The sequence below is a fragment of the Myotis myotis genome, unplaced genomic scaffold, assembly GCF_014108235.1.
Source record: "Myotis myotis isolate mMyoMyo1 unplaced genomic scaffold, mMyoMyo1.p scaffold_m19_p_17, whole genome shotgun sequence".
Classification (NCBI taxonomy): domain Eukaryota; kingdom Metazoa; phylum Chordata; class Mammalia; order Chiroptera; family Vespertilionidae; genus Myotis; species Myotis myotis.
Window position 1 is genome coordinate 3,603,711 of NW_023416321.1, and position 67,716 is coordinate 3,671,426.

Here is a 67,716-nt window from a genome sequence, read left to right on the forward strand (position 1 = left end):
TGCAAGGGAACCAGGGAGCCTCGCTGGCTCTCCTTCTGGAAGGTTCCGCGGACAGCTTGGTTTCTAGAACGATGCAGGCACAGACCCGCGAACGCTGTGAAGACCAGAGCTGGACGGGAAACGGAGAAGCGCTGTCACCTCTGGTGGCTTACTTGTCAAATACGTGTAAGTTTCCCCAAAATGTGTATTTTGCAATTCAACCCCGGAAAGGCCTGGCTACGGTTGTGAGTGTCACGGTGAAGAGGGGGACGCCCAGGACTGAGAAGCAGGAGGCTGGGTTCTCCTGTGGCTCATCCATCGCCTTCGGGGTGACCTCGAACAAAACTAAAATGTCGATGATAACAGCTCATCTGTGGGAATAAACAGTAAAACAATTATGGAAATACTCAGATGGGAGGTAAATCCTCGGGCATTTCCCGGGGAGTACATCTTTAATGAAAAGCAACAGGAAAGCAGGACTCGATGGTGAGAGGTAGGCTCTACGTGTAATCTATGGGATCCGAGCCGGAGGAGAGCAAGGGGCCGGGGGAACCAGTCCCCACCACACGCATCCTGCTCACCCAGCCTGCCCCAAACCCTAAGGAAGAGACGGGATGATGTCAGGTTACCACATGATGTCAGGAAAACAAGGAAGTGGCGCCCTTGCTGCTGCTCCCTGCTAACCACGGGCAGACCTGAGCCCAGGCCTGAGCCCCCTTTCTCAGGGGGGTTGGGGTTCTGCAACCACAAGGCCCCTCACTGGGTTGGGCCCTCTTCCCGGTGTGGACCCAAGCTTTCGGGGTCCAGTGGGGAGGTGCTGCTCGTGCTGGGTGGCGGCTCTCCGGGCAGACTTGCAGCAGCTTTGAGTTCTGCAAACGGTGGGAGCCCCGGAAAAGATTTGGGGGTGACTGAGTTGTGGGACTTCTCAACAGAACCTCCCTCTGCCCAGGTTAGAGCTGCCCGCTCTCCCGGGCAATCCGTGGCTCCCTATTCGCTCTGCCGCTTCCTCCCCCTGAGTGAGGGGCTCAAGTGGGGCCTAAAGGTGGAGAGGCTGTGCCCCAGCCGCAGCGAGGGGGGGAGAGGGGCCACGCGATGAGGCTGCTGTGAGAAGAGTTTGGCAGCTGCCTGAGCTGTTGCTGACAATGCCTCCCACCCGCCAAGTGCTTGGTCTGGCAAATGGACCGACAGCATGAGAAGCAGCAGGGCAGGGGCGGCAGGGAGGGGGACACAGTACTGGTTTCCCTGCCCCAGGAGCCTGGGTGAGACCAGCATCGCCGGCCTGGCCCTGCCCCATCGGGCCAGCCTGCCCCTCTGCTGGACTCTGGGCACTGCCCAGGCCCCACCCTCCTGCCCACCTCTGGGGAAGCTGCCCCAGCATGGCCGCATCTGTAACCCCACAGTCCACAACCAGCTGGCGCCAATGGCCTGTGACACGCTCTCCCGCCTGGTCCTGGCTGTGCTGTGGTGCACATGCAGAGGAAGGGGAAGCTGTGGGTGAGCAGAGGGGGGGGAAGCCCAGCCAGAGGCCTGGAGCCCCCACCATCCACAGAGCCAGCACTCCCTGCAGGCCCTGTCCCACCTTGGACAGGGGACCGGGGATGGAGAGCTGCTCTGACCAGGGCCCGGGAGCTCAGCAGGGCACCAATGGGCGCGGCGCAGGAGGGGAGCAGCCCACCAGGCGTGGGCCTGTTCCTGGCTCTACCTGGAGAAACAGTTTTGGGGTTCCTCAATGTCACAGTCACAGGGATTGGGGCACCCACAGCCAGAGGGATGACCCTTCCAGCCATCTCCTCAGAAGATGGCCCTGCTTCTCCCGGTCCCTCTGAGCCCCCTTCCCCTGCACCCCTGTCTACACAAGGCCCCCACAGCCCCAGGATCATGTGCCCACTGCATTTCCCGGGGACAGGGAGCCAGAATTGGGGTTCGATACAGAGAAGGCTGGGCATGGAGGCCTCCGTCTCCTCTCGCCAGACCCCACCTCCAGGGAGAAGAAAGGGATAGAACTTAAAATGGTGAGGACATGTTAAAACCCGCCCAGCTGAGCGATTCAGATTCCTGCCCTCCACCTGGGTGACAACCAGGTTCCAGCACAGGCCAGGGGTGTGCACACCTGGAACCGAAAGCAGGGGGGGCATCACCCCGCCCCAGCTCCCCGGGGAGCCAAGAGATAGTGGCGTCTAAGGGGGCTGCCTCCTGAATCACAGGTAAGACGCTGGGATCCCTCCAGGAAGCAGGACCAGGGCGGGAGGCGGGTGAGGGGAGGCCTGCGAGGACCCCTGACTGTGACAATGGAACGAGATCAAGGGGAATGGGCGGGAGGCGGTCCTGCCCTGTATCCTGGCCCTGAGCTGCATTCTAGGGCCTGTGCACCTTTGTCCAGGGAGTCTTCCCCTCTGTGAAATGGGGACATTGCTAAGCACCCTACCCACTTCGTAGGAAGCCCGACGTGAGAACAGAGACACGAATTCATTTACGTCACGTGAGTGTGGTTTGCTGAATGCCACCACGTGCGAGCATCGATTTCTACTCCTCACAGCCCAGATTCCTTACGCGCCGGTCATGTTTAACATGTCATCCCCATTGGCCCCCAGACTTCGGGCCACACTCCGTGCCTCTGGCGGGTGGCTGCCCAGGGCGGGGGAGTGGCTGGGAGAGGCCGGGGAACGCGCCCAAACTGCTGACCATGAGCAGAGGAGGAAGAGGATGTTGGGCAACTGGGGCCATGGGAACCCAAACTGACAGGCTTCCCAGGGGATCCCCATCCCCCCGCCCCTCTGCTTCCTCCTCCTTCCTCACCTGGGACAGCCTGTGGCTCTGGCTGCTGTGCTGGCCAAGGGCGGGTCGACCAGCAAGCGACCGGTTCAGAAAACTCTCATGTTTGGCTTCGGGAGCCACATTGGCCCTTGAGCTTGAAGACATGAGTTTCTGGCTTTCAGGGGATGACCCCAACTCCCACGGCCTCAGCAAGGTCAAAGCTCCCCACCCCCACCCCCACCCCTACAACCATCGTGACCTCACAGCTCACCTGTCTTCAGGGGTCTTCCCACAGACACCTCCGGAAGTCGGGGGGATGTGTGTTTCCAAGGGCTACCTCAGGCCTGGTGTGTATTCCCTGGTTCTGGCACCTGGGCAACTAGGGGGAGCCGGCACCTTAGAGAGAAGCTGCTCTTCTGGGAACACAGGAAGTCCAAGTTGGCCAGCGATGAGCAGCACCAGACCACCTGCTGGTAATTGCCTGCACTACCGCCTTTCTGGGGCAGGTAACTGTTCCCACCTGCAAGCCAGGAAGGGAAGAGGAGGCTCCTGTGGGGAGGGGGAGGGGGAGGGTGTGTGTGTGTGTGTGTGTGTCTGAGACCTCCATCCAGGGCTCAGAGCTACATCCGGGGCCCAGACCTTCATGGCGGGGCCCAGACCTCAAACCCAGTATCCAGTCCATTATTGGGTTCATGACCACACCACAGTAGTCCAGACCCCCATTCCATAAGCCAGAGGTCCAACCCCTGACCCAGACCTTCCCCCGGGGCCCAGAACTCTGTCCAGTGCCCAGACCTCTGTCCCAGGACCCGGACCTCCATCCGGGGCTCAGAGCTACATCCGGGTTCCAGAACTTCACGCTCGGGCCCAGAATCGAACCCAGTATCAAATCTTTTATCGGGGTCCAGACCACACTGCAGTAGTCCAGACCCCCATTCCATGACCCAGAGGTCCAGCCCCTGACTGGGACCACCTCCTGGGGCACAGACACCCCTCCAGTGCCCAGATCTCCTTCCCAGGCCCCTGACCACCATCCGGGGCTCGGAACTGCATCTGGGTCCCAGACCTTCATGTTGGGGCCCCAACCACAAACCCAGTATCCAGTCCTTTATCAGGGTGGATACCACACCACAGTAGTCCAGACCACCATTCCATGACCCAGACGTCCAGCCCCTGACCCAGACCTCCACCCGGGACCCAGACCCCCACCCAGTGCCTAGACCTCTGTCTCAGGACCCAGACCTCCATCAGGGGCTCAGAGCTACACCCGGGTTCCAGACCTTCATGCTTGGGTCCAGACATCGAAGCCAGTATCAAGTCTCTTATCGGGGTCCAGACCACACCGCAGTAGTCCAGACCGCCATTCCATGACCCAGAGGTCCAGGCCCTGACCTAGACCGCAACCCAGGCCCAAAACCCTTCCTGTGCCCAGACCTTTGTTCCAGGACCAGAACCTCCATTCAGGGGTAAGACCTACATCCGGGTCCCAGAACTTCATGCGCAGGCCCAGACCTTGAACCCAGTATCAAGGTCTTATATTGGGTTTGTGACCACACCACAGCAGTCCAGACTCCCATTCCATAACCCAGAGCTCCAGCCCCTGACCCAGACCTCCACCCGGGGCCCAGACAGCTGCCCAGAGCACAAACCTTCATCCCAGGACCCAGACCTCCATCCGGGACTCAGAGCTACATCCGGGAACCAGACCTTCATGCCGGGGCCCAGATTTCAAATCCAGTCTCCAGACTTTTATCGGGGTCCACACCACCACAGTAGTCCAGACCAGGGGTCCTCAAACTACGGCCCGCGGGCCACATGTGGCCGCCGAAAACATTTATCCGGCCCGCTGGGTGTTTTTGCCGCCGCTGCCTGTCCTGCTTAGCAGCAGACTCGCCCCAGGCCCGCAGGGCGCATGTGTGGAATGTCTGAGGGACAGTGAACTGGCCCCTTGTTTAAAAAGTTTGAGGACCTCTGGTCCAGACCATCATTCCATGACCCAGCCATCCAGCCCCTGAGCCAGACCTCCACCCTGGGCCCGGCTGATCCTTCCAGACCCTTCAGCCAACAGACTGGGGACCAGGGGAAGGCTCCAGCCCCTGGGCAGGGGGTCTGGGGGCTTCAGAGACAGGCTGTGGAGGCGGAGGAGTGAGTGAAGGGGTGGGGATGATGGAGAAGGAAGCAGGACAGTGCCGGGCCCTCAGACCAGGCCACCCAGGAGGGATGCGGGAGCTCAGGCTTCGTCGTGTCTCAGACGTATTTACAGCCAATGAGAGCCAGGGGGTGCCCAGATGCCCGAGTGGACCACCGGCTCTGAGGCCAGCCTGGGGCTGCCCAGCTGCCCCATTGGGGTGAACAGGCTGGCGCTGCACTTCCTGCCTGCCCTGGAAGAGGACTGTCCTAGAAGGGGGATGACGCTGAGGCTGCAGGGGGGTAGGAGGGGAGGTCGGGGGAGGGAGAGAGGGCAGCAGCCTCTGCTTGGGGACTGAGAAGGCAGAGACAGGAACCGGTCTCACACCTCCCAGCCCTGCCCCCCCATCCCCCCCCGCCCCCGTTCTGTTCTCCACCCTCAGGCTCTGCATTGGCGGCTGCACCCCCCCCCCCCCCGTGGCTCCCGCTGACATGTGTGTTGGCCACAGGGGAAGGGACCCAAGAATGAGATCCTCAGCCCTGCAGGGCTCCCGGCACCGGAGAAGAGGAGGCTCACCTTGGTCGTGGGCGGTTCGGGGTCAGGTGCATGTGGGGAGTGGGGTGAAGGCCCGTGGAGTGAAGCAGAGAGAGGCTTAGTCTGATAGCTCCCCATCCCGCCAGCCACCTTTGCTTACCCAGAAGCCTCCAGGGCTCCCAGCCCTGCATGCATATTAGACTCTCTTAGGGAGTTTTTTTTGTTTGTTTGTTTTTTGTTGTTTTTTTAAGGACCATGCCTGAGCCTCCTCCCCAGCCCCCTCCCCTTTTCCTACCCAACTGGCGTGGAGATTCTGACTCAGCCTGTTGGGTGGAGCCCACACCGCAAGGAAGAGGGAGGGTGAGGAATGCTTCAGGGAGCAGAAATGAGATTTCAGACCCTGGGCACGCCCTGGAGCAGGTGGAGGAAACAGAGAAGTCAGAATTTATTTTAGTCCCAACCCCTGGACACCAAAACTCTCCCCAGAGAAGGAGGGGGCTCCTCTAGGGGGACTGGACCCCAACCCTTCCACAGGGTCAGATCCATAGGTTGGCCCTGGAAATGAATGAATGAGTGAATGAATGAATGAGTGAATGAATGAATGAGTGAATGAATGAATGAATGAGTGAATGCTGACAGTGATTAAGAGCGTGGACTCTGGGTCTCATTGCCCAGCTTGAATTCTAGCCTCACTGGTCTGCGTGCCAGCCCAGACTTCTTTCAACTCTTCCTTCCTCTCTCTCCGTGCCTTGGGTGCCCCTTTCCCACCTGCCCCTCATTACCCTACGACAACCACATCTTTCAAAGGCCCAGCCTGTCCCTCCCCACAAGACTTTGTCCATGGACCCCTGCGCTTACCCCTGACCCGCGTGACCTCACACTCTGACCGGCTGCCCGGAACCAGAGGGCCAGGACACCTCCCTCCCCTTCAACTGCTCCAGCCAAAATCTAAGACGCTGCCATACTCTCTGACTCCACCAGGGGGCACTCTATGCCCGGGTAGCATTTATCTGTTTATTTGACAGCTATTGAATGGCTGCCTACGTTGTGCCAACCATTGGGCCCAGAGATGGAGACATGAAGGTTAAAAATAAAGCAATTCTCCTCTCCAGGAGTTTGTGGTTTCGTGGGAAACATATAAAAACAAAGACGGGAAGACAGGATTACCTTAAAAGGTAGCCGTGGTACTCAGGTCAAGGCAAGCATCCCAGGGGCGTGGGTGAGAGAGCACCCCCCCCCCTTCATCAGACACAGGAAATGGCACAGACAAGTGACCCCAGGTCCCGGACCCCAGCCCTGGGCCCCTCCCCCATCTCAGGCCCTCCTCCTTCGAAGATGGCCTTGGGCTCAGGGCTGCTCACTCCCGGGAGTGGCCAACACTTACCCCACGGTGCCTCTGCCACCCACGGTAGGGAGATGCCCACTGCCTAGAGGACAACTGTGGGCCCGCTGACAGCCCATCAGAGTCTCTGATCGCATTTGGGGTGCTGTGCGGAGGGGCAGTTTCTGTCCTGTTCTTTCACTGAAACACGAACAACAAGGAAGCCCGCTTTCTAAGCACTGAGTTTACTCTCCATGCCTGCTCACTGCCAGCCCATGTCTGGGATGGGCACAAGAGTCTCCATATTAAGCGTCTCCATTATTAATGCCATCTGCTTTCCTGGAAGAGGAAAAACAACAGACACGTTTGCAAGACCGCACTTCCGAAGGATGCACAATGCGCCCTCTTCCTCAAGCGACCTCCAGTGACTTCTGCTGGGGCCAACCTCGTCCCCTGATGCCCTTCAGCCGCGTCCAGCCCAGCCCTGGTGTTATGGGTTGAATTCACACACACGCCAAATTCCTATGGTGGACCCCTAGTGCCTCAGATGTGATGTGGTTGGAAGGTGGGGTCTTTACAGCGTAATCAGCTTAAATAAGGTCATTGGGGGGGTCCCTAATCCAGCAGGACTGGTGTCCTTGTAAAAAGGGGAGACGTGGACAGAGACACGCATAGAGGGAGGTGATGTGAAGGGACACAGGGAGAAGACAGCCGCCTCCAAGCCAAGGAGCGGGGCCCGGACAGATCACAGCCTCAGGAGGAACCCACCCTGCCGGCACCTGGAATTCGGGCTTCCAGCCTCCGGGACTGTGAGCTGAGACATTCCTGTTGGTGAGCCCCCAAGTCTGAGGCCCTTCGGCAGGCAGCCCCAGCAAACTGACAACCAGGTCCCTCCTCGCTGGTCCCGTGGGGAATGGGCCTTGTAATGACTCGGAAACTCCCCTCTTGACCTTTGTGAGAATGACCAACAGGGAGACGCTCCATCCCAGCTCACAGTGTCCCCTTCCCTCCCCTTCCCAACCTGACACAACCTCTCCCAGGTGAGCCCTCGCCCCCAGTGCAGGTCCATGGACACACACACACACAGGGAGTACCCCAGCTTTGTCCTGTACCCCAACACCTTACTGATATGGGAAAGTAGTTGCAGAATTCATGTTGCAGATGGTAGGGTAGGTGGCTCCTCCCCGGGACGCCTGACTGCCCTCTAAGCTGATGGGGGAGAAGGAGTTCACGGATTTGAGGAGGCAGAACCGTGTGCCAGATGGACTTGGGCGCTAGGAGAGAGTTCCGGGTGAGAACTGATGTCAGTCAGATGGTGGCAGGGAACAGCCTTAATAAATATTGATGAAGAACCGATGAATGAATGGATTAATGCGCCAAGTGTCACTCCCGGCCCGTGTTGTCTGCCCTGCGGGACACAGCAGGTTTATAATGAGCTACACAGAGAGGCTGCCGACCTGCTCCACGAATGTCGACCTAATTCAGTCTTCGCAGAAGGCGATTATTTCACAAGGCTGGGGCGCAGGTGGTGGTGGGGGCACACACACTGCCTTCCCTGGGTCCCCAAAGAGGAGAAGGCACTGGAAAAGCCAGGCAGGGCTGATGAGGGGTGAGAAGAGGCCCAGGACACTGTGAGCCTGGCTTGTGAAGGCTGGGGCAGTGACAACAGGCTGATGGGGGGAGGGGAGGGGGTGTTTTCATGGAAAAGGAAAGCATGAGGGAAAGGAAGGGGGAAGAAAGAGAGAAAACAGTAAAAAGCCTCCCTGTCCCCCACCTGCCAGGTCCCTGTGACACCCTCGGTGATGGTGCCTTTGACTCTATGCAAATACAGGCAAATACGACTGGGGCAGTCATATTTATCTTAAGTATAGGAGTGAATCCTTTTGGAAATTCTACTTTGCAGGTGGGGTGGGGGTCGAGGGAGGGGTATCTCACCCCCACCCTCTGTGTGCCCTTCTCCTAGCTCTGGTGAGCACCCCCACCTCAGCTGCCTCCTGCATGCTCCCTCCTGGGGATGGAGCCTGAGACCCAGCAACCTCTTGGTTCATGGGTTGATGCTCAACTGCTAAGCCACTAAGCCACACCCCCCAGGCTCGATTCGTTTATTTGCATGTGTGTGTGTGTATGTGTGTGCACGCGCACCCCATGTCTGGACAGCTCCAAGGACTGGGGTCCACAATTGAGCCCCTGCTGACCAGGATGTTCCCCTGACCCTAATCCTGACAGCCTCAGCCCACTGCACCCCTCCCCCCCAGCTCCTCTCCTCGAACCCCAGGCTACCTGAGGGCACACCATGTGAGTCTCCTGGTGCCCCACTCTGACTCCTAGTGACTGTAAGACACCCGGGTCCCCTGCACCCCGTCCCAGGGCCCGCTCAGCACCCTCATCAGGCAGGAGCTGAAAAGGTGTGTGTCCAGTAAGAGGGGCTGGTGGTCACACGCTGCTCAGATGCTGGCAGGGAAGGGTCACAGTCCCTGAGTTACCCTCAGGCCTGAGGAGGGGGCCCAGGATACCCTCCCCCCCTCCTCGGCTGGGGGACCAGTGCCCACACTGACACCCCAGAAGCCTGGTTCTCACCCAGGAGAGTTCGCCCTGGGCGGAGGGAGGGGGTGGGACTGGGGGGGGGGAACGGGGGGGGGGGGGCGTTGGCAGCCCGGACAGTTTTAGCATCTAGGATGCTGCTCAGCATCTTACAGCGCCCGGGGCGGGCTCCTCCACAAAGAATGACCAGCCCCAAGGTCAGCAGGGCCCGGCTAAGAACCCCCTAGACCCTGACCCTGGGCACTGGGCACTATGGCACCCACCCGTGGAAGGTGAGGAGGCTCCTCTCAGGGACCTGGGACCTGCTATGCGCTGGGCCCAGAGATACAGGGATGAAGGTTGTAGGGTCGGCCCGTCCAGGGCTCTCGGCCTGAGGGGACAGGGAACAGGTCACAAAGGACTGCAGTCCTGGAGGGGCGGCTGAGCGGAGGAGCCGGGTCATAGGGGTGGGGAGGGCACTGCGACCCCCCTTCTCCAGGCGGGTGGGGGTACCAGGGAGGAGAGCTGGGCGGGCAGCCCCCAGGCGGCGGCGGAGCGGAGACAGCCGGTCCCAGCCAGCTGTCCCAGCAGCGGCCTCGGGGATCAGGTTGCAGGGGTGTCGGGCGGGGCCTGGGGTGGGGAGCGGGGAGGCGGCCTCGGGTTGGCTGGGGGCAGGGGGCGGGCCCTCGCTGGAGGGTGACGTGGGAGCGCCCGAGGTCGGGTTCCCACCCCCACCTGCCACCACCCCAGGTTACAGTGTGGTTGGTGTCTGGGGGTGCAGCCAAAGGGATTCAGGAGCCCAAGCCCTCCCGCCGCCCGCTCAGGGCAGGGCCGCCGCTGGAACGTTCGGTTAAGAAACCGTAAAACCTGCCGTAGGCGGCGAGCCCCACTGGCCCTCTGGTTCCCTCGGGCGGAAGGAGCAGCTGATGCCCGTGTGCGACCGCCCTGGGCTGTCCAGTCCATAGAGCCCCCTTCTCCCCCTCCCCCTCCCTTGGAGAGATCTGGGGGAGGGGAGCCGGCTGGAATTCAGCCCCTTGCCTAAGGGGACCCAGCGCCTCTGTCCCAGGCACAGCCAGATGGTGGCCAGCTCCGCCCAGCTCAGTTCCAGACCTGCCTTTTGGGGCACCTCCCAACTGCTGGTCCATTTCATGGGTGAGGACACGGAGGCCGGGTGGGGAGCTGCCCCAGGTCAGGACTAGTAAGAACCAGGTCTCACCGGGGCCTGCCCAGTGCACGTCTCCGATCCCGCCATCCCACCCGCTGAGGGCCTGGCACGTGAGGGGCCGCAGAGGACAGGGAAGATGGCAGCAACGGGTGCGATCTGGCCTGGAGGCCAGCGTGTCTGCAGGAAACCCAGGGCAGCCAGCTCCCGATGCTCTGCCTTGGCCGTGACTTTTAGGAGTGACCTTGAGGGGCCAGAACACTATGAACTCAGGGAGTAGCACTTCCATTGCGCAGATGGGGAGACTGAGGCCTCCAGAGCTGCCCCAGGTCACAGAGCCGGGAAGCGAGGCTGAGAGCGGCACCCGCAGTCGGCTGATCGCTAAGTCCTGTTCTCTGCCTTGCAGAGCTGCCTCCCGTCACAAAGGGGATGGGTCTCTGGCCCCCACCTCTCCTGAGTGCTGGTGTCCCCTCCTCCATCGCCCGCACCCCGCACCTCACAGCGGGACCTTCAGCCCCACGACCAGCAGCATCCTCTCAAGGAAACAGAGGTCAGAGGCGCCTGGAGCCCAAGGAGGATGAGGTCAGACCATTACCGGCGGGTGCAGATGCTCAATAATTCATGGGCTGCTGTGAGCCAGCGCTGCAGCTTCCGGCGGGTCCGGTGCAGACGGCAGACAGGAAACCGTCTGGTCACCAGCACCTGGGGGGACCCAGCATGTCCCCCCAGGGCTAGAATAAGTGATCAGCTTGGTGAGAAGGGGGCTGCGGGCTGACGGACCCTTCCTAGCTGCGTGACCGCAGGCCAGTCACTTAGCCGATCTGCTTCAGGCTCTTCTATAGGTTGGGAAGGTCCCTGAATGAGTGGGAGCCACGGGTCTAACCAAATCCTGGGAGCGGCACTGAGCATGTCCTCCTGACCCAGGGGAGGTACTGACCACCCCCGGCCCCAGGACGCCCTCCCAGGAGCCCAGTATTTCACCCAGCGGCGCCCCTCCCCCCAGCACGCCAGGCCGCAGCAGGACTAAGATAAAGCACCCCCCCTTGTGCCCCATCCCTACATTCCCAGGCCTTGTGTGTTGGGTGGGTGAGAGGGCACCGGTCTGGGGCACTGGGCTGGTTTGGGAGACCTGGTTTCCCCTCTTAGAATAAATTCCCAACCAAGAAAAAAGTTACTTGGAATCAAACATCCTTTCTTGGTCTAGGAGGCAAGGAGAACGTTAAAAATATATATTCAGAAAGCCCAGAATATTCTTAACGAACACACAGGGATTCCTGGTAGCAATTCCTCACAAACAGAGAGGAATAAGGTCGTTTAATTCCGAGCAGGTACAAAGTCCAAACTACTCTGCTTTGAGCTGGAGCTCGACAGTGGCTGTGAGGTTTACCCAGGTGCCGGCCTGTGCCTGCCTGCGGCGGGTTCGGGCCTGTGCCGGCGTCCTTCCCTCCCAGGCTTGTTTGCGATGCAGCTGGACCGCTTTGCTATCTTCTCCACTCGGCCAGGGGTGTGCCTGAGGCCGGGCAGGCTGCACCCCTCCCTGCGCCTCCCCACAGGCCCCCAGGGGATGGGGACTAGGAACAAACCCACATTCACTGCAGGCTGCCTACCCCTGGCCGCCTGGCACGGCGAAGGGCTCACGTGATACCATCACCTCGAAAAGCAGGACCGTCCCTTTGTTCACCGTAAGGGATCCTGGGGCCACTAACCTAGATCAGGAGAAGTCTGAGGTCCAGAGCTCCCCCTTCTCTTCCATCAGAGGGAGGTTACACTCCACTCTTGGAACTGACAACCCGGTACAACGGATGGTAAATGGGGTGTGTGTGTGTGTGGTGGGGGGGGGTTATCACACTTGGGGGGCAGCCCTACTCTCATCTGCTGGGCCTGCTCACCCAACGCCTCTCTGGGGAGACTCCGGGGTCAAGGCACAGGTGCAGGCAGCAGGGGGCAGCACTGGAGCTGTGGGCCTGACTGCAGGGTGACCTCCCCTGCTCTGGTCCTGGCCCTCACACGGCCCGAGGTGATGCTGGGGTGAGAACTGCACCCGGGGGCACACCTGGGGAGGCCCCTCTTGGACGAGCCTGCTGTCAGGTACCAGAGAGCAGGACAAGGCCAGAGAGACGATGCTGTCCCCACAAATCCGGAGCCGTGCACCTCCCGTCCTTGGTGCCAGGATCACGCAGGCCCCGCGGACATCCCCACTTCCCCGGGGGGCGTCAGGATCCTCTGGGCATCCTGGGTGAGGAGCGCAGCACCAGCACATGGAGGTACCTGCCCAGGGTGAGGTAGGCACCTTTCCCCTGCCCATCAGGAAATGGCAGTGTTCAGCCCAGATGCCACTTATCTGAGAGGCCTCCCCCAGTCCCACAGGTCTGTCCTGGAAGAGGCCTAGACCCCCGTCTGCGTGGCCCAGGACTGTCAACTGGTCCCCGAGAATGCAGCTCCAGCCCCACCTTGTGTCTCCATGGGACCCAGGTCATCGAAGGTGAGGAAGGCAGGTCGTGGAGTGAAGCGCGGCCGAGGCTCAGGTCCAGGGCCCTCAGGCCACAGAGGCGCAGCTGTCCAGGCTCGAATGAGCCCTGCCCCAGCTCGCGGCCTTCCACGGTTCACTCGGTGATGGCCCCGGGAAGAAAGGCAAGGGGCAGCTCCGCCAGGGTGTGGCTCCAAAGACTCACGGAGCTTCGCCTCGATTCACCGCGTGCCGAGGGACAGGCTGTTGCTGGACACCAGCAAGATGGCCAGGGAGGCCCACAGTGTGCAGACAGGGCCATCTGAGGGTGGCCCCTGCAGAGCCACCGCACGAGGACACGGGCTGTGATGTGGGGGAGGGTGTCACAGGGGGATGGAGGCAGGCTGGTCTGCAGACAGCTCCTGTGGCCTCAGTCACTTGGGGACCAGGAGAGGCTGGGCAGGGCAGGTAGGGATGGCCCTCGAGCCCCAGCCCTAAGCCTCGGGTTTCACAGTCCCCCCCACTCCCCTACCCGCCCGCCACCCCACTTGGTCCACTGCTCCAGATCGGTGGCCTCCTGGCCCTCCCAGCTCCAGTGACCAAGGTGGGAAAGGTGCAGGGCCCTGCCAGCCAGGACAGAGGACTGAGGGCATGAGGACGGCGTGCAGTCCAGGCCGCAGGGCGTCTACCATCTCGTTTTATTTTGCGGGGACTGAGCCTAAAGTAACCAGAAAGAACAACAGTCAAAGGGGACCCCACTGCTCGGGGCACAAGTGCTGGTTTTTACTAAAAAAAAGCATTGTGCGTCCCCGGGGGAGGGAGGGGGGATGAGGGGCTGGTGCAGTCTGACATAGGAGAGGCTCGGGCGAAGGTCCATTCCTCTCTTCCGGCCACCTTTCTCTCCCTCCCAACAGGACATTTTTTTCCTACAACCAGTGTCAGAAAATAGCTTCTGGCTCGTCAGGGAGAGACATTCCCAGGCCTGGGAGGGGCGGGCTTGGCAGTCCCCTCGCGAGGCCATGACCCGTGTCCAAGGGTCAGGACACTGCTGCTTGTCTGCACCCCGGGCCCTGGGCCCGCCGGCCGTCCCAGGGCCCTGGAAGTCGGGGTCCGGAGAAAGCCTGCCTGGTCCTGGGGAGGCCGTGTCCTGGGGGGGCCATGTCGTGGGGGGGCTGTGTCCTGGGGAGGCCGTGTCCTGGGGAGGCTGTGTAGGCTCTCGATCAGTTTGCTGACCTCAAGTAGGGGGCAGGAGAGCTAACCCCCAACTTTCCCCTACGGCCGCGTCAAACCTTAAAAAGGGAACAGTTCTGGGATTTGGACTCTGGAAAGGAGAATGGCCTGCCCACCTTCAGGGGCAGCCACGGGGGTGCCAGGGAGCTGGTGCGGAGGGCTTCACCGTAGGGGCCTGAGCAAACTGGCGCTTGAACAATCCCTGCCCAGGAGTGAACCCAACCAGAACGTGGCCCCACCCTTCCCACCTTTGTGAACCCACCTGGTCAAGTGGCCTAAGAGCACGGAGCAGAGTGAGGCTCCACCTGTGCCCTAAAGGATCTGGACCCCCCGTCCCCACTGAGGGGCTGAGGGTAGCCCATCTTCCCTGGCACGCCCTCCCTTACCAGCACCCTCTGCAGGGTGCCTGCTGGTGGGCCACCTCCCGGCTCGGTCCCCACGTACGGCCAGTGGAGGGGGACCCGGAGGAAAAGTGTCCGATTCCAGACGAGCTCGGATGATGGACCAGCCCCCGGACAGGAGCTGGCCCGGTTCACTGTGAGCCCACACGGCAGGGACACAGGCTCAGCGGACGGACCCTTCCCTGCGTGCAGGTGTCAGCTGCCTCACTGCACAGACAAGGGCAGCTGTCACGTGAGCTGGGTCTGGAGGGAGGAGGCGGAAGGAGCCACCCGTGGGCCGAGGAGGAGCGGTTCGTCGGAAACCCAGAGCCGGGTCAGAAACGACATTCCCAGAGGAAGCGTTAACAAAGCAGAAAGAACGTGTTTATTAGGCACCTTGTTCCTCACGGAGGAGCAAGGCCCGGGGCAGAGCCTGTGAAATCTCTCGAGGTTGCAGGAATCTCTCCAAAGACTCAGAGAATGCAGGTGCTGCGAGGCCACCCCCCAAGAACACTATTTGGCTGGAGCGTGACCCCTGGAGGGACCCTGGCATGAAGCCGGCGGTGGCTCCTCAACTCCACAAACACTGAGGAGTGGGCAGGGGCACCTGGGACACCACGAAACCCTGGCCACCAGGCAGGGCTCACGGCTGAGGCACAAGCTGCCCTGAGCCATGAGGGGCACGGGGAGCAGGAGGGCCTGGAGGCCCCGGGCTGTCCCTGGCCCAGACCAGGCCCCCAGGGCCCTCCCCGCACCGGCCCGCCGCCTCCTGGCGCCGAATCAGTCCCACACGTAGGGGTTTCTAAAGACCTGAGAGTTCTTGTCGTCTTTCGGGGCCGTGGCCGCCTGGTGGCTCTGCGCCGCGTACATGTCTTCAGCCCGCAGGGTGGAGTTGGCACTGCCCATCACCTGGCTGTTGGCGGTGGCCCGTGGGAGGATGACGTCGTAGGGTCCCTCCGCCTGGAAGGAAGAGCAGGAGGTCTCAGCCAGGCTCCGCCAGCGCAGATGCACAAACACGCGGCTTCCTGCAGGCGGGGCCTGCCGGCTCCCTTCCCCACCCCCAGCCAGGCCCCAGCGGCCCACCTCTGACCTCCAGCCCCTTATCTCACTCTGCAGAGGGCCCGGCCTCTGGGCCCGGGGCTCCGCTCGGCTGCCCCTCAGACCTTGACCCAGTGGAGGGTGAACATGCTGGGCGGCCGTCACCTGTCTGGAGCTCCCAGCCTCCGGTCCTCTAAGACTCTTACCCAAGTCTCCCCATTGGCCCTCCAACCCCCAACAGCATTATAGTTGCTGGTGTGCCAGGCCCTGGCCGTGCCCACATATTTCTCCTCTAGAAGTCTGGGCTGACCTGCCTGATTGGAGGCTTAAATCCCAAATGCTTTTGGGTGTATTTTAAGTCTTGGAGACCTCAGACCCAAATTAGCTGCCTGGAACCTGGTTCGAGCTACAGCGGTCCTGTCCTTGGCTGAGGGTGCAGAGGGTCCTGGGTGCCCCAGCTCCGGGCAGCTCCAGGGCCCCAAGTTGCCCACCTGGTGGTCTCCAGCTCCCCATCCCCTAGTACAGTGGTCGGCAACCCTAGTACAACTGCGGCTCGCGAGCCACACGCGGCTCTTTGGCCCCTCGAGTGTGGCCACTAAGTTTCAATCGCACGTGGTATTTTGTGGAAGAGCCACACTCAAGAGGCCGCAGTTTGCCGACCGCTGCCCTGGGAGCTCCTGGAACATCCCCGTGGGTGTTCTCAAACCCGGGTGCGCATCAGAATCACCTGGGCTGTTGAAACCTCACCCACACCTGGTGGTGGGTGCGTGGCCGGCAAATGTTTAACAACCGAGGTGGGCGGGAAGGGAGGAAGCCCTGATGAGTAGGGTTTGCAGATTTCTACAGGTGGCTACTCCCATCATGCATCAGGGTGATGTCACTGAGGAGATGCTAACCACTGGATTCACCACAGCACTGGCCCCACGCAATTGCATTTTTAGTAAGATCCCAGGTGCTGGTGAAGCCACAGAAAGGAGGGATGTCAGCAGGGTCAGGCGTAGGGAGACCAAAGGGCTGGGTTGGGAGTTTCGGAGCTGGCTTCACCCAGGCTCCCAGCGGGAGGGGTGAGAACGCCACCCTGCTGACCTCCCTCCTTCCTGTTCCCAGCCTCCTGCCAAGGCGGGTCGCTGACCTCTCCCGCGCAGTCTGCCAGCCGGGAGCAGGAACATATATGGAGTGAGTGAATCTGTTCCCACCCCCTCCCAGGGCTCAGGGAGCATCTGGTTTCCAGGACCCAGGGGAGGTGTGAGGCTGAGAGCAGCTGCCTGCGGCGGGGGAGGGGCCTCCCCAGAGACAGCTGTGGTGGGAGTGTAAACACCTACCCAGGCTTGGTCCCCTGTCCCCTGGAGTCACCAAGCATGACCCCCGCTGGCCGAGGCCCTCCTCTGTTCAGTGTGTGACACCCCAATGCACGGGCCGGGCAGGTGCCATCGCAATAAAACTGAAGGCGGTGGATGCACTGACTCCAGGAAAAGGCACCAGGAGCCGGAGCTCTGGGTTCCCCGAGGCTGAGGCACCAAGAGAGACACCTGCCTTCTCCCCACCCCCTGCACCTCACCCACCCCACATGGCCGCACGGCCCTCTGCCCGCCCACAGAGGCTGGGCTCCGTGGCTTTCCGCAGGGTCCTGGGGACTCGGGGACCCCACTCACCGGGCCTTTGTGCATCAGGGCCATCTCGGTGGGCTGGTACACACTGGTCAGCAGCTGCCCGTTGTACCCACTGTACGGTGACACCGGTCTCTTGCCTGCAAGGAAACAGGAGAGGTTTGAAGGCTGGGCGCTCAGCTCCCTTTCCCAACCGAGGGCCAGGCTCCCGGGGGCGGGGAGAGGGGCTAGGCTTCCCGGGGATAACATCTAACCCAGGAGGGAGCCTGGCCGGGGGCGGCCAGCTTGGGGGTGAGGCTGTGGGTGTGGGGGCCCCTCCGGAACCCAACACCCCTTTGTTCGGATGCGCAGGAGCCATGAGGCTGCTTGCCTTCCCCTCGGCCTTTCCGGCAGTGTGGGGACCCCCCCCCTTCCTGGTCAGTTCAGAAAACAGCTCCTGTCAGCAACCTTCACATCCCCATCGCCATCTGCCTCCAGGGCCAGAGGACACCAGGGCACACAGGCCTTCGGCCGCCTTCCGAGATGGCCAGCCTCCAGCTCGGGCCTCCGCCGCCGCCGGCCAGCTGCCAGGCGCTGGGGTAAATACAGCAGAGACCCCACAGCCCCCGACTCCGGAGCTGGGAACCGACTCCCCGTGACCCACGGCCCAGAGCCCCCCAGGGGGACCGCACGCACATCCTGTCCCTCGGCCCCTGGGCCCGGCTCCAGGACTATTTTCAGCGGCAGGAACACTTCCCCCAGCCTCCCGCGGGGAGCTGGCTTCCGACCTGTTCCACCCGCTGGGCGCCGTCAGGTGTTTCAGGAAACCTGCTGACCAGCCCGGGCCCAAGACGGGCTGGGCCCGGAGGCCGGCCCCGCGGAGGGCTGTCTGTCCGCTGCAGGCCGACGGCCCTGCAGCTCCGAGGGACCACAGCCACATCGCGCTTCTAAGCGCCGGGCTCACGCGATGATTGATTTTTCCATTTGGAGAAAAAAAATAAATAACTACAGGGAAAGAAGCCCTCACAGCCCCAGCTGTTTGCCCTGAGAGGACAAAGGCTGGGAGCGTTTGGCCCCGACAAACACACGGGCTGAGAAAGCGCGAGGTGCACGCCTAGGACACACCGAGAAAGGCACAGCGCCTGGCTCCCGGCAGGTGCTCCATAAAGGCTCGTGGTCCTCCCCGGGTACGAACGATAGAGAGGACTCCTTGCGGGAGCTGGGAGCTCCCTGGCCAGGTCTCCTGCACCGCCCGGCACCCGGACCACCCAGAGCTGGGCTCTGCCAGGAAAGCCTGTCCCATTAACGGAGCCTGGGCAGGAGCTCGGGGAGCAGCCGCGGGACAGGGTGGCTGCTTTAGCCTGGATGGGGCATGAGTGCTTTTATCAAAAAGGGAAAGATCAACTGACAAGACTTTTAAAGGGAACCAGGATGACCAGGGGGCGGTACGTAATAGGAAAACCAGTTCCGGAAGGACAATGACGATCAGAATAAAGTAACAGTAACACGCCCAGCTGACGGCCCGTGCTCCCAGGGCACCTTCCCGCACATTAACGAGTCCTCATCAGAATCCTCTGGAGCAGGATCTGTATCATCCCCATTTTACAGACGAGGAAACTGAGGCACGTGCAGCTAAAATACCAATCGACAGTCAGCTCTGGGGATGCACAGGAAGGAACTGGGGGGAAACAGTTGGGAGAAATTTTGTCTCTCTGTCATGTTTGAGATTTTTATGTTGAAAATATATTCGTGAGTTACACTGACTATAGTAAAAAAAAACACACATTTTTTTTTAAGAAATGGAACGAAGGGAGCTTAAGGCAGAACACCACGGGTAAACCTCAGGGACCTGGCTCCAGACCAGCCCCCAGTCCTGCAGTGAACGACGTGGAGGAAAAAGGACCTACCCGAGGCTGGCTCATCCATGGAAAACGCCTTGTTCTCCACAAACATGCTCTGGCCCTTCTGCTCTTTCAGGATGGTCTCGTAGCCCACGCCCCGGGTGGGGTACAGGTCCCCCTGGTAGCTCTGCTCCGGGCTGGCCTTGGTCACCTGGGACACCTCAGGGATGACGTAGAAGAGGACAAAGGCCCAGGCGTTGGCGGCCAGGGCGATGGCCAGCGTGGGGTCGTCCCAGGCGGGCCTGTTGCGCTGCCGGTTGCCGTAGGTGTACATGATGATCCACACCACCCAGATGGCGATGGAGGTGGCCGTGGTGAGCAGCACGAAGAACCCGTGCTTCCGCCAGCGCTTGAAGCGGCCGCACAGGGCGGGCCAGGCCCCCGTGAAGGCGCCCAGCAGTAGCAGCATGACGTAGATGAGCGCCATGACGAAGTCCATGTTGGCGATGTCGCAGGGGGAGGCCGCGGCCCCGCCCGCGCTGCCGTTGCCCAGGGCGCCGTCCTCGCCCACCGCCCGGACCAGCGTAATGATCAGCCACTCGGTGTTGATGATCACCTCCACCAGGGTCAGCAGCAGGGCCACGGCGAACAGCACCCAGCCCCGCGGGCCCTGGTTCTTCCGGGCCAGGAAGTTGAGGGCAAAGACGTGGGCCACCAGGCAGGAGAAGCAGACGGCGAACAGGACCCCGAAGAGGAAGCGCCGGGAGGCGCAGGTGGAGAAGTCGGGCTTCACCACGCAGGCGAACACGAGGCAGAAGAGGCCCAGCGTCCCCAGCAGGAAGAACACCTGGGTCCCCAACAGGCTGCGCTTCTTGGTGTCCTGCACGAAGGGCAGGCTGGCCACCAGGACGATGGTGAGGACAAAGGTGGTGACCACGCCCGCCCCGGCCACGGCCTCCAAGACGATGCCCCAGGCCCCAGAGCGGTCACACAGGTTATAGTAGAGGGGGTTGAGGTCGGGGCTGCAGCCGGGCGGGGCTCGGTTCTGGGCCTGCACCCCAGGGACCGGGAAGAGCAGCAGTCCCAGGCATGTCAGCAAGGCTCTGTGGGTGGCCATCCTGGCTCCCAGGCCAGGCTCCCGCGGGGTCCCTAAAGACGGAGGGAGAAAAGACACAATCAGTCCTCCCCAAAGTCAGACGCTGACATGGGTGCCGCTTCCCGGAGCCTGAACCAGGGCGGACGGTGCACGCTGACCAGGAGACTGTCCCCTGGGCTTCAGAATGCTTCTTAACACAGAACTCCTGGAAGGCCTGCCAACCGACCAGAGAGGCAAATGAGATGAAGCCCATTTGTCATTCCTATTCAGGGAAGAGGAAGGAATTGTCATTGCATTTTCAGGTCCCACCCCCATAATGTGGATCTAAATATTCCCTGAGTTCTTACAGCCTGGGGGGGGGGGGGGGGGCGGGGCGGGGTTTATGAGCAAGTCAAAACCAAGCATGCCACCCATTCAGCACTTCCTCTCTTGCTCTAGGACTCCCAGCATTCAGTAGACCAGATACCATGGCCCTGAACGCTGTCTATGGGATGCCGGAGTCCATGGTGAATCAGCCTAAGTTCACTGAGTCCATCATTCATTCATTCAAGTATTTCACAAGCCCCTGTGACAGGCATAACTTGCAGCCAGAAAAAAGGAAGAGAATAAAAAAAAAAAAATGAAGAGAGTTGAAAGTTGTACTTATCAGCACTTCCCCCTGACCCCTCCCTCCCACTTCCCTTTTCTGCCCTTCACGCTCCCACTTTTAGTGCCAAAGCCTCTCTTCAGAATCCAAAGTTCTCTGTGTAGCTCAAATGCATAAGCGTCAGGATTAAGTAATTTCCCAGCGAGGGAGTTAATGACTTAATGCGAAACGTCTCCTACGAGGCGCTCACATTTTAAAAGCAAGAACCAGGCAAGGGCAATGCAGAACCCAAAGGAATGAATCTATAATGGAAAACGCGAAAACACTGCCGCTGAAAGCAAGAAAAATGTCTTTTATTCACACCAGGAAGCGAACTTATTATTCTAGCCGCTCATTCGCCCATTCGGGCTGCAGCTTTACCAAAGGAAGCCACGCTCCTGCTCTCAATGGCAAGTGGACGTTCCCTGTATGAGGCGGAAGTACAGAATGTGGAGGTTAAGGGAAATACAAGACCAAATCAATGAGTTTCCCAACCAAAGGCTTTACATGTACTTGGGGAACAGAAAATGTAAATACTCTAAAACGTAAATTGTAAATTCCGAAATTCTATGCAACGCAGGTGCTCCACATTTAAAGGTATTCTATGCTCAAATACTAGCGATAACCCTCCCTCTTCCTCGCACCCCTTGGGCCCAGGAACTCGCCAGAAAGACAGCAACCGAGCTTTCCTGGCTGACAGTGACCACTAGTGGCTGGCAGGGGAATGGCATGATCCAACTCTAGCCTCCCCACCACCTCTCTTCCCATTTTGGGGGTGGAGGGAAGAGGGAGAGGGAGGAGGTTTAGTCCCTTATGTTTTCACCATTCCTGGTTCCTTAATTTCTAAAAGGAAACAAAGGATCCTAAATCTCAGTCAATATAAATCGTCTCTCCACAATTACGTGGAAGGGCACTGCTACTGTCGGGAAGAAGAAAATTCATAAATTAAGTGAAACTGACATAATCAAGATCACCCATCTGCAACAACCGTTAGGCTATCCCACGTGCCCCTTAAAGATATTTTAGGGATCTCCGCCTTCTCAGCTACCTCCTCGTCGTTCAATTAAGCTTGCTTTTCCCATTAATTCTTTTTTTTTTTTTTTTTTTTTTTGGTTTTTTACAGAGAGGAAGGGAGAGAGATAGAGAGTTAGAAACATCGATGAGAGAGAAACATTGATCAGCTGCCTCCTGCACATCTCCCACTGGGGATGTGCCCGCAACCCAGGTACATGCCCTTGACCGGAATCAAACCTGGGACCCTTCAGTCCTCAGGCCGACGCTCTATCCACTGAGCCAAACCGGTTTCGGCCCATTAATTCTTTTTTAATTAAATTATTTTTCAATTACAGTCAACATACAACATTGCTAGTTGCAGGTGCACAACATAGCAATTAGGCATTTAAACACCTTACGAAGTGACCACCCATCCACTGGTAATAAATTAACATTCTGTGTGAATTTTTCTATCGTTTTTTTTTGTTTGTTTGTTTTTCCTAAATAACTGGCACTTCTCCTGGCTTCCAATGTAAAAGCAGGTTTCCCTATGTCGTGACTTAAATAATCTTTTGCCGGAGACTGTGTGTAATCGTAGATCAAGAAGCACACGCTGTATTTACAAGTGTGGGACCGAGAAGGGAGTCGGGAAGGGCTGAGGGGTAAGGAGAAACGCTGAACCGCTCCAGGAGGGACTTTACGGTGTCTTGCTACACTACAGGATCCTAAGCACTCGGTCCGTCTTGGGCATCTCTGGCTCACAGAGAGGCAGCCAGAGATTGGGGTGAAGTTGGGAGATGAGGAACCGCACCCTGAGAATGGCCACCCAGACTTAGCCTCCAGGAATCTGCACATCTTCAAGGGCTTCTCATTCATCCCACCCGCCTCTTCCTGGGTTGCGGACTCGATGCCCAGTAGGGGGCGTGCAGGAGGCAGCCGATCAATGATTCTCTCTCATCATTGATGTTTCTATCTCTCTCTCCCTCTTCCTTCCTCTCTGAAATCAATAAGGAAATACATTTTTTTTTTTAAATCTATCAGGAGAGATAAGATAGATCTACAAGAAAATTACACAGTGAGGAATAAGGTAAGCGCCACACAGCAGACGTGGCCTCTGGGGGAGAGAAGGCACGACCGAAACACAGAGCAGGAAGCTCCTCCAGCCCAGGGGGTCAGAAAAGGCAGAACGGGACCTTCCATCAAGCTCCCCATGCGTGAAATGCCACAGGGAAGGGGTTTGGAGCATTATTCTAACGGCAGGGGGGAGCCACGGAAGGCTGTTCTGTTGCCTGATGGCGGCATAACCAGGGTTGTGCTTTGAGATTTGAGTCTGGCACACGGCACAGACAAGCGATTTGCTGAGGACACATTCATCCGGCTGCAAGATCCAGACCCAAGGTAAGCCGGAATGGGCCGATCCGAGAGATCCTTTCCACCATAAGATCCCAGGCCTGGGTGGACGTGGGAGGAAGGATGCTAAGCCTATGCCACCAGTTCAAGTCTGACAACAGCCACATCTCTATGAAAACACCACACCAAGCCTCACTTAGCCCTGCGACCCTTACAGGCCACTCCTCCTCGATCCATCCTGCTCTTCGATCCTTACTGCCTGTACCCCTGGGCCAGGGCCATCCCTGCAAGTCTCCTGTGGGTGGCCCCAACAAGGGGATTTCCAAGGAAGGAAACAGGAATGCGCCCCTCCTCCCCATCCAGTTAACAGGAGGCCTTGAAACTTGCCATCCCCAGAGGCAACACATCTTCCCGCCCTGATGGGTCTCCTGTCTCCCACTCCCTGGCAAAAGCAAGGGCGAGAGGGGAGACAAGAACACACTGACTCAGGTGGGGAAATTGGGCAGGGTGGACCCAGCTCTTGTCCACTGCCCACGACAGCGACCCCTGGAAGCCAGCAGGAGACTTGGTGACGGTAACTCAGAAAAGTCTGACCTCCAGGAGTGCAGACTGAGCCAGTCAGCGGGTGCCACCTTTAAGATGGTGAAGGGGGAACGGACTTCAATGAAACGGACCCAGCTCTGCCTGGAGACTCTCCCTCCCATGGGTCCCTAGAGCCTGCTCTGCGAGGCTGGGCCTTCTGAGACCTGAGTGTGAGAATCGTGTGTGCTCGTGTCTCCCCTACCAGGCTCCGAGGTCTGAGGGTCGCGAGCAAGACACACTGAACGCCCTGCCTTGGACACGGCGGGCACTTGAAAATTACTCACTGGACGGACTCTGCCCACTTCCCTGCCAGCCCTGCCTCCTTCCTTTCAGGGTCACACCTTCTGCTTCACGGTTCTTGGTGGGACCCAGGAGGGGACCCTCCTTCTGCTCCCCGAGTTTCCCCCACATCTCGGCTGCAACCCGGCCCCAGCCTCCGATAGATTCTTTCCTGGACCAAAGGGCCCCTTTGCGTCATGCGCTCCCTGCCATCAGCCACACAAGTATCTTTAATCACCTCTGAAACCAGCCTCTCCCCAGGCTCAGCCATTCCGCCCAACCCAGTTCCAGAATCCCCTTCTGCCCGCTCTCCCCCTTGGGGGAGCAGTGAGGCCTCGGGGGGGCCAGTGGGTTCAGGGCCCAGCCAGCCCCGACTGGCTTCGCCCAGCAAGGATGCGACGCCTTCCCCCTTTTCCAGCAGCCAATTTCCTCCCCTTCGCCCTCAATTCACAAAAAGGCCTGAAAGCCACCCCCAAAAGAGCACCCCATGCTTCACGTCCTGCGCCCATCGGTCTCCCAGGCTCAGGAGTAACAGAGATACAGACCGAGGCCAGGTTACCTCCCAAGAGGGCCGTGACCCTTAGAGCGCCTCCCGGAGGCACCAGGCTCCCCCAGGAGTGACCCTGAGCATCCTCCTTCCTCCCCGGGCCTGCCGCCACTCAGCAGCCCTCAGGAGAGATGGATGGATCCACTGACCGCCCTCCCGCCTCCTCCCCTTCTCCCATCCATCTCCTTCCTCTCGGGTGCCTGGAAGGAGCTACCTCAGTGTCCAGGTGTGTCAGTGTGTTGGGGGGGAGGGAGGATTTTGGGGGGTTTCCTGGAACCCCAGCCTAGACCTCCACACGGGTGCGCATTTGGGCCAAAATTCCAGAGCATTCTAAACCTGGACGTCCCCCATCCAAAGGTCTGCTCTGGAACTGTCACTCTGGAATGCGCCCCACCCCTGCTTCCCCCCACCCCCACCCCCCAATCACCCCCCAGACACACATTAAGGCTCAAGGAGGTGGGGGATGGCCTCCAGGAGCAAACACCCTGCTTTAGGGTCAACACTGTGGAATTCTTGAGCGACGGGGTTTTCCTGGGTGGAAAACTGCCGGCCTGGGGCTGGAGGGGCGCTACTCCACCTCGGAGGCTGAAAGGGCCCTGGAAAAGCCATCGAGGGTGGGGGGAGGGAAGGGGTCTAGAAGCCACGCTGCCAGAAGTCGAGGCTCTGGGATCGTCTGAAATCCCAAACTTCGCGCAGCAAGACTGAGTGCTCCCCTCTTCACTCCCCCCCCCCCCATGGGGCCCGCAGCGACGCTCCCCTGAACCCCGGAGCAGAAGGAGCCGGGCAGCCGGGCTCTCCCCATTTTCTCTGGCCTCCGAAACCTGCCCTCCCGTGCGCCGCAGCGGGCAGCGGAAAGGACACCCGCCCACAAGCCGCTGTGGACTGCAGCCTCGCGGAGGGAGTGGGGCTGGAGGGGGCACACCTTGGAGAGCCTAACTGTGGAGCTCTCCCCGCCGCCTCCCGCTCGGAGCCGCGCAGGGTTCCCCGCCCCCAGTCCCGAGCAGGTTTGGAAAGTTTCTGCGACCCAGCGGGGCTGGAGCGGCGTCCTCCGCCCCCGGTTCTCTGCCCCCGTCCACTCCCCGCCGGCCCAACCCGACTCTTCCGGGCGGCCGAGGGGAGGGGAGGGCAGAGAAGGCAGCAGCCCTTACCTGGGACGCGCCGCCGGGCCGGCTCCGGCGCGGGGTTTGGGGCCAACTCCAGCCCCGGGCGAGGCGCGGGCGGAGGTGGGAGGGACGCGGTGCAGGGCGCGGGGCCAGGCCCAGCCCTGGCGGAGGGTGCCGGGGCCGGGGCGGGAGCTCGGGGCTCGGGGGCCTGCCTCTCCCGGACTGGGGCTGTGCTGGCCGAGCTCGGTCGCTCGCTCTCACGCCGGCCTCTCCCGGGGCTCGGCTCCTTTCTCTCGGCGAGGGTGGGCCGGCGCCGGCACTACCGTGACATCACCTCCATCCAGGCGCTTATCGGGCGAGCGCGGCCCCAGGTATGTGCAATCGGTTTACACTGTAACAAAGCCCGCCCAGCCCTCCCCCAGCGGCTCACCTCCAGGCTCCGGCGAGTCGCACTTCCCGGCCCGGGAGGGAGGTCGGAGTTTCGGGCCGAGCCGGCCAGTGGGTTGTTGCTGTTGACCGCCACGCCCCCCGCTCGCGGGCGCGCGCACACTCGCGCGCACTCAGTTTCTGGACTCGGCGCTTTCTCTCCAGAAAGCGATCTGGGGTGCAGCCCGGCGCACCTCGCGAGCGGCCTCTCCCTCCCCGCGGTATCAGCGCGCGTTCCCAGACACGTCCTGGGGCCACCCCGGGGCGTCTCTCCGTGGTGGACACCTAGCCTTGGTCACCTTCGTCCTGGGTCTCCCGTGAGATCCTCGCCAGACACAGCTCGCCGCTGCGGGCCGGAGCGAGCCGCACACTCAGACACAGAGTCCGCCTTTTCACGCCTCTGTGCCCCCTCCCCTCCCCGAGCCTGCACACGTGGACACACCGCGCCGAGCGTCCGCCTCCTGCGTGCGCGGCTCTTCCCCGGCACCTGGGCCACCAATGTGCGTGGGAACACCACTGCGCGCGCCCCTCAGGCAGTGGGCCGAGCTCAGAACCACTCGGGACCGTGAGCAAACTTCGCCCCAAACCCCAACTAACCCGCGCCTGGGTTTCCAGGGACCCGCCCAGACTCGGGCCAACTCTGAGCGCGCTCCTCTCCCCGCGTCCCCGCTCCCTGTGCCGACTTGTCCTCATGAGCCTTCGGCTTCGGCTCCCCTCGGTGCCGCGTTTAACCTGGCCCGGGAGGACTCGGCCCTCACTCCCCGTCCTGCCCTTCCCATCGCCCGGGGACTTTTCCACGAGTTCGGGTACCCTCGGCCCTCTCCACGCCCCACCTCCACGCCCTGCTCCGGGTAGGATCAGCGGGCGGCCACCCTTTCCCCTCCAGGAACCCGGAGAAAGGGAGCCGCGGAATTGAGGAAGCGAATCCAGGCTGGGCCCTCCCCGGCCCAGTAAACAAGAGATTTTGCGGCCGCCTGCCTTCCCCCGAGGCTGCGGGCTCCGCGCGAGGGGGGCTGAGCGGTCCCGGGCGCCCAGCGGGGCCTAGTTAGCGCGCGCGGGAGGCCCGGCGGGGCCGCGGCGCACCGGGAAGGGAGAGGTGGTTGGGCCTGGCCGGGGCCCCGGGGACACGGAGGGGGGGCAGGGCGCTGGGTCTCCCGGGTGCTGGGTCTCGTGATGCTAGTTGCCTGGGGGATCGCCCGAGGCGCGCGGTCGGAGCCTGCCGGTGGCGGGGCGTGTTTGCTCTGCCTGGAGCGCCCGGGGAGGAGGGGAGAGGGTGGAGGAAGGGCGGGGGGGGGGGGTGCGGAGGGGGGAGAGCGCAGCGGGGAGGAGGGGTGGCAGCTGGTCTCGGGCTACGGGGTGGCCAGGTGGGGGAGGGGAACCTCTCCGGCTGTTTGTTTGCGAGCCTCAATCTATGACAACCAGGAGTCTAACTCCGTGAATCACCCCGAGCCGCCGAGCGATAAACCTCCGGCCGCGCCTCAATTCGCGCGCACCGCCGTTTCGGGCTCAGCGGCAGGAGCTGGCGGCGGGGCCCAGGTTTCCTAGAGCCCTGTCTCCCTTCCTGTGCCTGGTCCTCGCAGGCTGGGCTGGGAGATGAGGGAATTCTTTCAGTTCTTTGAAATATGAAGCGGAAGAGCGCAATTCCCTGCCTTAACTCCACCCTCATCCCACGCAGGGCCCAGGCAGCTGGGTGCCCACCGTGAAACGGGGAGCAGCCGGTCGGACCGAGAGCCACGGGCCCAGGGCTGCAGCTGCTTTAGGCTACTGATGCCCAAGTCAGTGGCTGGGAGGGGCCGCTCATTAACATAGGTGACCAGCCAATTCACAGAGGCGGGAAGTGTGTGGGGGAAGGGAGATGGGGAGATGGGGAGGGGTCTCAGAGACCTCGGGGAGACACCGGTGGATTGTGGCTCCCTCTCAGTGTGCTCTCAAGCTTTGAGAAGGAACCCCTTCACCCTACAGAGACCCCGCCCAAGAAGCAAGTCGCCCCTACATCTAGGCCCAGGCAGGGGGAAGGCTGGGGTACCGGGTGCCTGGCCACTCGCTGGGAGTCATCTGGACCGAGGCCAGGCCACAGCCGCTGAGCTGTCTGCAGCCAGCCTGTGCCTGTGCCTGTGCCTGTGCCTGTGCCTGTGCCTGTGCCTGTGCGGTGACAGCGGGGCAAATGTAGGGCAGTTTTCTGAGAATTGTTTGCTTGTTTCCTTTTCTCCGGCCTCGCTCTGGAACAGGACCTGCCTTCAAAACCAAGCACGGCCCTCGGGGCAGATGGCCTGGGCCCCAGGATCCCTGGTGCCCTGGGGCCCTGTGCTAGGAGAGGTGGGAGGCCTGGAGGTGGAGGTGTGGGGAGCCTCACCCCACCCCACCCCTGTGAGTCAGAGGCCGTGGGTGCTGCTGGCCACTGGGGGCCTGGAGTGGCTAAAAGGGGCGATCTGTGGGCGGTGCTTTTGCTTTCTAAGGCTCCAGCTGTAGGCTCATCTGTGCCCCCAAATGCCCTTCACCCAGTATAACAACCCATAGGCATCGACAAGCTTTATAAACTCCCATTTGCACTAAAAATAACCTTTGAAGAGCGGTCCCCTAGGGCTACTGCCCACTCACTGTTCAGAGGGATCCCGGATGGATGCATCCTGGAGGGGTGGCAGGCTCCCTCCTGCCCTGACGTGGTGCTGGAGCTCCCGCGGGCCCATTGAAACTACCTTCTTCTGGGACCTGGAACAGTAAGGTACTGACCAGGCCCAGGGTTCAAGAGCAGCTCTGCCAGCTGTGGGACTGGGCAAGTCACTCTCTCTGAGCCCCACTTTCCTCTACCGGAAAACTGGTCTGACACCACCTCCACATCTTGCTGTGAAGTCCACATGGAGCTGAGTCTAGAATGTTCCTCACACAGCCAGGCACTTCCAGAAGCTCCGTGGTCAGCCTCTCTGTAGTCCGTCCCCTCTGAGGCTTAGTCCTGTCAGTTTTAGAAGCTGCTTCTCCAACATTCTTCTGATTCTGTTTGACTAACATCAGAATAGCCTTCGCCCGTGCTGTTCCTTCTACTGCCAACATCCTTGCCCTCCCACCCCCCAACATTCCTTGGGCCCAAATTTTAAAAATATGTCCTGTCTCCAAGCTCAGCCTCAGTGGCCCTCCTCTGCGAAGCTGTCTTCACCTTCCCCAGAAAGAACCCTGTTTCCCAGGGCCTGTTATGCATTTGTTTATTGATCATTGATCCTAGTGTATCTCCTTTATTTTTTTTTATTATTATTATTGATTTGAGAGAGAGAGGAAGGGAGAGGGAGAGAGAGAGAAACATCAATGTGAGAAAGAAACACCGATCTGTTGCCTCCTGTATCTCCTGTACATGCCCCGGCCCTGGATCGAACCCGAAGCCTGGGTGTGTGCCCTGAGCCAGAATCAAACCCCCGAACCTTTGATGCACAAGACGACACTCCAACCAGCTGAGCCTCAGCGGCCCGGGGAACCTAGTGTATCTCAATCAGCCTTCTAAATGACGGGCTCCCAGTTACACTGTGCCCTGCTCAAGGGGCATGCCTCACGTCTTGTTGTGCCTGGCATCTGGCCCAGAGCCCGGCACGTGGCAGACCCATTACTCTGTGGTCCAAACAATGGCAGCAAGAGGTGCGACAGCCCCTGGAGGGCAGCCCACTGCTGACCTCCCCCTCACACCAGGGGCCTTGCACACCGTGCAGCACCTGCCTGCACCTGCCCTGCCCAGCGGTACCAGGCCTCCCTGGGACGCAGACAAGCCCCGGTGCCTGCTAGAGAAGCCGGCCTCCCTGCACCCACAGAGCCCTGGGTGCAGGGTCCAGAGTCGGGGCCTTGCTCGGCCCCTGGAGGAGCCTGCCTGGAGTGCGGTTGGCTCCCTAGAGGGACTTCCCTTTTGCCTGGGTGGCAGGAGTCCTGGAGTGCCGTTCCAGCTGGCAGAACCTTCCGGGAGCCGTTTCCTCCCCCGGGGAGCAGGAGGCCCACTTCCCAGGGGTGGAGCGCCCAGGGCTGGCATTCTGGGCCCCGTGGAGTGAAAATAGTTCCTGCTGAGCGGAGGGCGGGGCTTGGCTCCCTGACCCGTAGGTGCCTGGAACCCTGTGTGGTAAACAGTTTGCATTTGCCCTTTGCTTGCCCCGGCCCTGGTATTAACCGGTGACTGCCCAGGGTGCAGTGCCTGGCCGTGTGTCCCTTTCTCTTGGGCTCAGGGCACTGCCTGCTTGGAGCAGCAGGTGCCACCTGGCTTTGTGAGAGGACCCAGGTACCCAGGTGGCCCCTTAAGAGGCAGGAAGCCAAGGGGCAGGGGCCGGGTGAGTGAAAACGCTCGTTCATACAACTGGCTGCCCATGGCTGATCCTCTGGAAGTGTACCCGGAAGTGGGCCTGCAGTGGAGCCTGCTGGAATGTCACCTGATGCGGAGCCCATCCGCCCCGCCCCCGCCCATCCATGGCTCAGTGGCCACTGACCAACCTCCTGTGGAAGAAGAGGCTGGGCCTCCCGAGCTGCCCAGGCCTGGACAGCTGCCACCCACCGGCGGAGTGAGTCTAGGAGCCAGGGTCAAAGCTGAGGGTCCAGGATGTGGGCCTCTCAACCCCTCATCCCTTCCCCAAAAACATGCAAACAGGCTGTGTGTAGGCCCCCCACTTTCTGGTACAGTGTTACCCCAGATCTGAGAACATTGCAGGGTGGGTTTGCCGTCTCCCTCACCTCCAGTCACCCTGCAAACCCCCACGCATTGTGGGACATTTCTGACTTCCCCCGGCTCTCTGCTCACAACACCTTCACTGGCTCCCACTGCCTGTAACTGAAACGGCCACACTCCCTGGCCCGGCATTCGAGGCCTCTGCAGCCCGCACTCCACCTGGGCTCAGCCCCACCTCTCTCCTCTTCCCCACAGGACGTGGCCACTCCAGCCCCAGGTCAGCTCTGAGTCAGGCCACCGCACTGGCCTTCCTGTGGCTTCACTCATGTTGCCCCACTTTCCCCCGCTTTCAGCCTCTTGTAATCAGTCCCCCTTTAAAACGCTTTGCTCTTCCCAGAAGCTTTTGCGGGTGACCCCACCCCACAGCCCTCCATCGCCCTCTGCCCTCCCAGAGCCCCCGCCAGCACTGCCTCGCACATAGGTATCTGCCCGCTTACCTCTGTGGCAGGCTCAGTGGAGAACAGACTGGATGTTATGCGTACCCTTCCTGGCAGCCCATATGATAGCGCTGTATGCAAGGAAAGTGGGCAGTCCGGCCGGTGTGGCTCAGTGGTTGAGCGTTGACCCAGGAACCAAGAGATCTCAGTTCGATTCCGGGTCAGGGCACATGTCCGAGTGGCGGGCTCGATCCCTAGAAAGGTGCTTGTGGGCGCCAGCCGATCAATGATGTTTCTCTCTCATCAACGTGTCTATCTCTCTCTCCTTGCCCCTCTCTCTCAAAAAATCAATAAAGACATATTTTTAAAAAGTGGGCAGTACCTGTCAGTGGGATGATTGGCCAAGAACCGAGAGAGGCTCTCAGCTTCTCTAGGGGGAAGGGTCTAGGCTGGCCCTTGCTGCTGCCCTGAATCCTGGGCTCCCTCCGGCTCCCAGGACCCCAGGCCAAGAAGCTCAGAGCAGCGCTGGCGAGTCTGCAAATGCAATACCACAGCGGCTTACCTCTGCAGAGCACGCTCCATTTTCCAAGTGTCTTTTCTATGCGTTTGATCTTTATAACCCTGGGAGTTCAATAAGGCAGATACCATCTCCATTTTATCGATTTAAAAACGGAGGCTGAGTGACTCGCCACGGATCAGAGCCTATTTGTTTGAACTCTGTTGGGCCTGCGCTGTGCTCCGGCCCAAGCACTTTCTCATCTCTGGTGGAGCGCTCACCTTTCCTGCCTTCCTGCTCGTGTAGGTACATGTCTTACGTCCCCAAAAGCCCTTTGAGGGGAAGGTCTGCACCTGATCCACCGTTGTGTTCTCTTAGAGCCTTGCCTGTGGTAGGGCCTCAATAACTATTTGCGAGGGGTACGTAGACGAAGCATCTGCACCGAGGATGTGGGTCACAGAGCAGGTGTCAAGCAGGCAGGCTCCCTGCTCCCAGCAAGCCCTGCAGCTCCAGGAGCCAGCCCCAGGGCAGCGCTGCGCCAGGCAGTTGCCCAACCGGTGGCAGGGCTGTGCCTCCCCCCTGCCCCTTCCTCCTCCAGCGGCTGGCCCCTGTGATCACATGTTCCCTGCACACACTGCAGCCTGCCCTCCCTCGGAGACACTCAGCCCGCCACCTGCCTCACCGGACACCAACAGAGCTCACTCACTGCACAGCATCCAGGAGACCCGCGCCCCCACCTGGGGTTTGAGGGTGCCCCTGACTCTCAAACTCATCCAGGCCCCCCGAGGTGATGGGAGAGAGCCAGGGTGTCACGAGAGAGCCAGACATGCCCACACTCACCAGAGATGGCGCCTCCAGCAGGGCAGGGCCAGCCAGCTGGCTTCTGGGCAGTGTCCAGTCCCAGCTGTTGCCTGTGCTGCCTGGGGCTGCCCACCCCCCTCAAACCCAACCCCCCCCACCCCGCCCAAGCCCAGCTGCAAAGCCACCAAGGCTGCCGGGAACTTGGTGCTATTCTGGGAGCGTGCTGCAGCTCGGGACGCCGGGCAGCCGCTGAAACTTTAGCCCTTTGGTCTGCTTGCTGCTCTTCTCCCCTCTGATGATAAGGCGGAGTCCAGCCACTGTGCTGACTTCAGAACCGCTGATGGCGCATGTGAGGGTCTTAATGGCAGCTGTGGTTGCGCTGAAGTGGGACGTGGCCGCAGACAGCCTTTACTTCAGCCTCTGCTGCAACAGCCTGCATTCTTGCTGTCACTCATGTGGCCGTTTCCCTTCAGTTTGGGTTCGTCCCCGTACCCACCCTGCTGCATTAACCCCTTCGCAGGCCGACTGCCATCGTCCCCTCCAGTTACATCCAGGGCTGGGTTTCCGCTGAGGGCCTTTTGGCTTTCTGGGTTTTGTTTGTTGATTTCAGAGAGGAAGGGAAAGGGAGAGAGAGCAATGAGAGAGAATCATTGATCAGCTGCCTCCTGCACACCCCACACTGGGGATGGCGCCCACAACCCGGGCATGTGCCCCGACCAGGAACTGAACCGTGACCTCCTGGTTCAGAGGTCGACGCTCACCCACTGAGCCACACGGGCCGGGCCTGCTTTCTGTTTTGAGACTGTGATCTGATTCTGCAATGTCAGCAATCAAGTGTCAGGACGGAGTTTAGGTCACAAAAGGTGAGAGTCAGAGTCAGACCCACCTCACAACCAAGCTAAGCCGTGACGTGCGTGTCTTCAGAGAAGCCGAGGTGATGAGGTCGGCTCTGTTTATCCCAGTGGGAGCCGGAGGCCGGGGTGGGAAGAGAGCCTACCCAAGGTCACACGGCGGTGGACATCAAGGCTAGGCCTGGTGTCCTGACTGCAAGAGAAAGTGTATCTGGAAAGTCACAGGGCAGGAGAAGTGAGCCGTGGAAGAAATGGATTCAGGGAACCGGTCACAGAGGCACAAGAAGGCCCCGGAGCTGAGGAGAGAAAAGGGTGAAGGTAGCCCTGGGGGTGGGGAGAGGGGGAGGGGAAGCACAGGTGTGCTCCAGGAGGGAGAGCCGCCTGGAGGGCTTTGAAGGGTGAGGGCTGGGGGTATGGGGGGGGGGGGATAGGGAAGGTCCCAGGGAGGATCCCAGCAGCATCTTCGTCAGCCCTCCAGGGGTGCCCTTCCGGGTGGCGGTCTCCACCGATTGGTCGGCGCCAGGGCCGGGAGTGCCAGTGCAGCTGGTCCTGAGGTTGGACGTGGCTTCGCTTGTCTGTTTTTTCTGCTTTTCCGGGCCCTGGAGCTGAAATGCCACGGAGGCCCGGAGGTTAGCCCTAGAGGTGGATGCCGAAAGGAGGGGTTGTGCAAGGGACGCATGGGAGTTGCATGAGGTCATTCTTGGGCCCTTGTTCCTCCTCCAAGGGGTCTGTCTACCCATGACTAGCGACATGCCAGGGGGGGAAAGGTCAGGGGGGGAAAGGTCAGGGGAGGAGAGGTCAGGGGGGAAAGGTCAGGGGATCTCAGCCGCATGACCAGCGAGATGCTAGGGGAGAAAGCTCACCTTGTGGGGAGGTCCTTGCTTTCCCAGCTTTGCCCCTTGCTGGGCGCCCGGGGCTTTCCGCCTGGTGACCTTCTGCACCTGGCCCATCGCCCTGGCGCTGCTCGGGTCCGTCTAACTGCCCACACGGACCCACAGGATTCGAAGGCCCTGGATCCGTGCCTGTTGGAAGGCGAGAGTCTCGGGAAGGGGGAAGGGGCAGAGTCCAGAAGAAAACGTTTTCTCGGTCAGACCCCTTGTAGATTCCCTCTTCCTGGAGGTCAGAGGTCAGAGGCAGTCCCTGCGTTATTTCCGGTTGGTGTCCCCCCTTGCCCCTTTACACCCTAACTCCTTTTCTTGAACATGGTAATGCTCCAGGGGAAATCCAGCACCTGTGATGTAAGGGCCTTGGATGCCTGAACTGGGCATTTTAGGTCAAGGTGATGGGGGCAGGGGTGGGGTGGGGGGTGAGAATACCGCTTCCTCTACCCTCCTAAGTGCTCTGCTGGGGACTCTAACGAAAGACACATTAACAGGAGAAAAACAAACACGTTTGTTAACATGAACATTTTCTGTATCCGTAAGAGATGCCCAGGGGAAAGTGAGGTGCTCAAAGGGGTGGCTTAGAATTCAGGCTTAAATCCCATCTTCCGCTGCAGACACGGAAAGGAAGGTGTGGGGAGGTGGGTGCAGGGGTGGCCAGGGAACGTGTGAGGAGCGAGAGCAGGTTTTGTTGTGCAGATGCAGGTGGGTGCCTCTCCCTGGATAGCAGGAGTTTTAGAGCCATCTTTCTCTTCCCGGGACAGAGCGGGAGACCCGCACACCCGGACATTCTCTGAATAAATGTGCGTTTCCCTCACACGGGGTAGCGGGGTGTTCGCAGGGCTTCTCCGGCGTAGGCTGGGTTTCAAAGTAATCAGCTCAAAATCCTCGCTGCACTACAGACGCATACATTGGGGAGGCGTATTCTGCGACTGCTCAGTGCCAACTTAGGAAACACCGCGCCCAGGAACCTTCCTTGATGTTTCATCAGGGCGGCACCTGGCCCCGAGGCGGCACCAGAAAGTGACAAGCACACCTGGAGGTGCTTTGCCTGCAATTTCCATACGTGATATTATTGCTCATTCAAAGGTCAGGTTCGAGCCCTGAGCAAGTCGGTTAGAGCATCGCCCCGATACACCAAGGCCCCGGGCAGGTTCAGTCCCTGGTCAGGGCACATACAAGAGTCAGCCAGTGGGGGAGGGGGGTGGGTGGAGGTGGAAGAGGGCATAGAGGGGATAAATGGTGATGGAGAAAGAAGAAAGAATCAACCGATGCATGCGTACATAAGAGAAACAACACATCAATGTTTCCCCTTTCCTCTCTCATTTAAACCAATCAATTAGCCCGACCGGTGTGGCTCAGTGGTTGAGCATCAACCTAGGAACTAAGAGGTCATGATTCGATTCCAGGTCAGGGCACATGCCTGGGTTTTGAGCTTGACTCCCTGTAGGGGGCATGCAGGAGGCAGCTGATGGTTGATGTTTCTATCTCTCTATGTCTCTCCCTTTCTCCCTCCCTCCCTCTCTCTCTCTCTCTCTCTCTCTCTCTCTCTCTCTTTCTCTCTCTCTCTCATCAATAAAAACATATTTTTAAAAATAAGATCAATTAAAAATATATTTTAAAAAAACACACACCAAAGGAAAAGTTCAAATGCCACTGCTGTTTATTTCTGCACCTTTTTCCGTGGCCTCGTTCCCTGCCACCCTTCGCTGCCTCCTGCTACCGAATGTGGAGCCTGTGCCCAGACTCAGAGACAGACACTCGAGGGGCCCGTGGCTCCCAGGCCTCTGCTGGCCCAAGGTCATGCTGATCTGCTTGAACGAAAGCCGCCGTGCAGTGAGACTGACTCCCGACACCCCTTTCGCCCTAATACCAGACTGCGTTTCAGAGCAGTTGTCCTGCTCTCCTGGCCATTTCCTACCAGGGCTGGGACGGCTCGGTCCCTGTCCTTGGACCCGCTCTGACAGTGAAATGTGATCCATAGAAGTCCTCTCAGGGGTGCCCAGCCGGCTGCTGCCGGCTCTTCATGCCTGTCCACATCCCTCCTGCAGGGGCTGGGGCGCTCTCCTCCGGGCAAGGGCCACAGTCTGACCCAACTGGCCGTGCCCCTCCCCTACCCCCAGCACAGTGTGCACAGCCAGCTGCTGCCAGTTGCAGCGAAGCGTCCTGGGATGGGATGTGGGCTGGGAAGCTAAACCAGGAGCCCTGGACAGGGAGACAGGAGACCTGGCTTCAGCACTCGGCCTGGCTGCTGAGGAGCTGGCTGTGTGGCCATGGGGCTCTCGCCTCACTTCTCTCGAGCTGTTTTCTCTCCCATACAATAATAATGAGTGTCTACTATGGGCTAGGGACTGTATATGTTGTGTATTAACTCCTTTGCTCCTCCCAATAGTCTATAAGGTGGATACAGCGATCCTTAAATAAATAAGGATAAATGAGGGAACTCAGAGAGGCTGAAGTAACTTGTTCAAGGTCATTAGCTAGTAAGGGATAGTTGACCCCAGAACTTGCACTTTTAACTACGACACATGCTGCCTCTGTCAGGATAGGAAAAAGTGTATTGGCTAGCTAATGCTGCGTAACAAATTACCATGCCATTTAGTGGTACAAAGCAACCAACATGATGACGTATAGTTTCTATGGGTCAAGAGTCAGGGAGTGGCTGAACTTGGGGTACTGGCTTGGAGTCCCTCATGAGGCTGCAGCCATGATGTCGGCCGGGGTTGTGGTCATCTGAAGGCCGGGCTAGGGCTGGAGGGTCTGCTTCCTAGACGGTGCCCTCAGACGGAGCTGGTTGGTGGCTGGAGGCCTTGGTTCCTCAGCACGTGGACTCTCCACAGGCCGTTGGAGCGGGCTCAGGGCGTGGTTGTGGGTTTTCCCCTGGGAACGTGTTCCGAGAGAGGGCCAGGCAGAACTGAAACACAGTGACTAAGCCATGGAACGCGCAGGCTGTTGTTTCCACACTATCTTGTTGGTGACAGATCAGCCGTATTCATGAAGGGAATTCCAGGAGGTGGGATCGTAAAGGCCACCTTGGAGGGAGGCCATCACAGGTGGTAACTGAGAGCCACTAACAGGTCGTTGGGAGGGTCACGTCAAAGGAGAGATGGAAGCACGCTGCAGGCATTGGCTAGAGCTGCTGCACCACAAAACGGGGGGCTTACAGCCACAGAAACGGGTTCTCTCACCGTTCTGGAGGCTGGAAGTGGGCGGCAACAAACCACCACAAACTCCGTGGCTTACGTGGCCAGACATTTATTCTCTCGCAGTTCAGGAGGCCACAAGTCCAAAGTCAAGGTGTCAGCAGGGTCACGCTCCCTCTGAAAGTTCCAGGGGAGAATCCTTCCTTGCTTTTTATAGCTTCTGGTAGCTCCAGGCATCCCTGGGCTTGTGGCTTCCTATCACTCCATCTCTGCCTTCCACTGGGCTTGGCACTTTTCTCTGTACCTGTGTCTTCTTTTCTGTCTCTTATAAGGACACTTGTCATTGCATGTAGGGCCCACCTTAATCCTCTCAAAACCCTTACCTTAATTACATCTGCAGAAACCCTGATAGAATAAGGTCACATTCTGGGATTCCAGGTGAGCGTATCTTTCCTTAGGGGGTGGGGAAGAGAAACACCATTTAACCCACCAAGCCTCCCAGCCAACTCTGTTCCAGTGACCTATGGCTGTACAATAAATGAGCCCAAAACTTAGTGACCTCAAACAGCAATCGCCGGTTTCTTTGAGTGAGGAATTTGGGGAGGGCTTGGCTGGCTGGTTCTGGCCTCCAATCTGTCATACCGTGGCAATCAGACCGTGGATGGTGCTGGAACAGTCCGGGGCTGAGGCAGGTAGGGACTAGGCAAACATCGTCCTCTCTTCCTGTGGTCTCAGGACCTCTCAGTGTGGCCTCCCCACACAGCTAGTTGGGCTTCCTCACAGCATGGCAGCCTGGGGGAGGTCGGACCACTTCCTGGAGAGCAAGGCATTCAGAATCACTGAGGGTCATCTCCACGGTGCTCTGCCATTCAAGACAGCCTCAAAGGCCCTCCCTTCCCCCCAGATGCATGACAGCTCTCAGCAACAGCGCATCTACCTTTACAGATGCGGACAGTGAGGCTCAGCAAGGGAAGTAACTGCCAAGTTACTCAAGCTCAGGGCAGAGCCACACCTGAACCCAGGAAGGTGACTTCAGGGCCCGTAACTACAGCACGTACTTGGCACCTATGGATACTTTCTTGTCTCCAATGATCTGTTCCTTCAACCTGGGAAAATGTGCCCGATCAGGTCCCAGGCTGCTGTCTAGGATGATCTGGGGACAATAGGGATAGTGTGAGCGTGAAGGAGGCCTGTAGACGGGTCACCAGGTGCCCTGGCTTCCAGCCCTGGCTCGGCCACGCCTGTTGGTGTGGTCTCGGGCAGTTTCCTGTTCTGTAACAGGAGGAACCAGGCCTGCCCCGCTGCCTTTTATGGTTGTCACGGGTGACAGGAGGTTCAATATGTTGGAGTGCTTGCTAAGCTGCTTAATGCTGGTCAAATAAAAGGCATCGCATGTCTCTCTGAGTTGCTCAGAGTGCCAGGAGCATCTGGCTGCTTGGCAGATGTTGATTTTCATTTAAGGGTTTCCTACCAACCCCGGAAGGAGCAGCAGGTCCGGCAACTATGCTCTGCAACCAAGGATGGTTACCCAGGAGACCATGCGGTCGAGTCATCGATGAGGGACTGTGCACTTTGGAGCTTGCGGGTCCTTGTTGCCCCAGAGTAGCCAGTGAATAAGACTGGGGAAGAGATGAATCTTCCAGAGGATTCATGTCACTGAGGGCTGTGTAAACAAAGGACCCCAAATCCAGTGCTTAACCTGGTGATTCATTTTTATCTGTCGTGGTTGTGTAGGTTGACAGGGCTCAGCTGACCAGTTCTTCCTCAGCGAATGGGGCAGGGTCTCTATACATTTGCAATCGGAGAGCAGCTGGGTCTGTGGTCATCTGAAGGCCCGACTGGGCTGGGTGTCCCAGATGGCAATTCAGGGCTCTTCCACGCGGCCTCTCTCTCCGGCAGTGTGGCCCCAGCTTCTTAAGGGGCAGCTTTTGACTCCAACGGTCAGTAGAAATGGCCAGTCTCTCAAGGGCTGGGTGCAGATAAGGGTTGGCCTCACTTTGGCCATATTCCGTTGGTCAAAGAGTCACAAAGCAGCCAGATACTAGGATGTGGACGGATGGACTCAACCTCTCAGTGGGGGCCTGGGGTGTCCACCCACAATCTCCAAAGAACCTTTGCGCCCCTAACAGTCAGCTTTCCCGGTAGAGACTGGCAGGTGTACAAGAGACGGGCCCCCGGCTGAGCTCATGGTGGTTCAGGTAGCCGAACTCTTCCTCTCCAGAAAGGGAAAACAGCCATTCCAACGGGCTGCCTCCCTGCCCTGTCATCTGTCTGTGGAGTTTCCAAGCTTCCTCGCCCACTCCCATTCTGCCCTTCTTGTGCCTCTTGTCAAGGTACTCTTCTCGCCCCCTTTTGACAAAAGCAAATCTGTGTGCCCTGGGGCACGTGATGGCTTCTCTGAGCCTCGGTTTCCCCCCCCTGTAACATGGGGCACCTCCTAGGGTTCCTGTGAGTATCCTATACGGTTTAACTCAGCAGTTCCTAGCACAGGTCTGACACAGGGAAGGTGCCGGGTGAGTAAACCAACAGTCCCGTCACAGGTCTGGTCTTGCCCAAGTCTATCAGGTCTTGTGTTAAATGCTTTCCATAGGTTATCTGGTCGAAACCTTCGGGCTCCAGGAACTGAGTACTATTTTTATCTCCATTTAGTAAAACAAGGAAACTGAAGCTCGAGAGGTTATGGAACTTGCTCAAGGTCCTTCGGTTAGTAAGTGGCAGCAGCTCCGAGACTTGAACCTTGAGGTGTTTCTCACTGTAGCCCATCCTTGTAGCCCCAGGTGATGTGAGTAAGAATAAAAACACCTCTGCTCTTGGCCCCTCCCCAGGCTTCCAGACTGTTCTCTAGACTCACATGCCCTCTGGGAGGCAGCTGGTTCCTTGTTCATCTCTAAGTGGCTGCAAACATGTGCTCACTGGGGAGGTATCTGTTCAGGTTTAAATACACTGGCCAGAGGTGGAGTGACTGGCCGGGGTGGGGCGCGGGTGCTCCGTTCAAGCAAATATCTGCTTCTCCTCCCCCCCCCCCCCCAGAAACTCTCCTCCTCTCTGCGGTGGTGGACAGCCAGGAACCTGGATGGTTACAGCAGGTCCGTGGGAGTTTAGCGAGGATGGCCAATTCTCAGGGATGCTCAGACCTGCCCTGGCAGGGCCAGCAAACTACACTCCACGGGCCAAACCTGGCCCACCGATTGTTTTATAAATAAAGTTTCATTAGAACACAGCCACGTCCACTTGTTGACTATTGCCTGTCTGCTTTCATGCTACAAGGGCAGAGTGGAGTAGCTGTGATGGAGCCCACAGGAAGGAGGCTGAATACCTTTGCTGTCTGGCCCTTCGCAGAAACTGCTGGTCCTGAATGAGGGGCCTCGCTCAGGCTGGTCTCTGCCAGCTGATTCCGCCCGGGCTGACACAGGAGGGAAGAGGGTTGCGCTTTGAGTAAGAGACAGTCTGTTGGAGGGGCTGTGTTGGTGTCTCTCCCAACCAGGCGGCCGGACTTGTTCACGATGAGGCCGGGTTGGGGTCGGAAGTGGTGCTGGCTCAGGGCCTGGGGTTCGTCACAGCCGCCCTGAGTCACTGGCCGCGAGCACCTGCAGCCCCAGCAGGGAACACTGCTTCCCTCTGCCCCCCAGGTGCCCAGGTCCCTGGCGGCTCAGGAGGACAGGATGGAACCTATTCCCTGTATTTGAGGAATCCCCTACACACACCCAACAGTGCCTGCGGAGCTGGCAGGAGGGGGATCCCTGAGAGCCGCTGTGCCTCGAGCTCAGCTGCCTCAGTGACTGGTGTCTATGGTTAGCTGGGGCTGGGGGCCCTGCCGCCCCTGCCTCTCTCCCCCCAGGGACACGTCCTGGGGACCTGCCTCTGTCTCTGCCCGTCAGTGGGACATCCCCTATTGGGAGCAACAGGGGTCTCCTATGTGGTCCCTTTCTTTGCTCCTGGGTCTCCTGGGTTCTCCGCGGACGGCACCCCCAGCCTCTTTCCCTGACCTGGGAGGGGCTGGGAGGGCTGGTCCTGGGCAGACTCCAGCCGCACTGGGGAGATCCCCTCCACACCCACGTGCGAGGAGCTCCAACAGCAAACAAACAAGCACCAAGCACACGGCCCCCTTCCTCCTCACGGTGGCGAGGGTGTGCCAGCCCCGCTGTGCCCTCGGGCACTGGATACAGTTGGCCCAGGGTGGCCTCGGCGCCTGCTGAGCCGTCAGCACCCCCTGTACCCCAAGCCGCACGCCGGCTCCTTAGGAGGGTGGCCTCGGCGCCCACCCCCTCGCTCTGCTGGGCGGCTGCCCCGGTGATGGATTGTCCTCCCGAAGATTGATTTTTCATTTTATTTTATTTTTATTTTTCCCCAATGATTGATTTTTTAAAATGTGCTCTGTGCTGACTCCATTCTGTTCTGCAGAGTCCCTGCCTCCAGCACCGTGGCTCCGGCCTGCGGCCTGGTCTGCCAGGTAGCCAGGGAGACACATATGTCGCAGGCCTGCGGGCTTGGAGGAAGGAGGGAGGAGCCATGGTCACAGCCAATGTGGAGTCCGCCTTCTCTTCCCCCGCCTCTCCCAGAACCCAGGTCCCCACGCGCGCTGATCTCAAGGCCATCCTCAGACTAAGGGTGTCCTCACTGTGCCAAGTGGCCTGCACACAGGCGTGGGAAGGGGCCTGCAGCTTAGCAGGGCTGGACGCTTCTTAAAGGCCACAAAAGACACTATTGCATTAACACATGCTGTCACGGGGAACATTCACAATTTTTTTAAAAATCATGAAAGGAATTCATTCTTATTAAAAATTTTGAAACAGCTGGGCCAGTGTGGCTCAGTGGTTGAGTATCTACCTAAGAACCAGGAGGTCACGGTTCGATCCCCGGTCAGGGCACATACCTGGGGTTGTGGGCTGGATCCCTAGTAGGGGGCATGCGGGAGGCAGCCGATCCATGATTCTCTCTCCTCATTGATGTTTCTACCTCTCGCTCCCTCTCTGAAATCAATAAAATACAAATGTATATGTAATTATTTTGTAAAGGCACCGAGACAGGCTGGCCGGGAGTCGGCTGAGGATCCCAGGAGAACGCAGGGCAGGACCACAGCTGGCTCTCTAACGACTGTGGCACCCCAAAACCCTGACAACACGACCTCCCGCCTCCAGACCACCGTCTGAGAGAGAAAGAAACTTTTATCTTATAAAAAAAAAAAAAAGAATGCTATGTAGGGGAAGGCTTAGTATTCAAACCTATTTAATAGGAAAGAGGGAAAACGGTCAGTTATTCGCCTTTCCCCTCTGTTGTCTGTGTCTGGTTGGTTGTCATTTCCAAGGAAAACCAGTCTGGGGCTTTTAGCGGAGTAGGAGTAGCGGGGAGGGCGGGGAGGGGCAGAGCGGCTCCTGCTGGGAGAGGCACACACCGTATGTCTCCTTCCTCTGCCTCCGGGCTGGCCTGCATCTCCCGGCAGGGCCGCCGTCTCCTTGCTGCCGGCTGCTGAGAGCCAGGGCAGAGCGGGAAGGAGAAGCCGCGGGACTGAGAGGAAAGGAGAAAGGATCGTCAGAATGAACGCAAACCACTCCTCTTTGGGATCTGAGCATGACCCCTGGGACGCGGGCCGCCTTTGGGGGGGTGGGGGGGCAAGTGGGGCTGCGGGAAGCCGGGCCTGGCTGCTCTTCTAGGCCACCCGTCCTTGCCGCTCAGCTCCCTGAAACCCCACAACAGCCCTCTGCTGTGGGTAGAATTATTACTTTTTTTTTTAAAGGGCTGGGACATGAGATAAATATATTTTTATTGATTTCAGAGAGGAAGGAAGAGGGAGAGAGATAGAAACAGCAACGATGGGAGAGAATCATTGATGGCTGCCTCTTACACGCCTCACCCTCCACCCCCCACTGGGGATCAAGCCCGCAACCCAGGCATGTGCCCTGACCGGGAATGGAACCATGACCTCCTGGTTTATAGGTCGACACTCAACCACTGAGCCACGCCGGCTGGGCTATTATTATTCTTGCTTTATAGGCAAAGTGACTGAGTCGGCCCAATAAGCAACTTCCCCAAAGTCACCCAGGTAGGGTGTAGCTGACCCAGAACTTGATGCCGTTCTCCGACACCCCAGCCGGTGCCTGAACCCATGTGCCCTGCGGCCTGGATCGTGCTGTCGGTGGAAATGAGGACCTCCGTGACCCCGGCCCCCAGGACTCTCCAGCCACAGGGTGAGGCAGCAAAAGGATGTGAGGAGGAGCCAGAAAACCGGGATGCAAATCCTGGCTCAGCTGTGTGACCTCCCAGCAATGACCCCACCTTCTGGGCCTCCATTTCCTTATCTGATGAAGGGGGTCTGTCCTGAGGATTGGATGCGGCGACACGAACGAAGCGCTTTGCAGAAGGTGACAAGGCAAAAAGGTGCCTAATGAGAAGGCTTGCTCCTGGGTGACCCATGAGACCAGCGCTCGGGTCTCCAGGGAGCGCCTTCAGCCCACACCACCAGGCGAGCACATGGGCTGTTTTCCTTTTCTCCTTCCCCCCCGATGGGAGCGTGCTGGCCCATTCATTCCGGGAGAACTGAAACCAGCGGGCCGCACAGCTGCTCTGCTCCTGCTTTGCATGTTCTTTTGTTTTTCCACTTCGCAGCGTGTCTGGGGGCTGTTTCCACGGCCATACCTCTCTAGTCCTGATTCCCTGTTCCTGCCACTGGCCGTCCCGTAAACGTGGCGTCAGTCCCCGATGGCGGGCGCCCGCATGGCCTCACCAATCTCAGAAGCAATGCCACCCAGGTCATTTCACAAATGTGCCTGCACAGCTGGCCGGGACTTCCTAGAAGTGGAGCTGCTGGGTCGAAGAATTTGTGCATTTAGCAGATATTGCCAAATGGCCCTCGCGGAGGCCGTGCGGGTTCTTGATCTTGCTTGCAAAGCACGACAGGGCCTTCCTTGCCCCACCCTTGCCAGCGTAAGCAGTTGTCAAACCTTCGATTCTTGCCAATCAGCTCAGTGGAAAATGCATCTGAGTGGACTTTTTTATTTTTCTTTTAAAAAATATTTTTATTGATTTCAGAGAGGAAGGGAGAGGGAGAGATAGAAACATCAATGAGGAGAGAGAATCATTGATCGGCTGCCTCCTGCACTCCCCTACTGGGGATCAAGCCCACAACCCGGGCATGTGCCCTTGACCAGAATTGAATCCGGAACCCTTCAGTCCAGGCAGGCCGATGCCCTATCCACTGAGCCAAACCAGCTAGGGCTGGGTATACTTTTCATCTGACTTCTCTTATTCTGGGTGAGGCTGAGCATTTGTGCCCAGCCCCATGACTAACCTGTTTCTGTCTGTACACAGACGAGAGCTGTGACCTTGCCCGCTACCCCCTCTGCGAGATCCAGGTCTAGATCTGTGTCTCTCTCCGCCAGCTTCTTGCTGAGTCACACGCAGGAAGGAAAGGGCAGCAGGCTCGGGTTAGCTCTGCCCGGGGGCCATCCGAGCTGCCAGTCCTGGGGAGACCTTGGTCTCTGGCATTTCCTGTGGGCGCCCAGCACCGCGGGCACTGGGTCACCCCACCTGTCAGACCCAGGAGAAATGGGGGCTTGCAAGAAGGGATCGGGCCAGACCAGTTTGCAAACGAGGCGTGGAAAGGACTCAGCTCCATTGGAGCGCGAACACTTGCAAGGAACTAATGAGCAAAGTCATTGATAAGTGACGAGAGGAAGCAGGCCCTGCTCAGAGGAGGGAGGGTTTAAGCTGTCGGAAGGCACTTGGTCTGGGAGGGGAGTGAGCCACCGTGAAGGGGCTGGGGCAGTTGGGCAAGGATTCACAGCGGAGATACCTAAATGCATCTTGCACGAGCTGCACCCCTCCTGGCTCCTCACTCATCTGGTTAGTGCTGAGAGCAGCCTCCATAGCAATAGAGACGCCCCTTAGCTGCCCAGGGAGGATTCAGGCCACTCGCACGACCAGCGAGAGGTATGGAGAGGCCCAGTGACCCTCGCTGACCTCTGTGAGTGGGGTCGCGGCATCTGGACCCCTGGTGGTCCGTGAGGTCCGAAAGGTTGGCGACTGCTGAGGGGGCAGGCGGTCAGGCATTGGCATTTGACCTCAGCGCTGCCCTGTGCCTCTGGCTGCGTCTTGCTCCGGGAGAGAAATCAGGAGCCAGTGGCTGGATTCCTGGGCCCTGGGGAGTCTGCGCTGTTATTTCCAGACTCAAACAAAAAAGCAAATTTGCCCTGGAAATTGCTGAGGCAGAGTCATCCTGGAGCCCTCAGCGGCTCGGATGCCGTGTCATTTTATGACCTCCAGGCACCTCACCCAGGGGCAGCCAGGCCGCGGCTTCTGTGAGCTACGGTGGAGCCTGGCCTGGCCTAGGCTGGACGTGTCCTAGGCTGTACTGTCGTCCACTCCGGCCTCTCCGCTCTGCTGGGCTGGGGCCCGGAGCTGCCCTCAGCAGTGGCCAGTGGGGAGGGGCTTCCTTGTATCCTGGGCCCCACTATGTCTGCTCCCGGGGGCCCCCCTTGCTGCTGCTGGTGTCGGATGGAGCTGCCTTTCTGCTGTGAGCGCCTCAACGCAGCTACGGACGCCCTCCTCCCCCACAGTTCCCTCCTCCTCCATCCCCCTCCCCCGCCTCAGCCTCCCTGGGCAGAAGGACAAAAAGTTGAGGTCGTCCCTGAGGCCACCAAGAGATGCTTAATTGCTTTCTGAGAGACTTGTCACTCCTTCTGGTCTCCATCCCCTCTCCATTACCCCCCCCGCCCCCCCCCCACACACACACCTCTTCCCAGCCCCTGGAGGCTCTTGCTTAGAGAGTTGGGGCTAAAGACCTGTGTTCTCTGGCTGCGCCCCAAAGTAAGCAGGAGCCGCGTGCTGAATACACTCACTTCTCCAAATACATCGCTGCACCGCCTTCGCTGAAGAAAAGAGCCCTATGTTTGGGGGGAACAAATGTGCGTCTTTCTGGGCGCCAGGTGCTCACTGACAGCAGATGGATGGTGGCCCGGGCCAGCTGAGTCAGCCAACGGCGGAGCAAGCGGACTGTGTGAACCAGGCAGGGCGGGAGCCGGCAGGGAGTGAAATACAGGCCTCGGCCCGGATCAGTCAGCACCTTGTGCAACTCGGTTCGAGTTGACGGCCAAGTGGGGGGGCGGGTGGTGTTACAAAGGGGAGGCTGAGAAGCAGGAACACGCAGACCCCCGAGTGTAGAATGGTCCCGACGCCTCGGAAACGGATTTCTTACTCAGTTAACACTCCCGCGCGGGCGTTCCTGATGGGTCCGGGGCTTTCCTCCGCACAGTGACTCAGGGACTCCGGCTCCTTTTATCTTGCGACTCTGCCATTCCCAGGGTCTCCTGGTCACCTAAACCCAGGGGGCAGAAGAGGAAGGGGACTGTGGGGGAGGCACAGGCCCTTGCTGCTCTCGCTCCCCAACACCCCCACCCTTGTTCTCAGGCCTCACGCCCGGAGGGAGCTCCAGAGCTCCCCAGCCTCCTAGCTTCTGGCCTCTCCCCCTCACACCCCCTCGTAGGGAAGGGCAGGTCTGGGTACAGTGATTTCAGCACTTGGCTGCTCCCCGGGCATTCCCTGGCTCACCTCCTGGCCACCCAGATGGTGCCAGCCCAGAGAGGTGGCCCTGGGTTCGTCCCCCACAGATGGCCCACCACGGGGGAGGGCAGGGGCGGGGGATGGGGGGGGGGAGGAATGGAGGCCCTGCCCACTGTGCCTCCTGCAATCGCCTCTGGCCTGGCCTCGCCACGGCACCTCCTCACCACAGCCTCGGCCTGTCTGCTGGCTCCCGGCTTCTATAAGCATCTGCCCTTAACACGCTCCCAGCACTTTCTTTAGTGTGTCTGACTCCTTTCAAAGCCTGTTCCTTGTGGCAAGACCAGGTGGGGCGCCCCCCTGCCCCCCCCCCCCACACCTGGGGCCATCTCCCCTTCAGTGACTCAGGAATGCAGGTGCCCACAGCAGAAACCACTAAACATGTTTTCTTAGCTGCAGGCCTCTGCCCTGGGCTCCTCGGAGCAGATCTACCTTTGTGCACACCCCACCCCCCGGGCTGGCCCCCCCTCGGCCTCTGCTCTCCCGCCTGCCTGGGCGGTTGAACAGCTCAATCCAAAGCTCCTTTGTGAAGCCATGTGTGGCTTTTCCTTTTCTCCAGGACCCCACAGAAGGCTACACATGGGGTCCTCTGCAGGAACAGGGGTGCGGGTGGGAAGGGCCAGGCAGCCCTCCATTCCTGGGGTCCAGAGGAGCCTGCAGAGCCGCTGCCTGGGACCAGCACAGCACGGGCCATGCAAGGGCCCGGTCGGTGTGCATGGACGGGATGTGGGCCCTGCTCCAAGCTCCAGAGCCTAGAGGAAAGTCTCTCATGGGCCAGACGGCTCGTCCATATGTGCACCCAGAACACACTTCCCGGGGCCTGGATGAAACAGCCATTTGTCAGGCACTGAGCAGGTGCTGGGAATCCGATGGTCCACCGACAGCTTGGCCGGAGCAGGGTCAGGGTGACATGGGGAAAGCCAGGGCTGGGGGGACGGGAGCCACGCCATGAGGGCTGCCATGTGGAGGAGCTAGGACTTCATCCTGGGGCAGGTGGGGGCGGGACCCGCTGCTGGAATCCTGGAGGTGACCGAGGCCCCTGGACTGGGGCTCTCTCCTCCCAGTCAACCACAACCGAGTCTATAAGGAGAACTGAGTGTGCCCTCTGCCTATCTGATCTGGCGCCCGCGGCTCTGCCGAAGGACAGGCTGCCTTACAAGTCATCCTGACTCCTCTTCACCCTCTGGCTTCTGAACAGGTCGCTGCCCCCTTTCTCCCTGGCTTCTTCCTCTTAGCGCCCTCCAGCCCCTGCTGTCTCTCTCCCGCTCCTCTGTCCGCCCGGCCACACTGTGCTTCCTGTTCCCTGAGTTTTTCCCAGGACCAAGCCCTCCGCTGGACACCTTTGGAAGAAAAGAAGGAAGAGAGGAGGCGAGGGATGGAGACTCCAAGCGTCTGAAGCCACTTGGAGGCCCTGCCCACGCCCCCTCCCCGCAGCGCACCTCGGCCAGGCCTGTGACTGGGGGCAGACCTGGCCACCACCTCCCTGGGGGCTCAGACGCCCCAGGCCCAGCCTGGTGTGACCTGAGCGGGTGGACGCAGGGTCCCGGGCTCTGGGTGCGAGAGGTCTCCACCAGGTTGTGAACACGCCTCTCCTTCCTGCTCCCCGAGGTGTTGACTCAGCAGGAAGCAGGACAAGCCCTTGGAAAAATCAACAATGACACGGAGGCGGTGGCGGTGGCTCGCCCGAATCAGTTTCCTTCGCAGGGTGACCCTGAGGTCAGAGGGCACTGACTCAGCACCCGCTTTCTGAAACGATTTCTCCTGTTTCTTCCCGGGCAGGAGCACCCACACCCACCTGAGCGGGTAACCCAGGGGACCGGCCTTACTCCTGGCCTCTCTTGGGCGCAGGAATGCGGACACAATAGGGAGTGTTGGGTTACGGGCCAGGGCCTCACGTCACCATCACCATCGCCGCTGTGCAGCGCAGGGCCTGGGGCCAGCACAGGACACACCTGCGGCCGGCTCACCTGACCCCTCCCTGCGGGCGGCTCTCCCTCTTACTGTGTAATGGAACCTAAGCTCGGAGTGACTCGTGAGGAGGGGGATGGGGGTCACGGGGCCACCTTAGGATTCCGCCTTCCTCCCCCTCAGCTGTACCCCAGGCCAGCTCCTGGGCGGAAGCGTCCTCTGCCCTTGGCTGCCCTCCAACTCAGCCAGGCTGGACCAGAATCCCCAACCCGTCAATTATCCCAGCGAGTGAACAGTGGGGTAGACAGGCCCTTGGGCGGACTGCTCTGCCCTAGGGGGGTGGGGGCAGGTCCCTCCAGGCCCCACTGGCCCAGACTGTCTCAGCCCATGGTCTCAGCTTCCAACAGGGAGCACCGAGGTGGTGGCAGGGAGGGAGGGAGGAGGGAGCACAGAGGTGGTGGCAGGGAAGAGGGAGGAGGGAGCACAGAGGTGGTGGCAGGGAGGAGGGAGGAGGGAGCACAGAGGTGGTGGCAGGGAGGGAGGGAGAAGGGAGGAGGGAGCACAGAGGTGGTGGCAGGGAGGAGGGAGGAGGGAGCACAGAGGTGGTGGCAGGGAGGGAGGGAGGAGGGAGCACAGAGGTGGTGGCAGGGAAGAGGGAGGAGGGAGCACAGAGGTGGTGGCAGGGAGGGAGGGAGAAGGGAGGAGGGAGCACAGAGGTGGTGGCAGGGAGGAGGGAGGAGGGAGCACAGAGGTGGTGGCAGGGAGGAGGAGGGAGGAGGGAGCACAGAGGTGGTGGCAGGGAGGGAGGGAGGAGGGAGCACAGAGGTGGTGGCAGGGAGGAGGGAGGAGGGAGCACAGAGGTGGTGGCAGGGAGGAGGGAGCAGAGTGCCGCTCTGGTTACAGCTGCCCCGTCAGCCAGGATCCTGCACTCACTCGCTTTTTGCATTTCCACCTGGTTCCCCTCACGGAGATCATAAACACGAACATTCATTCATTTAATAAAAATTTCTTGACAACAGGAGCTGGAGGCACGGGGGCGGGAGCCTCGCCTTCAGAAGGGGGGAATGTGGGGGGTGTTGTGCGCAAGCCCAGCGGCCCGCTCTGTGACTTAGCTCAGTGGGCAACCTCTGGGATTCCTGGCCTGCTTGCCTGAACGCTGGGATGACGCACAGGTCGCTGGTGAGAGGCTGAATGTCCAGGGGGATGACGGCCGAACTCGGACTCGTCTCCTGCAGAAACCGGCCCAGGAAGCCGGCCTGTTATCTGTGACTCAGACAGGTCGGAGGTCAGACCTCTATCTCGAACACCTGGTCCAGGAGGCCCAGATAACCCTGAAGCGATTGACCCCAGGCAGCCAGGCTTGATTCCTGACAGCTGCCCTAATCCTTCCCATTGCGTCCGCCTGGGGCCAAGCAGGGAAGGCCAAGTGTGCACCCCTAACCACTCTCACCAATCGCACAGGACGCCCCAAATCTGGTTGCCCCCCCACAGACTCCCTGGGTGGACGGCCTCACATTGGCCGCCCTGAGGCCTTCCCTGTGCTCTTCTAGAAAGCTCTGGCTCCTGCCTGTGCCGGTGATGGTGGCTGACCCCTTGCCCAGAAAGCCCGGCGCCAAGAGCCGTGGCTTGTCCTCACTTGGGTGGCCTTCGCTTATCCCCACACTGGGGTCCCGGGGCCAGGGGGTGGAGGAGGTGGCTAAGAGGAGAGCCCAGCGCTAGCAGCAGAGTGAGGGAGGGAGATTCGGGGGTGGGAGGCGGAGCCTTTCCCCCAGGTGGTGGCAGGCTGCCCCCCAGGCCGGCCCAGCTCTGCTCTCTACAACCCACCCACATCCCTGGAAGACTGGGGCACTCTGTCCTGCTCCCACTCCGGGCCTCCCAGTCCTCTCTGGAACCCCAGCCTTCCTTAGCGCAACTCACACATGCCCTGACGCTTCCCTCTGCGCGATCCTCTCCCAGCAGCCCACCCCCTCGTGGCCCCCCTCCCCCCCCCCCCCCGCCTCCCATCCCCACCCTGCCCGCCCCACCCTCCTTCGAGAGGCGTGGCCAATCAGAGGCTCTGGTCCAGGGCATCTTGGCATTGCTCTCCTGCCATGCCCTGCCGGCTAAATATACATCTAGGAGGAGTCCGGGCACAAACACCGCAGGCCTCCTTAACTCTCTCCCCTCCAGCAGCGAGAGGGCAGGCTGCAGGGAGGAGGCTGGCATTGGCGCCCCTGCCAGCCCAGCTCCTCCTGCCGGGACAGGAGGATGGGGTTCTGGGGTGCCCGTGGGGGGAGGGTCAGTGGAGAGACCAGGTGTCCCCTCCCACTCCTCCTCCCCTCCCCCACTCCTGCCCAGGAGGAGGCAGCACAGGTAAAGGCGGACAAGTGGGCTCTGTTGTTCCAATCTCCTGCAGCCACAGGCTAAGTGAGGCCCTAACCCATTTCTCCAGAAGGAGCTGAAGGGAGTGAGGGAGGGCCGGCAGGTGGCCCCCCTCCGCCCCAGGGGCCCCCCTTTTCAACTCTCTTCCTAGTAAATAGAAGGCCGGAGAGGGCCTGAGACTGGAGGAGGTGGGAGTCTCCGCGAATAGCCCTCCACCTCCCCTTCTTCTTCCCCCAAATGGCCAGGACTAGGCCCACCATCCCTTCCCCAGGCTCTAGGCTGCAGGTTGGCAAGGTCAGGGGAGCCATCGGGGATGGGGGGCAGGGGAGTCAAGGAAGGGCAGGCAAAAGGCCGTCCCTCTTGTGACCAGAGGGAGGCACTCCGGGGCAGTGGCAGGCATGGATGACCCTGGCCCTGGGTTCCCGCTCTGCCCATGACTCACTGGGGTTTGCAGTCTCCCTCCCTCACCTTCCTGGCCCCTTTCCCTCCATCCCTGTTGTGTGGGGTGCTGCCAAGGCTCTAGCTCCCTCCGAGGGCAGGATGCCCAGGTGGCTGCCATGACCAGGACCCGCTGGCCAGGGGCTGGGTCAGGTGGAACAGGGCTGGAGTGGGGCGACTGGGACCCAAGGCACTGACCCAGGCTCCGGGGGCTCTGAGCCCTGACGGGCCAAGCTCCCTTAATGGGAAAGGCAGGCAGCAGAGCCCCAGGCCAGGGGAGGGGCAGCCGGACCTGCCTGCGGAGGGAGGAGGGAGGAGGGAGGAGGGAGGAGGGAGGAGGGAGGAGGGAGGAGGGAGGAGGGAGGAGGGAGGAGGGAGGAGGGAGGGGGCAGGAGGGCCATGAAAGGGCCCTTCACACTGTGCCACGCTCGCTGGGAAACCTTTCCAACCGCCAGCATGATCCGCAAACTGCAGCTGCAGCCTGGCAGATGGACGTGGCTTCGTGGCTTCAGGGTGGAGGAGGGTGACAAGGGGAACAGCTGAGCCCTCCCACCCGGCTGCTCCCCGCTGGCGGTGGGCCGGCCTCGGGGCAGTTTCTTTGCAGTAACTTGGACCTTCCCATAAAGCCGGCTCCCGGTCCATCTGCCCATCCTGCAGCGCCCCCTGCTGTCTGAGACGGTAGCGACAGGCAGAAGGCGGCGTCCGCCTCACTGAGCTGCTCAAGCGCTGGCTACAAGGGAGGGAGGGCTGGGAGTGCGGGGGGGGGGGGGGGGGGGGGGGGAAGGGGGGGCATCCAAGTTTCCCTAGACACCCCCATGTCAGAGGCTGTCCCGTTATCGCTTCCAGCACATTATAACCTGGCCCACCAACGGGCTTGATGTTTAATTCAGAAAGTGTGGTTCCGCCCTCTGGGTGACCCCAGCAGATTCGCTAGAGGCCTATCGCGTCCCCCCGCCCCCCCAAGAGGCCTGTCTATCGCGTCTTCTCCCCCCACCTCCCCTGGCGCCCGGGAAGAGGTGAACAGCTGTGGACCCTTTTACCCAACCCGCCTGCCTCTTCTTTTGGACAAAAAGAAAAAGGGAAAATCCAGTGAAGCCCCTCAAGGGAAAAACACTGGTGGGGGAGTGAGGACGAGAAGAAAGGAGACCACGTTTAAACTGCCCAGCTGCCCGTGGCTCAGTGGTTGAGTGTCCACCTATGAACCAGGAGGTCCCGGTTCGATTCCCCATCAGGGCACATGCCCGGCTTGTGGGCTTGATCCCTAGTGTGGGGCATGCAGGAGGCAGCCGATCAATGATTCTCTCTCATCATTGATGCTCCTTCTCTCTTCCTCTCTAAAATCAATTTAAAAAATGTGTGTATATCTCTATCTATCATCTATCTAATCTATCTATCTATCTATCATCTATCATCTATCTATCTATATAACCCTAAGTGACTGTTTCACCATTTGACTGGTAGCTATGACATGCACTGACCACCAGGGGGCAGACACTCAATGCACAGGCATGGAAACATGGAACAGACTGATGAATCTCAGAGGGAAGGGAGGAGGGGGGAGGGCAGGAAGAGATTAACCAAAGATATTATATGCACACTAGAGGCCCAGTGCATGGATTCGTGCACCAGTGGGGTCCCTCGGCCTGGCCTGCAGGAATCAAGCCGAATCTGTTCACCGGGCTTCCGACATCCCCTGAGGGGTCCTGGATTGTGAGAGAGCACAGGCCAGGACAAGGGACCCTACTGGTGCACGAATCCATGCACTGGGCTTCTAATATATTTGCGTGTGTGTGTGTGTGTGTGTGTGTGTGTGTGTGTGTGTGTAAATTAAAAAATACACACACAAAACTAAAGACACAGGACTGACTCTAAACCTCGCTACACCCACTACAAAGAAGAGAAAGGTGAGCCCTGGTCCGTGCAGCTCAGGTGGTCAAGCATCGTCCTGTGCGCTGGAAGTTCGCTGGTTTGATTCCCAGTCGGCATGTACCAGGGTTGGTCTTGGTCCCAGGTGGGAGGCTTACAGGAAGCAGCCAATTGATGTTTCTCTCTCTCCCTCTCCCCTCCTCTCTCTTAAAAAAAAAAAATCAACAGCATATTTTTAAAAATAAAAAATAAATAAAAACACATTTTTAAAAATACACACACAGATATAGAGACCAGAAAAGAACTTGTCAACCAACTTCCACACCAGCAAAAGCCGTATCTACACTTGGGAAGACACGAAAGATGCTTGAGAAACAACTGCCCTCCAATGTTCACAAAGACTTAGTGATGGGACGGTCCGTCCACTGACAGACTGGACAGCGTCTGACAGGCTGGACTGGGCCGTGGGTGGGGCCTGTGAGGAAGAAGAGCTTCAGGAAGGATGTCTGTTAGCCAAGTATTTCAGCAGATGGGTTGGAGGAGAGGGGGGGGACCCGGACCACTGCAGCCTCCTTCGCTAAAGCCATTGGGAGCTTAATGATAAAAATGCACAGAGAAACAAGAGCAGTTTTCATCAGACTTTTCATTTACATGCGGGGACATGCTTATCACAGCGACGACCCCTTCATCTCACTAAAGGGGCTCCAAAATGTTACAGAGGAACTGTCAACCGATGCAACTTATTAGGAAAGTAGGTCGTCGGTTTCCAAATCTGAGAGGCCCAAGACTAGTGTCCATAGAATGGTAGCAACACTCAGGTAACAGGTGAGGTCACTTTCATATTAACACCCGGGTTCTCCTGGCTCAGAGCCCCACCTGTGCAGAACGCCACCTACCTCCACAGAGCCTCCCCACCTGTCTCGGGAAGGCCCTGGTTTCACCAGAAACCAGCGTGTGAATCTCTCCGTCTCCCTGAGGACAGCTCACCTGCCCGTTGAGAGAGGTGCCCCGTCATTGCCCATCCGTAGCTGCCTCCCATGACAAGGGTCTTCCCTGGTTTGGGGCGCCTCTCCTTCAGGGTCCTGTGGATTTTATACAGGGAGGGAAGAAGGTCCCTCCCCAGCTGTGTTCCATTAGGTTCTGCACCAAAAGGCACCTTCCTTCCCAGAGCCTCCTTCCGTAGGGCTGGACCCTGGGACGGGGCTGCGGGGTGGACATCCCCTTCTCCCTCAGGGGTGCCTTCGCGTGCACCTCTTCCTCCTTAAGCAAGAGTGAAGCCCTGGTGCATCAACTCTGTCCACTGCACATCTGTGTGCCCCGGGGGGCCCTTTTGCCCTCAATCTACTCAGGGTCAGCCGAGACCATGCGGTGGCGGAAATGGGGGGCTTACAGGTCCTCAATGCTCCTCTGAACTCCTGGGACCAGCGGTGTCTCAGGTCTGGGAATTTTTCAGGGTAGAGAAAGGTCCAGTGTGGCTACTCCAGGTGTTAGGGCTGGATCCCAGCGGCCGTTCATCGTCTCCTGTCGGGTCAGGTCGGGTTTTGCCACTAGATGTGTCAGTAGCAAACTCGGGAAAGACGTTCTGGTTTTCAGAGCGTGCCTGGTTTTAGAATTGTGGCTGAAGGACTGGGACCTGCCTTTTCCTCCCTCTGGGAGTGGCTGCATGTCCTTTCCTGGTCGGTCCTGCTCCGGGTAGAAGGAGAGAGGAAAAGGGGGAAAGCCGAGCATCGATCGTGCACTGACTGCAGGCCCGCGTCCATCTGGCTCTCTCGCCTCTGTGACCCCATTAAGGGGGTGGGTGCTGGTGGGGGCCGGCCTGCACCTCCTGTGCAGGGGAAGGTCAGCTCGGCCTGACCGGGAAGCAGAAAGCGGCGCCTAATGTGTTTACCCAGCGCGGGAGCAGGTGGGAGGTCCATCTGCCAGTCTCTCGCAGCTGCCGCCCCAGGAGAGGGGGCCCTAGAGAGGCAGGCAGGGCCCCCAGAGCCCCCCAAGGTCAGTCTCAGGTCGGAGGAGCCCCCTCCCTCCTCTCTTCGATGGAGAAAGGCCTTTTCTCCAAGTGGAGTGGGCGCGAGGGCGGGGTAGTCCTCCCTTCCTGCTGTCCCTCCCGGCCCCTGGGCTGAGAGGGCATTTCCTTCTCCCATAGTCATGGCAACAATGACACTGGCCCCCCCAGGAAGCCTGCTCGGCTCCAGGGAGGGAGTGAAGGGGAACCAAACCAGCATGGCTGGCGCCCAAGGGGTCGCATCTCCTTAGAGCTGGGGCATCTGCTTTAAGGCACCCCCTTTCCCACCGCCTCTCCTGGTGCTCCACCCGCACATTCGGTTCCCCAGCCCAGGAATCCTGGAGGTACCTTTCCTTTCACTGAAGCCAGAGACGTGACCAATTTAGGGAATTAGAGGTGGGCCCTAGGAAATTAGGTGGGAGCCTGGCCGGTGTGGCTCAGTGGTTGAGCGTCAACCTATGAACCAGGTCGTCACGGTTCAATTCCCGGTCAGGGCACAAGTCCAGGTTGTGGGCTCGATCCCCAGTGTGTGTGGGGGGGGGGGGGGGAGAGAAGGCAGCTGATCAATGATTCTCTTTCATCATTGATGTTTCTCTCTCTCTCTCCCCCTTCCTCTTTAAAATCAATAAAAATTTATTTTTTTAAAGAAGGAAATGGAAACAGGTCATATTCATCCATCCATCACCCATCCATCTATTATTCCATTCATTCATTCATCCATTCATTCACTCATTCAGCCAGCATGACCTTTGCCTTCCTAATGTGCCGGGTGAAATGTCCCTCATCATGGAATGCCCACAGCAGCTGGCACTGTTAGCCTGTGCCTGGCAGGGCCCCCTCCTTGTTTCAGGAAATGGGAATTGCTGGTAAAGCAATGCCAGAGTTGGGTAAACTGTCCTCCCCTCTGCTTGGGGGGCTGCCCCCCAAGGAAGGAGCCTCTCCCTCTGCCCCCAGATTGCAAGGTAGGGCGCTGGTAAAGTTTTGTGGACACAACCATGAAGGCCCAGTACACTGGCCCCGAGCTCGCCCCCGCCCCCTGCCAAGCTCGCCGGCTGGGCCCCCCTCTACAGTTCTGCCCCTTCAGGGAGTCCCGGAGGCTTCAGCACGGGCTCCGCCACCGTGCCCTCTGGCTGTGGCCCCAGGATGCAGGGCAGGTGGGCATCGTGAACGACCTCTCGGATGGTGGCCCGGAAGGTCTTGCTGACAAAGCAGTAGAGGCCAAAGTTGACCACCGTGTGGAGCATGGCGACCATGTTGGCCACGTCCAAGGCCAGGTGGACCCGCCAGTCCCGGTGCACCGGGGCGACGTACAGGTGGTAGAGCATGACGAAGATGCGGGGCGCCCAGAGGCAGGCGAAGAGGGTGGTGAGGCCCAGCAGGATGGCGGTGCTCTTGCCCACCCGGGGCCGCGGCCCACGCCCGCCCCGCCTCCGCAGCCGGCAGATGAGGGCGGAGTTGGTGACCAGGAAAATGCCGCCAGGGATGAAGTAGACGGTGAGGCAGTGCGCCCACTTGAGGGCCTCGTCCAGCGTGCTGGGGGGGCCTGGGTCCCTCCACACGTCCAGCCACCAGTAGAAGGGGATGCCCGTCAGCAGGGCGGCACCCAGGACGATGGAGATGTCCCGGCGGGCCCGGCCCGGGGAGGAGGCCGCCCGGTGGTGCAGGGGGCGGCACAGCGCGCTGTACCGGTCGAACGTGAGCAGCACGGCGATCCAGACCGAGGCGTGGATGGCAGCAAACTCCAGGATGTTCACGGTGTGTGCCACGGAGCGGGGCAGGTCCCGGGCCAGCACGGCGCCCTGCAGGAGGAAGCCCCCGAACACGATGACTACCTGGGTGACGATGTCCGAGGCCGTGAGCGCCAGCAGGTAGTAGTACACCGGCTTCCGGGTCCTGGCGGCCAGGCGGGCCAGGGCCACTGTGGTCAGGACGTTGACTGATGGCAGCCGCAGTCCCAGGGGGAGAGGTCAGAGGCGTTAGAGGGGCCGCGCGGACCCTGCTTTCCAAGGTGCTGTCACCGCGCCTCCCCCCCTGCTTGTTCTGGCTTCTTTTCCTCTTTCCAGACTCTTCTGAAAACTCATTTTGTCAGGAGGCTGACCAGGTCAGCCCTGCCCTGTCCACCCACACTCTGCCCCCGCCCCCACCCCCACCCCCCGGCTCCCAGCCTCTGACTTCACCCTGGGGCAGGCAGGGACGGGTAGTTCCCAAGGCCTGGACCATCTGTCCCTTCCTGAATCCGCCCCCCCCCCCCCCCCCCCCAGCTCTGCTCTCTGCAGGCGTTGGACGGGACTGGGAGCTTTTGCCCGAATCCTGCAAGGATTTAGTTGTCCTAGGAGCGTGCTTACTGCTGGTGTGGATGGGGGCTGTCTGTGCTGGTGAATCCCGGGTTTAGCTTGAGTACCCCAACTTCTGGCCCCTCACTTTTACTCCCCACTAAGCTTTGCTCCCCAGAGACCCAGATCACCCCCCCTAAAGACAAAGGGAGCCTCAGGGGACAGCATAGAGGGTTGGCTCTCATCAAAGGAGCACCCCAATTTCTGGGCACCCCCCCCAGGACCCCAGACCCTAGCTCCCCACTCACCAGGCAGCCCCAGGCTCAGCAGGATGCTGTAGTAGATGGTAGGGATGACACCAGCCACACATGGGGACCTCTCCGAGGTCTTTGGCCAATGGCCTTCAAGCTCCGGGCTCGGCCCACTGCCATTGGGTGTGGGCAGCATGGCCACTCGTGGCTGGCCAGCTAGGAAGGGCGGAAGGGCGTGGGGTTAGAGCACTTGGTCTCTTTCCAGCCTGGCCTGGTAGCAGCCCCACCCTGACCCTGACCCTGAGGTCTCTATGCGCCCCTGCTTTGTGCAGACCCTCAGATCAGGCCCCGCCAAAGGACAGTCTTCATTGCCAAGCCCACATGCCCTCCCGCCCTCCGTGGTCCGGCCTCCCCACTGATGGGAGGAAGCCCTCGGTGGCATGTCTGGCTGCCATGGAGACCGTTTCCCCACCACGCTGCTCCTGGTGGGTCCTCAGCCTGGAAAGCAGGAGGGGGCGGCCGTGAACATGCAGGCTCCCCAGCCTGGCTCCGGGCAGGCTGCGCGGAGGGTCCGTCGAGGGCCTGGAGCGGCTGTGATTTTCCTAAGTGTCCTGGCGACCATGACCGAGGGTGACCCACAGCAGCTGCCTGGCTCCACTCAACAGCCGCCCCTCTCCAAGGAGAGCCGGTACCAGGTTCTCCTCTCTACGCTCAACAACCCTCTTCCCGGGTGAGCACATGGGAGCTGGGGTGGCCCTGGCTTTCCGATGGGGAAACTGAGTCCAGAAGGTAAGGTGGCCTCCCTGCGCCCCTCAGCCCCCACTTTAGGTCTTTAGGCTTCACCTTCTAGTTGTGATTTCCTGCGTTATTCCCTCCCAGCTCCCCCGCCCCGGCCTCCGTATTCGGTACCTGTCCTTCCACCCGCCTCTCCCCTCCCACCCAGGGCTGGACACTTTACCTGTCTCGTGCCTCTCCAGCCTCAGGCTCCTGGGTCCTGAATTTGAGGTCGCCTTGTGGCTTTCCCAGAGTGGCTCTGCAGGCCCCTCCCAGCATCGCCAGCTCTCCAAGCAACTGTTTGCCCTGTGGCTTTTCCAGCCGCACTGAGCCCGGCAGGGCAGAGAGGTAGGACGATGGGGAGGAGGGAGGAGGAGGAAGGAAAGGGTGGGGCTGAGTCTCGGGGGAAGACGCCTGTATAGTAAGTGTGGCCTGGAGCAAACCCGAATCCCTGGGGGCCCACAGGCAGGGCCGGGTGCACAGCTGGGAGGGAGACCTCAGGGAGAGGGCAGGGGCGTGCACCCCAACACTCAGGGAACCCGCCTGGCTCAGCGGGGGCTGGCACGCCTGCGGGGCCGACTTTGGGGAAAGGCAGAAGGGCTTGGGGAACGGACTCTACCAGCATCAAAGAGTGGAGGGCAGGTCTGCAGAGAGGGGTGAGGGAGCCAGAGCTGGGAGGGAGAGGCGAGGTCACCCTGGGCCGGGCCCAGCCTTGGGCTTGGAGGAGTGGGTCCGGCAGCTGCTGCGGGCGGTGGGGACCAGGGGGCGGCCACGGGGGCTGCAGGCCGGGGGCTGTCCGGAGGCCCTGTGACCACTGAGAGGACTCAGCAGTGAGCAGGCTGCCAGCGGCGCTGGGAAACCGGGGCGCAGTGGCCCCGCAAGCTGTTGTTTTCCTGGCTGGTGAAATGGACCATCTCTCAAGGAGTATCAGTCACTGGCAAATAAACACCAGCCGGCGTGTGAGCGCGCAGAGCGGCTGGGCTCCGCGCCTGGCCAGGCCCCACCCCCCACCCCGGGGAGCGTGGCCAGTGCGGCCCCGAGTGGGCACCCAGGACCCCACGGGGTGACGGGGTGACGTGGAGGAGAGCCGAGGCCCCGTCTGCCATCCTCCCCGCGCTCGCCTCCCACTCCCCTCACGGAACATAGCAGCCCGGCTTCCAGGCTCCCTAAGTGAGATCCTTCCTCTGGGGCTGGAACTACCGTGACACCCCCCTTCCCCCCTCTCCCACCTCCGGGGCCACCCCTGCAGCAATCACGGAATTCTTACTGCCCCCTGGTGGCCATGTCCCGACACTGCAGACCTCTGAGAGGCCACGGCTTTGGCCAGGTCCCGTGGACGGCGTAGGGGGACTGGAGTAGAAACTACCCACTCAGGTCCCCAGGAAGAGCACCCAGGGCCCCAGCCCCAGCGCAGCGAACTCTCAGGAAGACAGAGAATTCCCCAGGCCGCACCCCGAGGCTCTGGGTGAGCAGGAGCCACAGACAGTGGAGTCAGCAAGGCCAGCTGTGTGCGGGGCTCCGCCATTCCCCGAGCACCCACTCTATCCCCACACCTGCCACGCCCCTGGCAGCCCCCCCGCCCCCCCTCGCCAACCCTGGTATCTTCATTTCACACAAGAGGGCACCAAGGCTCAGAGAAGCTCAGGAACTCCGTTAAGGCCACTGCACTCAGATAGGGAAGGGCATTCAAGTCGGGGGAACAGCACAACAGGGTGCAGAGGCAGTAAAGCGGATGCGCCACCCCTGAGGGGACATCCTGGCTTCAGGGGAAGCGTTCAATGGTGTGAGTGACTCCAGGGAAAGATTCCTCCTTGTGCGTTATTCGTGTGACTCCGTTCCCCAAGCTCGGTGTCCGAGGAGACCCCAGCTCAGGAAGGGAGATGGTACAGGCGGAAGGGGGGCTGCGGTTTGGGCAGGGCTGGCTGGAGCCCACCCTCCGAGGGGGTGTCACTGCAGCCCAGCGTCCGATCCCCCCATTCAGCAGGTTCAGAAACTCTCTCTCCCTGCCCTGAGCTCAAAAGTGTGCAGTTGCTCTCACAGCGCCAGGGAGTCCTTGCACAGCGGGGCCCTTTACGGCAACTGCGACCGCTTCCCGGAACAGACGGCGTGGGGTTGTGGGAAGAAAGGTCGGGCGAAAGGCAGCGGCCTTTGCGTCCTGGCTCTGCCTGTTCCTGGCCGTGAGACCAAGTCGCTTAGGTTATAAACACTCTGTCCTGGGCAGGAAGGAGCCGTCTGGGCAGGAATTGTTCTAGCTTGAGAGCTCCTCAGACTGGCTCTCAAGGAATCGTGGAGTTTCCAGGTGCTCAAGCAAAACAAAGAGAGTATTTCCAATCCTCCATCTCCCGGGGCCCTCCCTCCCCTCCCCCAGGGCCTCTTTCCTCTCTGCTCCAAGATGCTTGCACACACGCACATACGTACACACACACACATGCATGCACGCATACACGTACACACACACATGCATGCACGCATACACGTACACACACATGCATGCACGCATACCAACACGTACACACACGCACGGAAACACACACATGCATGCTTGCACACACGCACGTACACACACACATGCATGCACGCATACACACACACACACACACACACACACACACACACACTCCAGCAACCCTCAGACTGCAAGGACAGAGTGCCTGTTCCTAGAAAGCCAGGTTCCTAAATCGTCAGAGGAGCTCCGTGGAGGACGGGAGTTAGAGACCGTAGGAGGTGGGGCCTCCAGGGATGGGAATGAGAGGGGACCCCCCAGTCTCCTTGGGATCCTGGGGCCTCTCCAATCACTGCGCCCCTGAATGCCAACCATCCAGCTCGAGCTGGACCTGGGTGCACCTGACAGCGTCCAGGAGGCTTTGAAAGCAGCGGTGCAGGCGGGTTGCCCTCCTAGAAAGAACCCGCTTCTAGAAAGACTGCTGGTGTGCAGGCCAAAGCACCATTTCCTGAGCAGTGGGCTATTTTATCACTCTCTTTCTCGTCAGTAACTTTCCCATTGAAAGTATTTCTCATGGAACTAGGACACCACCACCACCCCCCCTGCCCCGCGGCCTGGACCCCGCCCCCCCCGCCCCCCACTGAGGCTCGGTGGGGCAGCCCATGGGAAGGCAGGGGGCAGCCAGTGGACAGGGATAGCGGAGTCAACCAGGGGAACCAGGCATGAAGGTCAGGGCAGCCGGAAGGGGTTTCCACCGGCTGGACAGCTCCATCTCTGCCAACCCGGATGCGGCAGGTGCCAGGCAGAATTCCTGCTCTGTCTGAGGCACCAGAGAGGGGGTGGAGCTGTGGGTCTCTGTGCCAGCCAGGGGCGGAAATCGATGCATCCAGCTGGTCCCTGGGATCCAGAGAGCAAGGGAGGGCAGGCTCCCACCCAGCCCAGACAAGACCTGGCCTTGGGAAAAACTCAGAGCCCAATCTCTGGGGAGCCCCCCCGCCCCCCACTTCTGTTCATCAACCTCTAAGGCAATGGTTCTCAACCTTCTGGCCCTTTAAATACAGTTCCTCATGTTGTGACCCAACCATAAAATTATTTTCATTGCTACTTCACAACTGTAATGTTGCTACTGGTATGAATCGTCATGTAAATATCTGATATGCAGGATGGTCTTAGGCGACCCCTGTGAAAGGGTCGTTCGACCACCAAAGGGGTCACGACCCACAGGTTGAGAACCGCTGCTCTAAGGAGTCCCTCTCATTGAGACTGAGCCAAGCTCCACTCACTCCCTAAAAAGGTGAGGTCTCAACAACACCCCCTCCCAGCCATTCCCCCAAGTCCCAGACCCCTCCCTCCCCTCCCCCAGGCCCCAGACCCCACCTCCCCTCGCCTTTCCTGTGTTTTTACAAGTGCACTCCTCTGCACGAGCCCACGGAGACCTGCCCTATGGGCGGGTGGAGTGCCAGGTCTGCTGGGTGTCTCCTTGGAATTCTGGGAAGGGAAGCATTATAGCTGAAGTTGGACAGAAGCTCGGAGGAGAAGCCGTACAAGGAGGGGAACCTAGAGGCCCGCAGCCGCCGAGGAAGGTGACCTAACGGGAGGGTGGCAGGGGGACAGGTGTGCACCTCAGCATCTCCAGGCCCCACGCCCAGACTGTGCTGGTGGGCAGGGGTGGGCACACGGGATAGAGTGCACCTGCCTTATGCCCAGCCCTGCCAGCTTAGCTCATCTTGACTTTTTGGGGGGGATGACGGTCACAGCCCATCACCCTCCCTAGACTGTGCCAGGGACATTCTTCCACACACAAACAAAACAAGAAATGACACCAGTTACCTATGAGCGGGTTCCTTCTAGAAGGGTACCTTTGACACCCTTGCCCCCCTCGCTGGAGAGCTGACCCACCCCAGAATGGGAGAGGGGTGAGGGCGAGGGTGGGAGCCTGAGCCGCCTAGTCCCTCCCTCTCCCAGGCGCTTCCTCTGCAGCCTGCTCACCATGGTACCCCAGCCAGGATGCTGCCAAGGGCTCTGTGCCAGAGCAGAGGCCTGTGCCTGGGGCTCGGGGGAGGGGGCTGGGGACCCTCTGGGCCAGCGCCGTCTGTAAGCCTGGAGCCCCTTGCCTGCTCTAGGAGAGCCCAACCCTCCCGGGAGAGGAAGGACTAGCTCTGCTGGGTGGGAGATGTGGGGGGAGGGCGCCGGATCTGCCCTGCTCAGGGGCCCAGGGCAGCACAATAGCCCCTGGGGCTGCCACTCTCTGGCTTAAGAGGTTGCCTGGGCAACAGCTGGGGCCAGTCTCCACCAATCCATGGCAGAGGCTGGGTGGGGGAGGGAGGCTGGTCCGGAAGGGGGTGCCATCCCCTTGTACTCAGTCCTATATAAGGAGGAGGGGTGTGAGAGGAGAGGTCTGGCTTCGCTGTCCCTTCAGTGCACGTGGGGGAGGGGCACAAAGATGCTGAGGCTGGGCCGCACCAAGCGTGGGCCCTGGGGCATCTTCTGGGCCATCCTGACCTTGGTGGGCCTGGCCACGCGTGCAGGTGAGTGGGCAGTGGGTGGGGCGGAGTGGGGTCAGGGAGGAGGGGCAGGACCTTCCGGCCCTAGCTGCACAGTGGCAGGAGGGGGTGGGGTCCAGCCCACCAGGAGGAGCACAGAGTCCTTCAGTCTGGGGGGAGGGCAGCCTGCCTCAGGGGGGAGGAGGGGCTGGCCGGTGGGCGGGGTCCGAACACAAGTAGACCCTTCCATGCCCATTGTCCCAGGCAGCTGGCCCAGTCAGAGGCCGATGGGATGCCATCAGCATTCAAGTCCTTCAAAGTGACAGCTTGGGAGGCGGGGCTGGGAAACGAACCCACTCCTTTGTCACCTCCCGTTCTCCCTCTGTCTTCCCTTCCTTACACACTCTCTCCTGTGAGCCTTCGCTCCGATTTCACACGGGCTGCGGGCCTGTTGGGGGGCGGGGGGTGGAGAGGGAGGTAGGTGCCCATCTACTGCAGTCGGATGTCCTCCTTGCCTCCCTGGAAGGCCCTTCACCCCCTCCCCCCTCGGCTTGGGGAAGCTGCTGGCAGCATTATCTGTTGCCGAGTTTCCTGTAAATGAATCCATGTCCCCATCTGACCCTCATGGCGTCCCTGGAAACACGACAGTAGGGCCCAGCCCGGAAGGGGGGATGCCAGCCCCCACCCGCAGGTACCGCGAGAGTCCCATGCCAGCACGCCAGCACCGGCTCAGCCTCTGCACTGTCTCTGGTCCCTGACAGGCCAGCCCCTGAGCATGGACTCTGTCTCACAGAGGGGGACCCGAGCGGGCAACTGGGCCTGGAAATGGCACCCGCCGTGCCTTGGCTCACGCTCTGCTCCAGCCCTGCCACCGCCTCCAGCCCCCTGGCCCTCTGGCTCCCAGCACTCCAAGCCCATCCTTTTCAGCGGGCTGGCTCTCAGCCTCCATGCTCCTCCTCCAGTTGGCTCCTGGAGCTACAGCAGCCCCACCCCCACGATGCTCACCTCCCTTGTTTACCACAATGGAAAACTAGAGCGCTGGCCTGTGTACTTACTGTGAACTCTGTGCGAAGGACTTGGCTTGTTTTGATCACAGACATATTCCAGGCTCCCCAGAGAGTGTCTGACACATAATAGGTGCTCAATAAATATGTGTTGGTGAGTGTATCCCTTCTGATAACTCCTCAGGAAGTGAGGGTTCCTCAACCCTTGCCTAGGGGTCTGGCATCACGGAGATCCGTTCTGGGCGTCTGTCTCCCACTGGTTCCTGCCCTCTCTCCTCCTCTGCCAGGAACCCACCTCCTTTCGAAGAGCATCCCCTCAGGGCCTGCTCAGGGCCAGGTTCGCGACTTTTCCCACCAGGATGTGCTGTGTGCATGCACAGGAGTCCACGCACCTCGTCGTGGCACAGACAGTGTGCGCACAGCCTCCCCAGGCCCACCGTCCTCTCCCACACTCAGGCACACCCATCTCCAGGCGGTCCCGCTGCTTCCCCGGGCCATGATCCCAGGCCCAGGTGCCTTCGCAGACTGCGCTGTGTTCCTTCCCGCTGCAGCCCAGAGAGCCGATGTCGGGGGCGAGGCCGCGGGCACCTCCATCAACCACTCCCAGGGGCTGCTCCAGCGCCTGCAGGAGCTCCTGCGGCAGGGCAACGCCAGCGATGTGGTGCTGCGGGTGCAGGCTGCGGGCACCGACGAGGTCCGCGTCTTCCACGCCCACCGCCTGCTGCTGGGCCTGCACAGCCAGCCGTTCCGGGAGCTGCTGAGCAACCAGAGCGAGGTGCTGCTGCAGGAGCCCGCGGACTGCGCCGCTGTCTTCGACAAGTTCATCAGGTGGGGAGCGGACGGATTTGGGGGGGCTTCATCCCGGCCCGCTCCAGGCTCCCCCACTCACGGAGTCCCGGAGGCCCCGGCCCCTTCGGTCCATCTCCCGGGTGTCATTGGGAGGAGGATGCCACTACCTCCTGCATCCCTCCTCCTTCGGCCCTCTTTCCTGCGAGTGCAGCGTGACCCCCTGCCCCTGCCCGCAAGCTCAGTGGTTTGATGTCAGTTGCCAAAGGCCCTCAGAGCTGTTTCCAAACCTGCCAGGAGAGCTTCTGAAAACTACGGGTTCCTGGGCTCGCCTGGATCGTTGGCTTCGGGTCTGGGGTTCCGCCGTCATTTAAAAAAATTTTTTAAAGCCTTCATATGGTTTGCTGTCTCACCAGGTTTGGAACCCCCACAGGGTGAAGGAGCTGAAAAAGCTAGCCAGCTCTCTCCCCCTCCTGCCCCCTGCCAATGCACAGCACAGGGGGTGCCACTCACACTCTAGTCTGAGGAAGTGAACTGTGTTAATGGCTTAGACAAGATGGCTGCCAGGATCCCAGCCATCACGTCCAAGACCCAGGCAACAGGAAGAGGGGTAACACAGAAGGGCAAAAGGTCTTCCCTCCGCTCCCCCCCCAGGTGGTCCTACTTAACCAGCCTTCCCCTCCATCCCATCCTGCATCTCACTGGCTAGAATTTAGTCACATGGTCACCCTCACTACCAGGAAGCCTGGGAAACCTTTCTTCCCAGCGGCAAACACGCAGAGCTGAAATGCTGGGAGAGGGGAGACGTGGGTGTTGGGGCCACTGGGTGTGTGTGCCAGTGGGGACGGGCAGGCAGGGCGAGCAGGGGGCTGGCGGCAGGTGGAGAGAGACTGAGTGATCAAGAGTGAGAACAGGAATGGAATTAACCTGTGTGGCCACCTGCTCTGCAGCAAGTATCGCTCACTCCCCAACGGTCACCATAACCCTGAGGGGTGTATGTTATTCCCCCCTTTCCTGGAAGTTTGACAGAAGGTTGAGTGGTGAGTGCAGTGAAAGGACGTGTCCACTCTTAGCAAACAGCTGACAGGACCGTGGACCGGCACCCACCATGGAGCACAGAGCTCGGCATCTAGTAAGTGCTCAATAAACACATGCTATTCATGTGTCCCCACGAGAAATGGAGAGAGGAGGCTGGGAAGCAGAATGGGCGTGAGAGGAAAGGACAGGAAGCCGCGGGACCCACCGCTGGGTTTGTGCCTCTGATCACGGAGCTCTCCACCTAAGGCCAGGCCCCCTCCGGCTTCAGAAAGCAACGCGGGCTGGCCCCGCTCCGACCCCTCCCCATGTCCGCACTCTCCGCAGGTACCTCTACTGCGGCGACCTGGTGGTGCAGCTGGCCCAGGCCATCCCCTTGCACCGACTGGCCGCCAGGTACGGCGTGGCCTCCCTGCAGCGGGGCGTGGCCGACTACATGCGCGCGCACCTGGCGGGCGGCGCGGGCCCGGCGGTGGGCTGGTACCACTACGCGGCGAGCACCGGGGACGAGGCGCTGCGCCAGAGCTGCCTGCAGTTCCTGGCCTGGAACCTGTCGGCGGTGGCGGGGAGCGCCGAGTGGGGCGCCGTGAGCCCCGAGCTGCTGGCGCAGCTCCTGCCGCGCTCGGACCTGGTGCTGCAGGACGAGCTGGAGCTGTTCCACGCGCTGGAGGCGTGGCTGGGCCGCGCGCGGCCGCCCCTCGCGGTGGCGGAGCGGGCCCTGCGCGCCATCCGCTACCCGATGATCCCGCCGGCGCAGCTGTTCCAGCTGCAGGCGCGCTCGGCCGCCCTGGCGCGCCACGGCCCCGCGGTGGCCGACCTGCTGCTGCAGGCCTACCAGTTCCACGCCGCCTCGCCCCTGCACTACGCCAAGTTCTTCGACGTCAACAGCAGCGCCTTCCTGCCCCGAAACTACCTCGCGCCCGCCTGGGGCGCCCCGTGGGTCATCCACAACCCAGCCCGCGACGACCGCAGCACCAGCTTCCAGACGCAGCTGGGCCCCAGCGGCCACGACGCGGGCCGCCGCGTCACGTGGAACGTGCTCTTCTCGCCGCGCTGGCTGCCCGTCAGCCTGCGGCCTGTCTACGCCGACGCCCCGGGCACCGCGCTGCCCGCCGCGCGCCCCGAGGACGGCCGGCCGCGGCTGGTGGTCACGCCGGCCAGCAGCGGCGGCGACGCGGCGGGCGTGAGCTTCCAGAAGACCGTGCTGGTGGGGGCGCGCCTGCACGGCCGCCTGCTGGTGCGCCACGCCTACAGCTTCCACCAGAGCAGCGAGGAGGCGGGCGACTTCCTGGCGCACGCGGACCTGCAGCGGCGCAACTCCGAGTACCTGGTGGAGAACGCGCTGCACCTCCACCTCATCGTCAAGCCCGTCTACCACACCCTC

The 67,716-nt window shown here is 60.3% G+C and overlaps 3 protein-coding genes across 5 annotated transcripts in view; 1 reads left to right on the forward strand and 2 right to left on the reverse strand.

Annotated features, from left to right (window-relative positions):
• Window positions 1–11,676: 11,676 nt before the first annotated feature.
• Window positions 11,677–26,457, reverse strand: GPRC5C (G protein-coupled receptor class C group 5 member C). Of its 3 annotated transcripts, none has more exons than XM_036339467.1 (5): window positions 26,220–26,457; window positions 18,986–20,068; window positions 17,145–17,239; window positions 15,265–15,414; window positions 11,677–13,562 (listed from the first exon to the last, which is right to left on the reverse strand). In XM_036339467.1, the coding sequence occupies exons 2-5, from the start codon at window positions 20,034–20,036 to the stop codon at window positions 13,530–13,532; spliced, it is 1,329 nt and encodes a 442-aa protein (XP_036195360.1). In that variant the 5' UTR covers window positions 20,037–20,068; window positions 26,220–26,457; the 3' UTR covers window positions 11,677–13,529. The 3 variants fall into 3 exon arrangements, with proteins under 3 accessions (XP_036195360.1, XP_036195358.1, XP_036195359.1); XM_036339465.1 differs by lacking the exon at window positions 26,220–26,457 and adding an exon at window positions 25,925–26,213; XM_036339466.1 differs by lacking the exon at window positions 26,220–26,457 and adding an exon at window positions 25,540–25,687.
• A 29,890-nt stretch (window positions 26,458–56,347) lies between these two features.
• GPR142 (G protein-coupled receptor 142) lies at window positions 56,348–58,003 on the reverse strand. The gene is made up of 2 exons (XM_036339473.1): window positions 57,865–58,003; window positions 56,348–57,219 (listed from the first exon to the last, which is right to left on the reverse strand). Exons 1-2 carry the CDS (start codon window positions 58,001–58,003, stop codon window positions 56,348–56,350), a joined length of 1,011 nt encoding a protein of 336 aa, XP_036195366.1.
• Window positions 58,004–63,329: 5,326 nt separating this feature from the next.
• Window positions 63,330–67,716, forward strand: part of BTBD17 (BTB domain containing 17) — a 4,680-nt gene continuing 293 nt past the window's right edge. The window contains exons 1-3 of the mRNA XM_036342090.1: window positions 63,330–63,552; window positions 65,063–65,339; window positions 66,660–67,716. The exon at window positions 66,660–67,716 is cut by the window's right edge and continues 293 nt beyond it. Of these exons, the coding sequence (XP_036197983.1) occupies window positions 63,468–63,552; window positions 65,063–65,339; window positions 66,660–67,716 (1,419 nt within the window). The 5' untranslated portion in view covers window positions 63,330–63,467. The remainder of the gene's footprint in view (window positions 63,553–65,062; window positions 65,340–66,659) is intronic.

Coding starts and splice junctions, on each gene's coding strand:
- GPRC5C (XM_036339467.1), bottom strand. CDS start 20,036: ATGGCCACCCACAGAGCCTTGCTGACATGCCTGGGACTGCTGCTCTTC. Junction 17,240..18,985: donor CATGGATGAGCCAGCCTCGG/GTAGGTCCTTTT, acceptor GTTTCCTTGCAG/GCAAGAGACCGGTGTCACCG. Junction 15,415..17,144: donor CCCTGATGCACAAAGGCCCG/GTGAGTGGGGTC, acceptor TCTTCCTTCCAG/GCGGAGGGACCCTACGACGT.
- GPR142 (XM_036339473.1), bottom strand. CDS start 58,003: ATGCTGCCCACACCCAATGGCAGTGGGCCGAGCCCGGAGCTTGAAGGC. Junction 57,220..57,864: donor GCTGAGCCTGGGGCTGCCTG/GTGAGTGGGGAG, acceptor GGCTGCCATCAG/TCAACGTCCTGACCACAGTG.